Below are 71,877 nucleotides of genomic sequence, written 5' to 3' on the forward strand. Positions count from 1 at the left end.
AATAATTTTCAAAATTTCCTACATGGTTGTAGGTATCTCTGCTCTGATTTTTAAAGAGGGTGTTCAGTTGAATAGTCTTAATTTTCTCTTGCCGTGATAAAGCAACATGATTGGTTTACTACTCTAAAGGTGATGAGGCCTGGGAGAAAGAAGCCTAAGCCTAAAAGTTAGGCAGACTAAAGTCTCATGTAATAGCCAGCCTTCTCTTCTCTTCTCTCCTCTCCTCTCCTCTCCTCTCCTCTCCTCTCCTCTCCTCTCCTCTCCTCTCCTCTCCTCTCCTCTCCTCTCCTCTCCTCTCCTCTCCCCTCCCCTCCCCTCCCCTCCCCTCCCCTCCCCTCCCCTCCCCTTCCCTTCCCTTCCCTTCCCCCTTCCCCCTTCCCCCTTCCCTTCCCTTCCCTTCCCTTCCCTTCCCTTCCCTTCCCTTCCCTTCCCTTCCCTTCCCTTCTCTTCCTTCCTTCCTTCCTTTTTTTTTTTACCGTAAGTAAGTTCTTTTTATCTTAAATTTAAATGCCATAATGTTAAATGTGCTTCAGAGAAATAGCCAACTTAATTCAGAGCATCCAACAATTTATACTCTGAAGGATAAGAAGAGTCAGCTGAGGAAAGTGCATAAAGACAAGGGCAAGCTGCACGTATCAGGCAAGCCACAGATGGCAAATCCATGTTTTCCATAGATGCATGTAAATAGATAAAAATAGCCAGTTATAATGAATAATCTGAAGAAAACACTCCTATTTGCTAGACCTGAGAGGGAGGGACACAAGAGCATAATCCAAGAACAAGTCTGTGTGCTTGAAGAAATAGGTCATAAGACTCTTGACTTATTTTCTTGGAGTTTCTTCACAAGCACTCAGAATTCCCCATGCATGACTCCATGCTTGGACCATGTTCTGACACATGACCAAGGCAACTTATAAAAGAAAACATTTAATTTGAGGGTCACAGTTCCAGAGGGTTAGAGGCCATGATAATCATGGCAAGGAGCATGGCAGCAGGCAAGCATGGTACTGGAGCACCAGCTAAGAGCTCACTTCTTGATATGAAAGTTGAAGGCAGAGAAAGACAGATCTGATTGGGAATGGCATGATCTTTTGAAACATTAATGACATATCTCTTCCAACAAGACCATACCTCTTAATCCTTCTTAAATAGTTCCACCAACTGGAGCCGGGTTCAATATGTGGGGTCCATTCTCATCCAAACCATCACAAATGGTGACAAAGGATCCTTTATTTACCTCTTTTGTCAACAAATGTGAGAATGAGGCAGATGTAGACATCAACTTTTCCCCTCACTTTTCTCTACATCTACCCTCACACCCCAAAGACAGATAACAGACAGATAGCAGACAGACACACAGACACAGATACACACAGGCACGCACACACACACACACACACACACACACAATATACTTTCATACCCAGCTACTATATACATACACACACACTTCCCCCCACTCACTCTTAGCATGTTCTCAAGGCATTTGTTTGCTTAGGTATCTTCATTGAGGGACTGTAAAGAACTGATTTATAATATAAAAGTGTAATCAGTTAAGATTAGATTCCTTCCTTCCTTCTCCTATACCTTCCCTCCTTTCCTTCCTCCTTTCTTAGGAGAAGGGTCACTTGTGAGTTATTAGATGTGTACAGGTTCAGTTTGAGAGGATCCTAAAGATGTTCTATTGGCCTATTTCACCCTCACACAGCCACTTCTCAGCATTATCACACTGAGGAGAGGAGTGAGCCACTGGCAGCCTGACACACTCAGTTGCAGCTCCTTACTTAAGGTTAGGCCTAGACTTGGGAGTATTGCACTCTTCTGTGGAGAATGAAAGGCCAGATGTGTCCAAGCGTTCACTTAACTGTCCGGGCCTGAAGGCCCAGGTGGAGAGGCCTCTAGATTGAGATGCTTCAGGCATCTTGGCCTCTCCTTTGGGAGCACAGAATAGAAACTAGAGTCTCAGAGGCAGGATGGAAGCCTATAGTCACTAGGTTGGCTAGTCCCAGGGGAAGAAGAGGAGCCACCATGGTTGGCTAGTGGTGGTAGTGGTGGTGTGGTGGCAGAGAGCAACCTCCATCTTGAAGTAGGACGACAATAGTATAGGAATCCCTTGGTAGAATTATTAAGCATTAATATAGCATCATACACCATACTGAAGGCAGCCCTCTAGGGCCTCAATGCTAGAGCACTGTCCTGGGAGCTAGGACTCGTGGGCTTGGGTCTGGTTCCTTTCTTAATGTCCAGGTTATTTTAACATCAGACCCCCCCCCCTTCTCTTTGCATCTTGCCCCTGTTTCATCTTTGTGAAGTGCAGAGAAGGGGCTGGGAAGGAAGCTGGGGAATCTCACAATTTCCCTTCGATATTAGGATGCTCCACTCTTTATTGAGCATCTATGAGGAACACCACCTGTCCCAGGCACTGTGGCTTTGGGTCTGAAGAAATGCTCTGCCTCCACAGAGCTGTGATACCTGCTCCTATGGTCAAATGTGACACGCGATCTACAGGAAGGTGCCCAGAGGTCAGCAAGCTTCCTGTGTCACTTGAGAATATCAGCAATAGAGGAGGAGGGGGGGCTTCTTTGAAGTTGGATATAGGGAGGGTTGCAGGAGATTTCCAGAAGATGGGGCCTAATGGGGAGGGTTGTACTTTGATAGCAAGGTAGAAGGAATTTTCACTTCTAGAATAGAAAAAGTATTTTTCTTGGGAACCAAAAGCAATTTGATTCTGCAATGTACAAAGGAAAATGACTGGCAATGGAAGGCCTTAGGGGTAGCACTAAGTCCTGCATCTCCTGGCCTGAGGTGTCATCAGGCAGCCTTTCCTCAGGCTGGAAAGGAGCTGCTTAAGCTGTGGTGGCTTTGAATGTGCCTTGCTCTGAATTTCCTTTGTACACCTTAAAAAGAGGACAGCCACCTAGGTTGCTTGGTACTTGGTGGATATCTGGGATTTGTTGAGTTAATGCACATAAATATTTAGTACAGTGCCTGGCATGTGGCAGTTAGGGCTCAGTAAACATTGGCTCCTATCATGTTGTTAACATTGATGGAGGTATTACAAAGAACGTATGGTCCCCAGGTGCTGAGTATCACATGCTAATAACAGTTCTGCAAGGAAAGACTCACCATAACTTTCTAGAAATCTGAGGCTTGGAGAGGTCAGATAACTTGATCAGGTCTACACAGGTAGTGAGTAGTAGGGGCGCAATTTGACCCCTGGCATTCGGGGTCTGCTCTCTGGAATTAGTACTGAGTTTTAGGAGGAGAGCTGAGGGTCTCAATAGACACTAGAAGGAGAAGGGTGAGTAGAGGAAGCATTGTGGGGTGTTTTCCTCTTCTCAGCTAAGATCAGGCCTCTACAGAAGATGCCAAGCTGGGAAGAAGACCATAGATTTGCTTTGGCAGGAATTTCCTGTCTGGGTGTGAGGTCAGACCAGTCCCAGAGATGGGGTTATAGAGATGGTAAAGAGGGTTCTTGAGATGAGCCAAAAGGACTCATCTGGCCAGCTTTGGGGGATGCTAAGCAAAGTGACCCTTTGGTCATTACAAGTCATAGCTTTAGACATCTAGAATTTTCCAGCTTCTGAGGACCCTCTAATGCCAATGTTTCACAGACACTTGAGTGATACTCAAGTTCTGCAAACTGAAGCTCTGTTTCCATACAGAAGTTGCTGTCAGAGCCATTCATGGTCTTTCAGGCCTGACTGACATAGTTAGCTTCATGGGCTACTGTAGATTAGTTATGCCAGGACCCACTCCAAATGCTGGGAAACAAAGCAGGATGTTTGTTAGCACACCACACAAGCAGTAGTCTTAGCACAGTACCTGCTGGTATGGTGTCTACACATCACAGGTCTCTTCCTCTGAGGTTAGGATACATCTGTAGATGTTGTCTGTGGGATACATCCCAGTATCACCAGTCCCTGAAGTGGGGGATTAAGCTCCAGGTGCCTGCTGAGACAGCAGCTCTCTCTGCCCTGTCTTTCTCCATCACCTCCTAGTGCTGTCCTGGGGACCATCCTTTGGTTCCACCAACCCTTGAATCAGCTTATTTCAGAGAGATCAAGATCTCTGCTCTGGAGGATTCCTGCAATGGCAGCCAAGTTGAAGGCTTTGACAGATCTTGTAGTGGAGGACTTGGTTAGCTTTGTCCCCATTGTTGCCTATTTCTTAAGCCTAAAAGACTTAAACCCCAGCCCTTCATAGTGCATAACTCCCAGAGGTTGGAAGGCTGAACGCAGGATGCCAGCTTGCTGGGTTGGTCCTGGCAAGGTTCCTCTTCTTGGTTTGCAGATGGCCAGCTCCTGGCTATGACCACACAGGAAGAGAATAGAGAGAATGGAAGCAATGACTTCCCCATTTCTCCCTAACAGGGTGCTAATCCCACAGAAAGGGCTCCACATTCATGACCCAGTCATTTCCCATAGGCATCACCTCCAAATGCCATTGCATTGGGATCAAGGCTTTGCCATATATGGTTTTTTAAGGGGGGGGGGAGCAATTCATTCAGTCTGTGGTACAAGGAAAATTATCTATCAATAACATATTTCCCAAACTTGACTGGATCCATTTTGTGGAGGATTGGTGTCTAACTCAACTGGCTGACAGAAGTACTATGGGGAGTGAGTGGCAGCACCCTCTATCGGCAGCGCAGGGTTAGGACTTGCTTCTCCACAAATGGTAAATACCCTGCAACCTTAACTGGCTTCTCACTCCCCTCACCTATGAACCGTAGAAAATAATATCAACTCCCAAAGAGTTAATGCACCGTGAAAATCTCAAATAAGCTAGAGAATATTAGACAAATATGCGAGGTGGCTTGTCTCAACAGTGGGAGTAGCAGGCGTGTCAAATAGAAGGGCCTGAGCTCACTGTTTTGGGTCTGAGTCCTTTCTTCCAGACACCAGGGACAGGATTGTTTTCATCCACCAGTTTTCTCAAAAGAAGATGCTTCCTCCTCTGTGCCCATCATGCCCACTGCAGATCTGAAATAGTTGCCCAGAGGAAGGACAGGAATGGATCTGACGCCAGCGCATCCATCTTGGACCGCCCTTATCTCATTTTCACGGTCACCGGAGACAGTCAGGGAAGATAACCAGATGTTCCAGCATTCCCCCCTCGTTCGCTCTCTCTGGCTCACTCTATCTTTTTTTTTTTGTAAATTGAATTTAGAGGGCCTGTTTCTTAGCAACAAGCAGCAGTACGTGGCTCCAGAGTACTACTCAGCCATTGCTGTGCTCACATGAGCCTTTCTTTACAGGCTGCAAATTGAGACCTACACCGGGGCCGATAGGCAAGCCGGCTTGAGACCAGCAGTTCAGGGCTGAATTTAGGAAGGGGAATATTCCCAAAGAACTCAAGGTGAGGAGCAGGAGGGCTGTTAGGACCATCCCTGTGACATGATGCTGACTGTGTGGCTTGGCTGGAGGCCTGTACCTGCCTGCTCTTGCTGTGTCCTGGGAAAGCCTTCATCCTGGGAGGAGTGGCTTCCTAAAGAGTCCGGGATAAAATCTCAGATCTAGCTGTGATGACACTGTAGAGTTATATGTAAGCCATGGGACTTTTCCATATCCCCTTGTATATTTCAGGGATGTAAGATGGCCTGCCTTGCCAAGCTCAGGGACAAACAAGCCCCAGCCAGCAGTCCAACAGATAGTGGGCATGACGGCCATGTCAGAGGCCCTGCACCTTTCTTTCTCTGGCCTGCTATGCCTCCTTCCCTTCTCCAGAGAAAGAAAAACTAGATGTGGGGAGGGAGGGTAAACGCATCCTTCTCTGCAGTGCGTCTTTGGGATGTCTTCAGTCTTATAGACAAATAAATAAATATCTAAAAAATTCAAGTGGGAAGAGGAAAGGAGGAAGAGGAGGATGAAGGCTGCCTGCCGCATAGACTTGGAGTCATGGCAATGCAGTGTCAGAACCACAGACAGACAGAGTATTGGGTATGAAGGACCATTAAGCCCTTTTACGTGAATATCCATTAGCGTCTGAATCAGTGGCTGCATAGGCTGCAAGCTCCTGGCCCACAGGTCAGACATGACACTCATGGTGTTTTATAGTTTGTGGGATTAGTTGCTAACAGTTAAAAATGAGACAATTTCACATAAAGGTCCTTTGAATAACCACGAAGATCTGTGTGCTCTTCACTCAGCTGAGCAGGAGCCATCCTATTAAAATGGGACAGGTGCCATCTGGCTCACTGCAGTCTTCACACTCCCAGCTCCTGGCTCCCATGGACCCTTTCCCCGTTTCTTATCTGTCTGGTCATCAAAGGCATCTGAGCTTGCAATTCCTTCTGTACCAGTAATCCCTTGCCCATGGGCAAAGTAAGAATGCTAATAAAAAACCTACTGGAAACCTTCATTAAAATGATATAGTGTCATGCCTGTGCAGTGCCCGACATGTGGCAGGGGTTAAAAAGTATCTGTGTGGAGGCTGGAGAGATTGCCCGATCGGTAAAGTGCTTCTCATGCAAGTGTAAGGACTGAGTTTGGAACCCATGCACCCCACAAAAACCAAAGGGGGTGTAAGTGGCTTGAGTCTGTAACTGCAGAGTTGGGAGTGGAGGGAGGAGCCAAGAAGACCCCTGAAGTTCATTGGTTAGCCAGTCTAGCCAAATCAGTAAGCTTCAGGGTCAATGAGAGAGATCTTGTATTTGATGGTATGAATGGGAATGTTCCCCAGAGGTGCAGATATTTGAATGTTTGGTCCTTGGTGGAACTGTTTGGGAAAGATTATGAGAATGGTCTTATTGGAGAAGGTATGTCACTGGGGATGGGCTTTGATGTTTCAAAAGTTCAAGCCATTCTCTCTCTCTCTCTCTCTCTCTCTCTCTCTCTCTCTCTCTCTCTCTCTCTGCTTTGTGGTCACTGTCTCAAGACGAGTGCTCTTAGTGTCTGCCATAGCACCATGCCTATCTGTCTGAGGCTGTACTACTCACTATGATGGTCATGAACTAAACTAACCATCTGAAATAGCAAGTCTCATTTTTAAGTTGCCTTGGTCATGGCGTCTCAGAACAGCAATAGAAAAGTTGACTAAGACAGCATCTTAAAAAATAACATGGAGAGTGATTGTGGAAGATATTCAATACCAGCCTTTGGCCTCTCATGTACCTGCTATCAATGTGCCTATGCATCCACATGTACACATACATACAACTGATCATGTACACACGTGCATCACAAACACACATGACCAGAGGTATTAGGTACCATCTGCCTTTTACAACATTTAGAGTTTGTGTCATTTGTATTATTGGCTGACCCCAGGTGACCAAAACTGCCTACAAGACACACCTCTGTTTAAGCTCCATGTTCATTACCTTTGCGTTGCTGTACCCACGTGCTTATAGGAACAATTGAAAGGAGGAAAGACTTATTTTGCTTATGGTCTGGGGATGTCATTCACTCATGGTAGACCAGAAAGATGGAACAATAAGAGGAAGAAGCCAGGGTAATATACAGCCCCTATATTAGCTGTTTTTCTAGTGCCTTGAGCAAGACAACTAAGGAAGGGTTTAGTTGGGGCTCATAGTTTCAGAAGTGTAGGGTCTATGTTGGTGGAGTGGAGGTAGCAGTTGGCAGGCAGCTGAAGCAATGGCTGAAAGCTCACTTCTTGAATTACTATAAGGAACCAAGAGAACAAACTGGATATCTTAGTTAGGGTTTCCATTGTTGTAATAAAACACCAAAGGTAGCTTAGGAAATGGCTTATTTAAGCTTACATTTACATATCCTAGCTCATCATTGCAGGAGGTCAAGGCAGGAACCTGGAGTCAGTAGAAGTCATGGAAGAACACTGCTCACTGGATTGCTCCTAATGGTTCGATTTCTGATATAACTCAGGATCACCTGCTCAGGGTGACACACTCGATTACTCAGTAGTCACTCAAGAAAATGTACTACAGACCTGCACACAGGACATCTGATGGAGACCTCAGCTAAGTGTCCTCTTCTTAGATAACCTAATTTGTGTCAAGTTAAACAACAACAATGAACAATCCAAGTCCACTAAAATACTCAGAATGGCACATAATGGCTTTTGAACCTCAAGGCCCACACTTAGTAATGTACTTCCTCCAGTAAGGCCAGGCCTCTTTCCTAATCAGCCACCAACTGGGACCAAATATCAAATGCCTAAGGCTTATGGGGGACATCTCATTCAAGCCACCACAACTCCAGAGGACACTCCTCCACTGACCTATTTTCTCCAACCAGGTCCTAGTTCCTACCTTTCTCCATGGCCCCTGTCTTAGGGTTTTTGTTGTGAAGAGACACAATAACCATGGCAACTCTTACAAAAGAAAAAAAAATAATTAGGGCTGGCTTACAGTTCAGAGGGTTAGTCCATTATTGTGTTGGGAAGCATGCTTGCATGTAGGCAGACATGGTGCTGGAGAAGTAACGGAGGGTTCTACATCTGGATTAGCAGAGAGCAGTAAGAGAGTGAGCTACAAGGTCTTGCTTGAGCTTCTGAAACCTCAAAGCCCACCTCCAGTGACATACTTCTTCCAACAAGGCCACACATACTCCAACAAGGCCATACCTCCAATAATATCACCCTCATAGACCTGTGAGTCTATGGGAGGCCATCTTCATTCAAACCTCAGCTCCCAAATGCCATCACCTTATGAATCCATCAATCTATTGGTTAGACCAGAGACCTTGAGACTTAGCTGTCTCTGGAATCGCTATCACAGACATATCTGGGTGTGCTTTTTTTTTATTGGATATTTTCTTTATTTACATTTCAAATGTTTTCCCCTTACTAGGTCTCCACTTCATAACCCCTGAATCCCATCGCCCTCCCCTTCCTCTATGAGGGTGCTCCCCCACCCACCCTCCCACCCACTCCTGTCTTCCTGCCCTGACATTTCCCTACACTGGGGCATCAAACACCTCCTAGTGATGTCCAACAAGGCCATATATGTGGCTGGAGCCATGGGTCCCTCCTTGTGTACTCTTTGGTTGGTGGTCCAGTCCTCGGGAGCTCCAGAGGGTCAGGTCCAGTTGACACTGTTGCTACCCCATGGGGATGCAAGCCCTTTCAGCTCCTTCAATCCCTTCTCCAACTCCTCCATCGGGGGCCCCCCGCATTCAGTCCAATGGTTAGCTGTGAGCATCCGCCTCTGTATTTGTCAGGCTCTGGCATAATCATTCTCTGTGTGGGGTTTGTTTGTTTATTTTTTCAGTCCAATCAAATTGACAATTAAAATTAACCATCACACACAAGAATTCTTTCAGTCATTGCTCCTTCTCTTAGCACTATCATTACACCAAGGCTTGCCCTAGAAAGATGCAAGGTAAAGGCTTAGTTTGCCTGTTTATGAAGTTGGCGACTGTGGCCACAGCGTTGGCTTCTTAGCTGCCCCAGGCCCAGCAAAGTAAAGCATAGTGGAAAAGGATTAAAAAGTCAACCCACATGGAATATTGTTTAGATCTGATCCATGAAGAATGACAAGACCTTAAATGATAGACCACCGTGTGAACCACCCCAGGAGAGAGGAGTCAATGCTTATTCCCATGTCATCTAGGTACTAGTCTGGATTCCATCGTCCAGGAATAACTTCTCCTCCTGGTATAACTTCTGAGCAAAGCAACTCCAGTCAACTAAGAGGTTCTCTGGGGAGAAGGCGGCAGCTGTGAGCCATGGACAGTTAACACAGCAGTAGTATTCATGCTGGTATGATAGCTTTGAGTGTCAACTTGAAACGACCTAGAATCAGGTTGGCCTGTAAACATGCCTGTTGGGGGTCTGTTTTTATTAAGTCGATAGGAAAACTTAGGCTACTGTGAGTGGCACCATTCCCTAGGCAAGGGCTCCTGAACCATGTAAGAGTAAAGAAACTGAGCTGAGCATAAGCAAGCAAACAACTGATCATGTATGCATTCATCTACTTCTGGTCTTGACTGTGGATGGGATGGGACCAACTGAAGTTTTTGCTTTGACTTCCCCACACTGGTGAACTGTAACTTGGAATTTAAACTGAAGCAAACTATGTTCTCCCCGAATTTTCTTTTTATTAGGGTACTTTATTTTATCAATAGAAATGAGACTGAGACAGATGTGCTGGCCTAGCAAGTGGGGATCTCAGTTGGTCACCCGTAGTATCTGCCATGGCTCACAATGTGTACTTTGCCATTAACCTTCATTCTCATCCAGTGAAGATTGCCTAGTGAAGTAGAAACTTAAGGGTTCTTCAGAAAGTTGTCTGGTGGTGTTTTGCTGGGGCAAACATGTGAAGGAACATTTTGTTAAAATAAACAAAGGTGTAAAAGACTAAGACAGACTCATAAAGGTATGCTTGCTTTAGCAGAACATCCTCTTTCCTGTGTCTGCTTCAGGGAAACATTCCTTCATGAGTCTGCCTTAGTCTTCCACCTGTGTCTACTTCAGCTAAATATTTCTTCATGTGTTTGCCCCAGCAAAACACCATCCAACCGGCTTTCCCAAGAACCCTTAAGTTTTCACTTTACCTTAGTCTGAGCATTTGTGTAATTCTGAGATCACAAGTCCCAAGCAAGCTTATTAGGGGCTTAATAGAGCAAGTCATAGTCTCCATTGTAGCAGCTGGTCTCAAGGACAGATTGAGTTCCTTTTCTTCATTACCTTCTGTTGGCTTCAAACTTTTCTTGTCCTTGGTTGGAATGTCCCCGGGCCTGGATAACTTTACTGGTGTGTGACACAGGCACTCACCTATAAGGAGTCTGAGATCCTGATTGGCACAGCCATACCAAGCTGGAGTTGACAATTTTTAGGTAATGCTAGGCACAGGGATATTTAGAATCCCAGGAGAGCAACTAGAGCCAGGTAAATTTCTCGACATGCCCATTAGGTGACATCAAACTACATTTTCCTTCTGATGGTCAAGGATAGTTACTCTTGGCCATGTGATAACCCCTCCTGTGCCAATTGCCTTAATAACATAAAAAGCAATGACAGCTGCTCTCTTGGTGACAGTCCGTACCGTTGTGTGTGTATCACTGATGGTGGTTAATGCTATCATGGTTTCTCTGCTTCCGTGAAAACCAACAGTTGCCTGAGACTGAGGTGACTATACTGCCAGGCTGGGTTTCACAGTGGGTAACCCAGAGGGTGTATTTTAAAGGTCTTTTCTACCACTTCCCAAAGCCTATTCACATGCCTCTGCCCAAGACTTGCTCTTGTCTTTGTGTTCCTTAAAACTCTTAACTTGAAAGCTACATCATTTACTAGATTTCATCAGTCAGTGTCTACCCTATCCCTCATTGAATCTTTACCTCTATTTCAGCAGTTTTTAACCTATGGGTTGTGAACCCTTTAAAGGTCATATGACCCTTTCCAAGGGGTTGCCTAAGACCAGTGGAAAGCACAGATATTTATATTGTGATTCATTGCAGTAGCAAAATTACAGTTATGAAGTAGCAACAAAAATAATTTAATGGTTGGGGGTCATTGCAACATGAGGAATTGTATTAAAGGGTCACAGTGGTTAGTAACTGCCGCTCTATTTGGAAGAACTCGGGGCCCTTTGAGGAGGCATGTAGTGCAGCAATATTCACAGCATCAGCATCTATGGACCAACCTGGAGGTGTTGTCTCTTCATTAGTTGCTGCATGGGCATAGGTGTGAACGGAGGAGATAGATTGGTGAAAACGTTTAGTAACACCAAATGTGTGCAAAGCTATTTGGTTAGTGATGTCTGTCTCTGTACCAGTTAAAATCTGATCTTGGATATTTTACTCCCATCTTCTGGTAGATCACTCACCTGTGCCTCATGATGGTGTAAGGTACTTCTTGTCTCAGGTCAGTTGACATCCTATGCTTAAACACTTCTCTTCCCCCTCTCTACCAGTATGTCTACTGCACTATGCTGGAGGCTGCTTTAGAATGATGCAGCATGCATTTCTTAATTATTTTTATCTTGATGTATGTGCATGCCTGTGTGATTGAATGTGCTGTGTTTGTATGCCCACGAGTCTCCTGAAACTGGAGTTACAGGCGAGCTACCTTACCTGGTTCTCTGAACTCTGGTCTTCTGTAAGAGCAGGAAGTATGAGACCTCATGTGTATGTGTGAGGGGTGGGGGGTGGTCCCAGTCAAAAGGCAGACTGGCTAAAAGTATTATGCAATATTACCTTCTGACCATCTATATAAAGTATATACAAAATATAAATGAACTGCCCATTCAACATGAGTAGGGTCACAAAAAATCCCATATTAAGAATTATGTGGGTATGCCAAAATCTGAAAAACCCCTGAAGTATCAGCTATTACAGCTACCCAGAATTTGGGAAAGGAGAATGCATCCTGTACTTGATTTTCTGATCATATGTGTCACTTCTTCTGTACTAAGGCTTGGCTTACATGCTATTATCAACATTGTGCATCAGTGTGACCCTGTAGAAAGTCCAGGTGACTCAGACCCTTTTGGATATATTGTGACTGAGTAAGACAGACTCACCAGAAACCTATGACAGACCTGAGGAGGAACATGATGCTTATCTCACACAAATGGCTGGGAACTGGGGAGGTTTCTTCGGATGGGCGGGGAATTGAAAGGGATCTTCAGTATAAGAGCTGTCCTGCTTGCTTGCCAGTATGTTAGTGTGTTCCAGGTGACTGTGTTAGCCAGCCTGTCACAGCTGTGATGAAACCTTACATGACCAACTTACAGGAAAAAAAAACCTGATTTTAGCTCATGATTTCAGTTGGTAGTTGTTCACAGTGAAGTAGAACATCATGGCAGCAGGAGTGTGCAGAAGAGGATAGAGGTGCAGACAGATGGGTGGATGGATGGACAGATGAACACACACACACACACACACACACACACACACACACACACACACACACAGATATTAAGGCAAGAGACAACCTCAAGGACACACCTACAATGACCTACTTCCTCCCGCCAACCCATACCTTCCAAAGATTCAAGCACTTCCCCCAAATATTACTAGCACAGCACTAAGCACTTGAAGCTGTAGGGCATACTTCATTCTGAAAGAAGGTACCACATCCAACTCAAAAGCAGGTTACTAATTGGTTTGGAGTAGATCACTGTAGTGTAGGAAATGACAGGGTTCATCTGACCTGCCTTTTTCGTGTGTGTGTGTGTGTGTGTGTGTGTGTGTGTGTGTGTGTGTTTGGATGAATTATTGAGAGCTTTTGGCTTTTATGTTGGGACTCACATTTACTTGATCTCCAACACCTCTCTTATAAGAGGCTATGGTTAGGCTTTGCAACCTAGTGTATCAGCGACAACTGAGCCCCTGCATCTAACAATGCTCTGGACAGCTGAATCTTCTGTTCTGTGTTATAAGACCTCTGTTCTCTCAGGACATGGCCATGGGTCTACATGCATATATTGACTACAGTGTTGCAAGGTTCCCTTTTCTACGGAGGACTCAAATTCAACTTCTTTTTTAATTGATTGATTCTGGGTCTAAGAACTGGTATAGGTCTGGAAACAGGGTTGGTATTGTGTTTTCTCATTAGTGATGCTAAGTCAGTCGTAGGTCCACACATTCTTCATCTCTATTGATTCTCCATATTACAAAGAACCCCCTACTGGTTTACTAGAATCATGGTTTCTATTAGGCATTTCCATAGGTTTGAAGCCAGTGAAGTGATCTAGAAGGGCTGGCTAGATATATAAATATCTTAGGCTTTGCAGATACTGGATCATTTTTACAACCACCTCCATTTAGTTACAGAAGCCCCAAAAGAACTGCAAATAGCATCTAATCAAATGAACACAGTTCTGACTGATAAAACTTTATTTACAAAAACAGGGTGAATGGGATTTGGTATGCAGGTCATAGTTGCTGACACTTGTATGTTGGCCTGATTCCTTCCTGCCACCCCAATTTTGATGCACGTAAGACAATTCGACCCAGTTTGCTTTTGAAAGTCCGAGCCACCTCTTGTTCCTGCTAGACTTTGTTAGTTCAGATGGCCACAGGGACCCCAGTAAAAAGGCCAGTGGTTTCATACGGTGCTCTCTTCACCCCATGGAAAATGGAGTGCCCTGCTCCTTTTTAAGGACCTAGTGTGCCAGAGGTCTCGGCTCAGCCTTCTGCTCACCCAACTTTCATCCTTTCTCCACTTAATGAATTATTGAGGCAAAATTCACATCACATGAAATCAACCATCTTTCAGGCAACAATTCAGTGGCACTTGAGTACAATTTTTTGATGTTATATAACCACCACTCCTGTCTTGTTCCAAGACATTTCCATCACTCCTCCAACGAAGCAATTAAGCACTTTCTCCTGACCCACCACAGGCCTCATAGCCACCAAGCTGCATTCCGCCTATCTGCATTTATCTCTTCTGGACGTTTTCTACAAATGGAATTATGTAATTCCATTTATGGCATGAGTACTAGCGTGATGTTTCTGATGTTTAGCTGTGTTGTCAGCCCTTCAGTCCTTTTTACAGGTGAATGTATTTTATTATGTTCATCTCTATGTGTCTATTTATGAATGCATCTGTCCATTGCAATTTGTTCAGCTATTCATCCACTGGTCAGCATTTGAGTGGTTGTCACCTTCTGGCTTATGTTAGCAGTGCTGCTGTGAACAGTTAGGGATTTCCATTTGTTTAAATATATGTTTTAAATTGTTTTGCATAGTTGGGCATGATGGTAATACCAGCACTTGGGAGGCTGAGGCAGAAGGATCATGAATTGGAGGCTACTATTGGCTACATGGTGATTTTTAGGATATCCTGGGCTACCCAGGGAGACCTTATCTCAAACAGAAGAAATAAAATTAAAAAAATTAGGGATACATTTAGGAGTGGAACTGTGGGGCCATTAGGCAAATCTATATTTAACTTTTTGAGGAACTGCCAAGTTGCTTTTCATTGTTGCCATGGGAAGCACTTTACATCCCTACATCCTTAACAACAATGTACAGACATCTTGGCAACACACAATACTTTGTGGTTTTTAGTTTTTTTAAATTACCATTTTCCTAGTAGGTGTGGAATGCTACCTCACTGTGATCTTGAGTTGCATTCTCCAAATGACCAGTGGCTTTGAGCATCTTCTGTGTGGATGCTGGCTATATTTATACTTTGTAGAAATAGACATTCAAGTTCTCTGTCCATATTTTTTTTTAGATTAGATTGCTTGTGTTTGTTGTTGTTTTACTGTCTACTTGTTTTACACACACACACACACACACACACACACACACATATGTATATAGAGAGAGTACTAGGCTCTTATCATGTGTATTATTTGCATAGTTTTTGTTTTATTCAGTCTTAGGGCTCAATCTTCACTTTCTTGATAATATCATGCATGTGACGTGCAAAGGGTTGTGGTCGTGGTGATGCCTCATTCCTCTCTTCCTCCCTTTGTTGCTCAGGCTTTCGCTGTCATGTATAAGATTCTATTGCTCCATTCAAGGAATTTTTGGTTTTAACTCTTATATTTAAGTTGTTGGTCCAGTTGAATTCATTCTTGCAATCGTATGAAGTAAGGTCCCAGCTTCATCTTTCTGCATGTGAATATCCACTTGCTAAGTGAGTGATGTTTGTTGAGGAAGCCACTCTTTCTCCCCTGGGTGGTCTTGGTCCTCCTTTTGGGGATGAGTGATCTTCCTAGGATACTGAGAGTGTGATAGGTTTGCTTGGATCTTTTCTGAACCTAACTTCTAAGCATTATTCTTTTGACTCCTGGGGCATCAAGTTCTTACTTTCTTGCAACAGATATCAGCAAACATTTTCTGCAAAGGGCCAGTAATTAGATTAGGTTTCAAGAATCATTGAATCTGAGAGATAGCCTCCCCATGATTTGTTGTAGTAACTCCCAACATTAAACCAGCTCCCACTATAGTGTGGTTTCTGCTGTGTGATGAGCCATTGTGGTGTGATTCCCCTTGGCACCAGCTTACATACCTGCCCTCCCAGTGTCTCCTGATTTGTCCTAGCTTGGTCTCACAGCCTCACTGGTGGGTGTCTTAGCAGACTAGACACTTGCCTTGTGAATCCTGGCTGTGATTTGGCCCAGTTACACATCTGTTGGCTGAAGAGGGTCAAGACTATACAGGGGAGAACTTGACTTACTGGCTGTGTAGGCAGACTTCCAACATGGCAAGGAAGACATCTGTCATCCATAGACACTTGTAGTAGGTGTTAGGGCTACAGGCAGGTTGGAAACACTGAGGGTTCAAGTGTATCAATCTGGATACTTCTAGATTATGCTTCAGTCTTTTTCTTCCCATCAGGATCTTAACTTGGCAGATGAGAGTAGCTGGACTAAAGAGGCAGAATTTCTAAAACCCTGCCGTTCTTGCAATCATGCCCTATGTCTGATCTCAGTGCTCTCTGTTGTCCAACCTCAGGAACCGAGGATCTCTTTAAATGCCATTCAAGGAGTTCCCTGCCTCTTCCACTTACTCTTTCATTGCTGATTGATTTGTCTCAGGCTTGTCATTTTCTCTCTTTAAAGTATAGAGTGTTCAACAACGGCAATCCCACTTGAGAGCCCTTGTACTTAGGTCTCCCATCCCTCTCAACCTCTGGGGTTTTTGCACAAGCCTGTGTGTGTCGGTCTCCCACCACCCAGCCCAGCTCCACAGCTAAAAGTCATAGCGACTGGTCTAGAACAGTGTCTCAGTGAGTTAAGTGTCTGCCATGCAGGCATAAGGACCTGAATTAGGATGCCCGGCATCCACCTAAAAGTTGGCTGCAGTGGTGTGTGTGTGTGTGTGTGTGTGTGTGTGTATGTGTGTGTGTGTAACTTTAGTGCTGAAGGAGGGATGGAGACAAGTAGATACCTGGAGCTCATTGGCCAGTCTGTCTAGCTGGATCAGTGAGCTCCAGGTTCTGTGTGAAACCCTGTTTCAAAAAGTGTGTGTGTGTGTTGGGGTGCTGGAGAGTTAGAGGTCAGTGGTTAAGAGCCAATACTGCTCTTCCAGAGAATCTGAACTCGGTTCCCAGGACCCACATCTGATGGCTCATAATCACCTGTAATGCCAGCTTCAGGAGATCTGACATCTCTGGTCTCCATAGATGCCTTGGACATATACACACCTAAATACACAACTGAAATTAAAACGAATCTTTAAAAAAACCAAAGTTATCAATAGGGGAAAGAGAGAACCCTGATATTGACTTCTGACCTCCACATATCTGGTCACACACATACACAGACACATGTACCTGCATACACATGTACATGCACACAAACAGCTATATCTATCTGTATCACATATATATAATCTATCTATACTCATATTTTTCTCTATATATCTATATTTATATCTATCACATATGCATACACACACAAATAAACTGGCATATGTACACTCACACACAAGTAGAAGCAACTGTACTAAATTCCACCAAGTACTCTGAACACACAACCTATCTCCAGGTGAATGACTCTTTCCAGAATCCCCTCCTTAATTTCCCAGGACCACTTGGGTCCCAGTTGTCTTAGGTTCTTCTTTGCATCTAAGAAGTGCAGGTACTTATTGAGAGAGCCCTCCCCAGGAGCAGCTTGTAGGTAGTGAAGCAGGCTATGGTAGAGGAAGGAACTCAGGTCTAGGTTTCCCATAAACCCCACTGCAGAATCATGTCCTGGACCTTTCTATCCTGCAGCAGCTGTGTGTGTGTCTCTTGGGTGACAGACATAGCCTCCCTGGCAGGTAAAAGCCAGTCTCTGGAGAAGGGGCAGATGTGAGTTATTATAGCCAATGAGTGAAGCTCCTGGAGATAGGTGGGCAGGGCAACAGGAAGCAAAGCCTCTATGGCACAGAGAATGGTGTGTTCTGGTAAGAGTGGCATTTCTGCAGGGTTGGGGCCAGGAGGACAAGGCAGTCAGGTGGTAGAGGACCTGGGGCAGGATGGGTAGTAGCAGAAGTGATGAGAAGTGGCTGAGGTTTCACTGCATTTTAGAAGTCAACTTTGCTGATGTCTAATCAACATAAAGAGGCCACACCTAAAGTGCATACTTAATGAGTATAATGTATGCATTTATCTATAATGTCACCCCACACCCAAGGTGATGAGCATTTCCACCATACCTTAGTTCTTGGTACCCTCCCACCTGCTCATGCACACCAATCCTTGCTTCCCATTCCCTCTGTGTCCCAGGCAGTCATTGGTCTTATTTCTGCATATATTATATATATTAATATATATGATATATTATAATATATTATATATTCACATATGTATATAATATATAATTCACACACATATGAATTTCTAGAGTTTTGTATGGATTAAATCACAGATCATGAACTTCCCTGTCTCCTTTATTCAGCATTGTCACTGTGGGACTCATGCATCAGTTGTGTCAATGGTTCATGCCATCGTACTTCATGATATGGACACAGCATAGCTAATGAACATATGGGTTGCTTCCAGATGAGAGAGATCACATCTCAAGCTTCCCTGAACTTTTCTTTATGCAGATATCTGCTCTTTAGTCCCTTGGATGATGGCTAGCTATATTTGGCTGAGTCCTATAATAGGGATGGGTTTAGCACCATGATCAGCTGTCCCATGCTGTTTTTCAGGGCAACTAACTTTTTAGCACTTTTTGAGCAGCACATGAGACTCTTCTTCCCTATCTCTTCCCCAACACCTCGAATGGTCAGTCTTTTTATGTTAGTCATTGCAGTAAGTATTCCGGACATATAGTGAGGGCAGAGCCTGTCGGATTTGTTATGGATTGGAGGTGGGATATAAGACAAAGGGAGGAGTTTGGTAGTCAACAAAAACTGATTAGCTGCCCTGGCATTATTCTAGAAGCTGAGTAGAGAGACAGAGTAGACACCCACCATCTCTTGCCTTGGGGGGCTCTACACCTCTCTTATGGCAGACTATAGAAGACAGGAATGGCATTGGGCTCTGGTGGGAGTGGGAATAGAGTGGTGAAGGCTATGAAAGAGGATAGTGGCAATCTTGTTGTGTAAGAGTGCACTGGCTGCTGTCAAAATGGCTTCTAAGTTTATCCCCAGAGATTGACACTGCTGTTTCCTTTGGTCAGAGGAGCTTCTTTTTATGCACCGGGCAGCACTAACTACAAAGACACACAACTGCGTGAAAAGCTGCAAATAAGGATCTGTGTGACACATCTGTATCAACTCCTCTGAGGCTCAAAGAACAGTGCAGAGGACAGGTGGCGAGGAGGAGGGAGCCTGAGCATGAGGCAGGCTACTTGGAACTGTCACAGCCACAGTGGTCAGTGTGCGTGATGTGGGAGAGATTGGGCCATCGGCATTTTGTCATGGAGACAGGAGGGACCCACATGGTCCCACCCCTTCCTGAAGATCTATAGGTAGGCAGTGGTTGCTAAGGAAATCGAGTCGTTTTCTTCAGAGATATAGCCACAAGTAAGGTACCATGGTCCTGTAAGCAATTGGAGCAAAACTTACTGAGTCCAAGTAGAATAGGGAAGGGGGCAGTTGTGGGAAGAGGAAGGTAATCAGCAGAAGTGGGAGGGGAAAGAGAGCATGCGGTGGTGGCAGTTATGATCAAAGACATCATGTATGTGTGAAAATGTCATGATGAAACCCATAATTACATTTAGGTAACATAAACATTAAAAAAATAATTGAACATGACTGGAAAGACTCAGTGATGTTTAACCTTACTGATTATTCTTCCTCTGACCCTGGCTAAATCGCATCGCTGCACCAAGCAGCCTCCATGCCTTTATCTACAAATCGGTAAGGCTAGTTCCTTCAGGTGAACGGGGATATCTAACAACATGTCACCAAATCCAGATGCTTCCTGGCTCAACTGAAGTCAGGACACTGAATTCACTCATCCACTCTCTTCTGTCGAGAGGACCAGGTATCCTCAGAAAGCAACCTACAGCCCAGCCCTATGTTCCACCCTCTCCTCCTGGCCACCAGGTGCAGATTCAACCTGTGGGCCCTGAGCATGCAAGGAGAATTCGAGGCCGGCTGGTAGCTTTATTTTTGGAGCTTCCCCTGAAAGCCAGCTCAGACTCCCCAACTCCATGGGGAGCTGAAGTCTGGGCTATATTTAGGAGACACAGCTGTGACCCACTGTGACTCCTGCACCCCTAGGGTTCAGTCCTCACAGTGCTTGGGGTACACATCACCTTTGCCTACGCTTTATTTCCCCCCTCTGGGTCCTACCCGGTAGCTGTGGGTTCTCTCGCTTCCGTGTGTCTCATGTGCTCTGTGGTGCAAAGCAAGTGGGGGGCACAACCCACCTGCGTTGCTGAAGCCATAGCTGCTGCCTCATCATGGGGGCTCGCAGCTGGGAATGTGACTCCTGTTGTTGCCCTGTGTGTAGCCATAGCAACCATGATGAGCCAGTGCTTTTCCAATCAGCCCCTAACTCAACCTCCTGATGGGTCTGGAACATGACACCCTCAGCGTGATCTCCATATTCTCAGTGAGGAAGCAGGTGCCAAGAAGAGCAGGAGTTTGTCCAAAGGTACAGTAGGTAAGGACATGGACTCAGGTTGTAGATGCTTGTCTTAGTCAGGGTTTTACTGCTATGAGCAGACACCCTGACCAAGTCAAGTCTTATAAAGGACAACATTTAATTGGGGCTGGCTTACAGGTTCAGAAGTTCAGTCCATTATCATCAAGGTGGGAACATGGTAGCATCCAAGCAGGCATGGTGCAGACAGAGCTGAGAGTTCTACATCTTCATCTGAAGGATGCTAGTGGAAGACTGGCTTCCAGGCAGCTAGGATGAAAGTCTTAAAGCCCATGCCCACAGTGACACACCTACTTATATAAGGCCACACCTAGTAAAAGTGCCACTCCCTGGACTCCCTGAGCATATACTAACATCACAATATTAAAATCAGGGTTCCTTTTGGTAGAGTATGGTTATCATGCCAAATGTGCAGTTGTCTGGCCCCTTATTTAGCTTACCCCCTACCTGCAGGAATCCAGCTTCTTAACACAAGACTCAAGTGCTACCTTTCCTGAAAAGCCCTCTCTGGTTTCTCCAGTCATTGGTATTTTACAATGAAGTACAGAATGTGATCGTGTGGAGAGTGGGAGAGAGCAGTTCCAACAGCCACATGTCACCTCCTGCTGTGACTCAGGCTCCCCCAGGGCAGGGATCAGCAACTATCACCACCAGATACCCCTCTCCCATCCCCATCACTTGCTGGGATCACACTAGCACTTCGAAGATGCTTAGCAAATCTCAACTGAGCTGAGTTCTATCCACCACCTCTAATTGGACGGTCCCCAGAGCCTATGCAGTTTGACACAATGTGTGATTGATAGGCCCTTGATCTCTGGCCTGGTAGCTAAGCAACTCAGGCTGTTCATATAACCGGGGGGAGCCTCAATATATTAATTTTTGGCTGTTGGGATAAACATGATTACCAGAAATGACTTACAGAAGGATGAGTTTTTTTCGGCTTCTGGTTCCAGAGAGATAAGAGTCCACCATGGTAAGGAAGCATGTCAGCAAATGGCAGGCATGGTGGGAGGAGCAAAAAGATGAGAGCTTACATCTCTAACCACAAGCGTGAGGAAGAGAGAAAACTGAAGGTGAGCTGGGCTTCAAATTCTCAAAGCCCCTCCCCTTCCAGTGAAATATGCATCCCAGCAAAGCCACACCTCTTAAACCTTCCCAAACAGCACCACCAACCAGGCACTCAGTGATTCAATACCCAAACCTACGGGGAGTGGTTTTCATTCAAACTACCAGCTTGGCTTGTTCATCTGTAATGTGGGAAGAACTGCCTCCTGCTGAAATGTTAGCTGAGGACATTCACTGTCTCCTTGGCTATCTTGCCACATTTTCTAGGCTGTACACCACATCAGCTTATATGTGACTTTACCCCACAGAGAATGCGCCAATTGACATTCATCTTCTCTTCTCCATTTAGAGGTGGTATGGCTTGACTGAGAACACCTCAAGAGGCTGGGAGCACCCTGTGTCTTCTTTCACTGGATGAAGGGAAGAGACACCTTCACCTTCTTTTTGGCAGTGCTGGGGACAGAACCTGGAGCATTGTGCATCTTAATCTAGTTCTTTGCTGTTGAGCTACACTCCGCCCACCCCCCCCCCCCCCGTACTATTTTGATGGAAAAGCCCTTCATCTTCACCTTGCTGCTGGTGTTCCCCAGGACAGAAATCTAGGAAAGATGGAGGCTTGGTGATTTGGGTAGAGGATCTTTCCAAGACACTGCCATCTGGCTGGGGATGGCCAGAGACTGGGAGGTAGGTCCTACCAGGTGGCAGGGAGAGCAGAGCCTGGGGCAGGGGTCTGGCAAGGTGACCTTTTATATCTGGGTAATTTGTCTAGCTGGGAAGTAGAGAATGGAAGTGGTCGTGCACTCAGGACCTGTCCTGGCTCCAAGGCAGTGGGTGTGGGGCTGACTCTGGGACCTGAGAATGGCTATGTTGGCTTTGATCAAGGCGGTACCAATCAACTGGACACAGTTTGCTATAGGCAAGGATCTCACTAGCCTTGTGGTTAGGCTTTGATCCTCGATTGTGGGCAGTGCCATTTGGCTGGCTGTCTACTTCTGGTCAGTTTTAGGGAGGCAGTCTGGCTTTGGTTTAGGTCTTTGGGGGAGTGGCTTAGTTGACTCTGTGGAAGGTAGACTGGGGGTGGGGCACATCTCTGGATGGTGCAGTGTCCCAGGAGACAGCAGTGACTTCTCCTGAACTGTGGCCATTCTGGGCTGTGCATGGGAGGGAGGTGAGCCCCTTCTGAGCTCAGCAGGCAGCAGCTGGTGTGTGACCCTGAAGCTTCTCCTGTCTACTGCAGTAGTGGGACAGGCCCAGGGCTTTAGGCGCAGGCTTCTCCATCTGCCAGTGTCCCTAGGTGTCAGTGTGGAGCAGAGCTCTCCTCCCCATCAAGGCAGCTGGGCAAGGTATGGGCTTTGTGGCTTAGGCTGGGGATTCGGGGATGATTTCCACAACGAAGCCTTGGAAAGCTGGCGGTGACGCTGTGAGAAGACACCGATGACATTCAACCCTGTCCCTGTCACATTCTAGGAACAGAGCTCCATACTCAACTTCAGATACCCGTGACCTTCACATAAGGTATAGGTGCTCAGTGGGGCTAAGTAACATACTTAAGGTCATTTTGTTTAGGGGCAGTCATACCTGATAACCTTTGTTTTAACAACTTGTGTAAAAACAAATTAGTTTTCTTTCCAAACAGAGGATTCCATTTGTCTACTGGCTTTGCTCCAGTTCTCAGCAATGTGCTAGCTTTTGTTTGTTTGTTTGTTTTGTTTTGTTTTTTGTTTGTTTGTTTGTTTTTTACTTGTTAAGTGAAGTTGAAAGCACTACAATGAATGGATGCTTGGAGTCAAGCATCTATTGTCAATCAACAAACATTTAGAAATTGTGAAAGAGCCTATGCTGAAGTCTGAAGAGGATTAAATCCTCAGGTGAAGTAAATAAAAAAATATTTATTTTATTTTGCGCGTATGAGTGTTTTGCCTACACAGATGTGTTTGCACTCCATGCATTCAGTACCTGAGGAAGCCAGAGGAGGGCATTCCATCCTCTGCAACAGGAGTTGCAGAAGGGCGTGGGCAGCCTGATGTGGGATCTGGGAGCTGAATTGGTTTCCTCCACTAGAGCAGCAATTGCTCTTAGCCACTGCGCCAGCTCTCCAGATCTGCGTCTAGAACTTTGTAATGAGGGACAACTACAGAAGGAGTCCTCCTCTTTGCTCTATTTTGCCAACAAGAAGTTTTGTATGATAGAGATTAAACCAATATTGGTGTTGGCTATTTGTAGGCACGTGTGTTTTTTGGTGTGGATGTATTAGTGGTGTGCCTTTGGGCATGTGTGTTTTGGGCATGTTTGTTTATACATGTTACTTTGACCATCACATAACCAATTAGCCGAGTTTTTAATGACCTTCACCTCTCCTATGGGAATAAATAGAATAAGCGAAAGAGTGAATAGATTTCATAGAACCATGACTGTTTTGCACTAACCTCTGGATTTCTTGAATTCTGCTGAATCCCACTCTCCTGAACCTTTTGTATTAAATCAGATTAATTTTTTAGAGTGCCTGTATTATGTGCCTACTGTGACCCAGCGCCTCAGGGGCAAGATACCACTGACCTCAAGGATCCTGGAGCTTCTTTGGGTAAAAATATTTAAAAACAAACAAACAAACAAACAAAACCCACCCTCATCTCTGGAGGATAGAGACATATGGTGAACATATAAGAGAACTCTCCAGAAGCCCGGGACCATTCAGAAGAGGGTTTTACATCATCTGATGCAGGGAGTTGGGCAGGCCTGGGGAGGTTCAAGTGTCCAGACTCACCAAGGTTGGTAAGGCTCTGCAGATCTAACCGTAGACTTCAGGAGAAGTGGGTCCTAAGGCATAAAATGGGCTGGAAGGAGGGGATGAGAGTAAATTCCATCAGTTCTATCAGGAAGTTGAAACAAACAAGCCAACTACAGGCTCAGCTCAGGCCCGTCCCCTGACAGGTGCCAGTCCCTGGGGCCCTATGGGAGATGCCCCTGTTTGAGCCTGGTGTGTGAGACTAAACAGCCCCAGGAACACCCACACCTTTCTCCAGCTCCACACCCGCCTGGGGACTCCCTTCTGCACATAATGGGCTTGGCTCTCTGCACCCCTTTATAGCAGGGGCGCTGCCTGTCAGCCGGGAAGACGTGTTCTCAGCATGCCATGCTGTGGCCCCACAGAGGCCCCGTTCTAAGAGGATTGAAAATGTAATCACAACAGTTTTTATTAGCAAAAGAACAGCAGGATCTCTTCTGCTGTCCATATGGAGAGATCCCGATGGGTATTCATGAAGCAGTTTGCCACGGGAACAGCCGTGCGTGCTTAAAACTCCTCGTCCAATTACCTTTGAACTTGCCTTTAAAAAAAAAAAAAAAAAGCTGTTGTGGCTGCTGCTGCTGCGTGCACAATGTCACACATTTTGTTTCTACCAGGGAGGGGGGAGGAGCTCGACTTACTCCGAGTGGGGCTGCCCTGAAGGGCAGGCATTGGTGATCTAGACAAGGTCCAGGAGTTTGGAGCCTGAGTCATTCATGATTAGTGCCACAATGTCCTGCTCAATCTCATGTGTCCTATATAGAACCAGCCAGCTGACTGGGTCAAATTACAGCTTTTGGTGAGGCCCCTTGGGGCTGCTGGGACACTGGTAACAGGCTCAAGAGATTATTGACTGGCACATTGCTTCTTGGCCTCGTCTGCCTGCTGTCTTGATGTAGGACAATTATGACCACACAGCTTGGAATCGTAGAGTCCTTATTCAAACTACTCCCTCCCATTCACCATAAATGTACCTAGGAGTACTTGTCAATGACAGACTAGAGTCCAGAAAAAATAGCATGTTTTGCTTCTGGTGGAAAGGAATACACTGGAAACAAGATTAAAACAGAAGTCTGTCCCTTCGGTGTGTAGTCGGGGCCAAGCCTTGGCCTTCCTTGGCTTGAAGAGGACAGAAGAGGAGGGTCAGGCAGTCTGAAGTCAGTGCTCTGAGTCTCTTACAACCCATAGCTGGTGGAGCATCTGGCCAGGACAGTACTGCTTGATCATCAGGGCCTTAAGACTGGACAGATCTGTCCATGCTGCCAGTTCTGGGAAGCTAAGAGGACAGTTGTCATTGTGGCTGCTGCACTGACCACCTTCTGGCTAGAGGTCTGTTTTCCTTGGGGAATCTATGCTCTCCTGCTTTTAGGGACTAGATCATTTGGTCTGGTTTTCTTCCTCTGCTTCAGGGGACGCTGTGGTGAACGTTAGGCCCAACATGGATCTGCTCAGGAATGAATCTCCATGGGCAAATAGAGGCTGGTTTAGGCCTTTGGCTGTGCTCTTATAAATGGCTCATTTTTAAGGAGAGGAGGGAAACTTTGAAGGCCTGGGATAGTCACCTAGTTGTCACCTGGGGAGAGGATGATAAGCACACAATTATTTGGACCCAACAGTGCTCAAGGAACACCATCTCTGACTTTTGGACCCAGAACAGACAGCCTTTTTTATTTTGGTTGGAGAGAGACGCTTCCAGGCTAAAGATTTAGCCAGATGATCCTCTTTCCCAAGAGCTAGTAGTCCTGGTTTTTCTCTTCCTTCCTTCTTTCCTTCCTTCTTTCCTTCCTTCTTTCCTTCCTCCCTTTCTTTCTTTCTTTCTCTTTCTTTCTTTCTTTCTTTCTTTCTTTATTTCTTTCTTTCTCTCTCTCTTTCTCTCTTTCTCTCTCTTTCTCTCTTTCTCTCTGTCTCCCTCTCTCCCTCTCTTTCTCTTTCTTTCTCTTTCTTTCTTTCTTTCTTTCTTTCTTTCTTTCTTTCTTTCTTTCTCTCTCTTTCTCTCTTTCTCTCTCCCTCCCTCCCTCCCTTTCTTTCTTTCTTTCTTTCTTTCTTTCTTTCTTTCTTTCTTTCTTTCTTTCTTTCCTTCCTTCCTTCCTTCCTTCCTTCCTTCCTTCCTTCCTTCCTTCTTTCTTCTGTTTTTAATACATCACTTACAACTTCCCCCTCCTGGCCAGGGCAGGGCTTCCCGCAATGGCTGGAGGATAGTTAGCCTCTTCCCCTGGTGTGTTGGCCCATATGGCCATGTCAGATGGAGCTGTCCACAATCCTGGCTCAAGGGAGCAGCCCATTAAATCATGCTAATGATCCTGCAGCATACATTTCTAGGGTTCCTCTGCTTCCCATCACTGAGGACAGACCCACCTCAGGTGGGCTTTGGAGTCAAACAACCCTGAATGCTTCTGCTGCTGCCAGAGACTTAGACAACTGATTCATTCACCACAGAACTCAATTCATCAGGAAAACAGGGAACGGGAATCTCTTTCCACAATAGGTGAAGAAATGAATGAAAAGAATTCACGTTCACAGGGACGTTTAGCCTGGTCAACCCCACATGGAGCTCTTGTTAGGGGGAAGGTCTGGAGTCAACTATTTTTGCTTTTTTCTAGACACAGGAAGGTCACACCTTTAGCTCAGTTTAGTTCAGTCTTCTTGAGAGTCTTTGATTAGAGGCCGCATGTGCCCCCACGCTCAGTGATTCTCCAATCCAAAGCTTCAGGTTTAAGAGACAGCAGAAGGGACATTGTAGATACTGAGTCTATCATTCGTGTAGAAACTGAACAGATCTGGAATGTTCCAAAGCATTTTTAAAAAGAAAAACCTGGAAGACTCACTCCTGGTTTAAAAGCTTGCTGTAAAGCTACAGTTATCAAAACAGCATAGTAAGGACCTCACAACAGACTAGCAGATAGACAGAAAAGGATGATATTGCAAGTCTGTAGACAGTTCCAAACATAGTCTGGCAGTCAACACCACTGTTGTCTGTTTGTTTGAGGTAAGGTCTTGTTTGTTCCCTTTTTGAGTCAGGATCTCACGTAGCCCAGGTTAGCCTTGAAACTTATCTATAGCTCAGGATGAACTTGAACCTCCGATCCTCCTGTGTGCACCTCCCAAGTTGTCTGCCATGCAGGGAAAATCCTCTAGGGTCTCAAGCATGCCAGGCAACCATCTGCTCGGCGAGCTACAGTCCCCAGCCTGAAAGCTTAATTTTTAGTAAAATTTGAAGCTAGTCAGTGGAGGAAAATAAGTCATGGTGGAGTAATGGAATACCCATATGCAAATAATGAACGCTGACCCCCTAACTTGCATAATTAGGCAATAATTAGGTCAAAGTGGATGCTAAATCTAAATGTAAAAGTTCTTGAAGAAAACCTTAATGACTGTGGTTTAGGCAAAGTTTTTAAATCTAATACCAGGGAACATAATCCACCAAATGAAAAATCCAACAAATTAGACTTTATTCATCTTAAAACCACTTCTTAGTCATTGAGTGATACTGTCAAGAGAATAAAAAGGCAAGCCACAGACTGGAAGGCACTGCCCATAAATCGTGTGTTTTATGAAAGACTTGTTTCCATAAGTTACAAGGCTTTCAACAATAATAAAATAACCCCATTGAAATCAGGTGAAGAGTTGAATAGATATTTCTCCAGAGAAGAAGGTAAATAGATACTAAGAGCATGATAAGATGCTAAATACTGTTAGTCATAAGAGAAATGCCAGTTGAAGCCACAGTGGTGGGCTAAACAGATAGCCCAGTGGTTGAGATCACTTGCTGTTCTTCCAGAGTACCTGGATGTGGTTCCTAGTACCTGGATGTGGTTCCTAGTACCTGTATCAGGTGGCTCACAACCACCTGTAACTCTAGCTCCAGAGGGCCTGACATGCTTTTCTGGACTCTGTAGGCACCATGCATGCATATGGTGCCCATACCCACACCCTACCTCCCAGACACACAGGCAAACACATAATCAAAAATAGAATCAGCCTCAGTGATATACAGCTATCCATCCTAACAGAATGACTGATGTTAGAAAGACTAATCTTCCCAGGTATTGGAGAAGATAATGTAAACTAGTTTATAGGAAAAGAAAGCAGATCAGTGGGATGCTAGAGGTGAGGGCAAGGGGCTGGCAAGTGGGAAGGAGGAAGTTTTAGGGAATGATGGATAAGCTCTCTATCTTGATTGTGATGATGGCTTCCCAGTTGTCTGTATATGTCAAAGCTCATTGGCATATGCACTTTAATTATGTACAGTATGTTGTATGTCAGTTATTGATTGAGAATGCTGATTTAAAAAAAAAATGAGAGGGATCTAGCTCTCCCCCTAGCACCTGGATCAGAAGAAGCCACCCATCACGGCCCATCTGGAAGAATGGGAGCAGACCCTGCACTCCTGTACCCCATGGTGTCCCAGCATCGTGCACAAACTCCCCTCTCTGCCACAGTCTCTGTCGGAGCATACTCTTCCCACCCACCCAGGCAGCCCTTTTGAGATTCTGCTTGTCCTTCTTGATTTAGGAGCATTTTGCCAAACTCCATGAAGCCTTCCAGAACCGCACACCTACCAGCGCTGTCTTGACCTTGTGTGCGGGGACAGCATTTCTTTTGTACTTTTCTCCCAGATCATCCATGATGGCTCTTACCCAATAGAAGTCGGACATAGGAACTGCTGTCATGGCTCTCTGAAGACTTCCACTGATACAGACTTACAATAACTTATTCCATTTGAGTATTCTTTATTTGTATGTGTGGTAAATTCCCACTCGTGTATTCTTGTGGAGGCAGAAGGCCCACATCAGAGGTCTTCCTCATTTATCTTCTGCCTTATTTCTGAGACTGGGCTCACTAAACCAGTCCCCTAATGTTCTATCTCTGCTCCTGCACCCAACACCAGGGTTGTACGTGGGTCCATCCACACCTGGCTTTTACTTGTTTGCTAGAGTTGAAGTCAGGTCCTTGCAAGGCCAGCACTTTACCCACTGAGCCACCTTGAAGTCCCTCGAAGGTGTAGGCTTTCCCTGCTCCCTTCAGAGGGGGACGAAGCATGCACATATTGTCTCTGTAGCAAACGCAACTCCACCTCCCATGAAAGTACACAGGCTTCTCTTTGCCCTTACCCAAACCCTTACAAAGTGCTCTGCATCCTCTCCAAACCACAAATCAATGTACTCTGCGCTGTACCCCAGCTAATGTCACTGCAAAGCCTTGTTTCTAGCTTCCCAGGGTCTGTGGATCCTTGCAGCTTTTTCTCAGCCTAGCACCCAGATGGTCCTACAGTTCCACAGGCAGATGCTACATCCCTGTACAAACCAAATTCTACACTCTCCCAGTGGTGTCGGGATTAAAACTAAATCCTCTGGCCAAGGACAACCCAGTTGGGCAGCGCCAAATTCCGGCTGTGGTGCCTGACCCTGCTCTGGCTACCTTTGCTGACCTAGCCTTATCTGTGTCAAGTAAAGACACCTGATGCTGATGCTGGCTGACCCACCCACTTACACACAAACACACACACACAAAGTAGAAACGCTTACAATGTTTTGCTAGATTTTAAAAACTCTGCTGTATATAGTTGAGTTTATTTAGAAATACTGCTGCTGATTAATGGGAGTTCTGCATGATAGTCATCACAACGCAACTGTGGAACAAGGAACACTGGCGGCTTGAAATGGACTTAGGTGGTGGATAGTATTAACACCAAAAGCAAACAAACAAACAAGCATTTTAAAAACCTGATAAATACTAAATATTAGAGCTTTATAAAAATGAAAGCCCATGTTTATCAGCAGTTAGGAGCACACACCAATGATGCCCCTGTCTCAAGTAGTAACTAATGATAGTCCCTACTCCATGCTAAATACTTCGAGCACTTTTTCATCTCACCAGGCCCTTGCATTTTTAATTCAAGTTAATTGTAAGTTTACAATAGTGTCTTTAACAACCAGCTTGCCAAATTTTCTGAAGTTTAGCAAGTGTTTCTTGAGAGCTATCTCCAGGCCACTGTGGTCAAAGATTATGACACCATCCAAAACTCTAGCCACACCCTTCTCTGTCTTATATTTTTGGACTTGAGACTTCTCTGAGTGTCTTTACTTCTTCCTTATAGCTGGCTTCCCCTCCACCTACTTCCTGCTTGTGGATTTATTATTCCAGGCAGACAGTCTCCCTCCAAGGAGAATGTCTGGTACTCAGGTTCTTGTACCTTTCCATCTGTATACTTTATAACTCCATTGATAAGCTTAGATCCTAGGGTGGATGGAAACTGGTCGAACAGAGAAGACAGTGGGAAAGGAGAACCATGCTCTGGGGTGTGGGAGAGAGAAAGGGTTGTGTCTCTTCTCAGGCCAAGAGAGACACCATTACAAAGGAAGGTTTGCCTCTTTTTGGCAGGTTACTGGCTCCCCTGATTCTTGCTTGGCTGCTGTCCTCAAGAGTTTCAGCTGTTAAAGATGCTTGCCAAATGAATCCCTGCCCCCAAACGTACAGAAATCGCTCCTGCCAAATTTGATCCTCCCATCAGAGATAAACGTTTACTGCTGGCTGGTGCAACCAAAATCAAAGCTTGAACAGTGGCACTGGAGTGGGCAAATCACAGTCCCTTGAATTCCTGCCACTCTATATACCACATAGTCATCAATGACTGAAAGGACCAAAGTGGGCTGGGGAGATACACCAGTAAGCTGTACAAGGGCCTGGGTGTGTTGCCAATACTCATGCAAACAACCTGGGCATGGTGGTGTATTTGTGAGCAATCCCAGTGTTGGGGAGGTGGACAGGAGACTGATGGGCTGACCAGCCAGCTAGTATATCCTAATTGATGGTCTCCAGCCCAATATGAGCTCCTGTGTCAAAACTGGGGGGCTTTGTTCCTGAGGATGACATCTGAGTTGTCCTCAGGCCACTCCATGTGCACACACATACAGCTGCACACACATGCCGAACATGGGGTGCCCTATTCACACTCTTAACAGGAAGGTCTGCTATCAAGCCTTTATTTCAGGGACATCTGATTGGAGAGGCCCATTCAAGGGGCCAAAGGGGACATAATCTGAAGATAAGAATGACCTTATATTTGTGTTCAGAATGAATGAGAAAAAAGGAGACGAGGAAAGCTAGATTTAGAAGATAGTAAATAGTTCAAAGAACAGAGACTTTTGGCTGTGGATATAGTTTAGTTGGCAGAGTATTTGCACAGCAGGGCTGTAATCCCAGCACTTGGAAATAGAGACAGGCGACTCAGAAGTGCGAGGTCATCCTTGGCTATGTAATGAGTTTGAGGATAGCCTGAGCTACAGGAATATCTGTTTCAAACAAAACAATAGCAGCTTTAGAGCAAACTGACATCATTCAAATTTAGAATTTAAATACTTTCTGCTCACATGACCTGTGGACCTTGGTCGTATTTGTCACCATCATGGAGCATCACATCTAGATGAGTCACGATAGATGCTTCTGGAACTTTGTCCCTGTTGGTTAGCTCTCTCCATTCCTCAGTGGTCCTGGGGACTTCTGACAACCCCCTGTTGTTGGGATGCAAGTGACAGGCCTATTGGCATTGGGAGCTGCTGTTCACATAAAGAATAAATCCCCCAGCTCCTTCCATCCAGTGTGATGGCTGAGGCATGCTCATAGATCCCTAGGGAGCCTCCGCAGATGGAGCCTTACACATCCACAGTAAGGAGGGACTCCCTAATACCCTCTTCATAAACTACTTTCCTGCATCCCTTGTCTCTCCTCACCCTGACTGGTACCTTCTGAGTGAGGCCATACTAAAAACAAAACAAAACAAAAAAACAAAAAAACAAACCTTGCCTGCTTAAACTGGATCCCTGGCCTCAGGATCTCCTGGAAGAATGTGATGTAGAGAAGTAATTACACCTTGGGAGGTTGAGACTTAAATAAAAGGAATACATAGAATCCATTTAGGGAAAATTTGAATCTGCAGAGAGTACTCCTAGCAGGGACTTGAGTAGGTATTGAGCTCTGTCCCATCTCTTTTTTTTCTGTGACCTTCTCAAGAAGGGTCAAACACAGCAAAGCCATCTTTTCTCAAGTCCTCTTCCTGATTTCCCAAGAGTGAGTGATGTCCTGTCCACATGTGGAGTGAGCAAGTGGCTATCTGCAGAGTGGTGTCCCTCACTGGTCGGAATCGGAGCCTAAGCAGGGAGTGGAACTCCCCACCCATGGGGGTAGAAGTGGAGCCTCTGGGAGTTCTTTTGGGGGCTAAACAGACTCAAGGATTAATTAGCTAATGCCTGTGGAGTGCCTAGGAATGTCAAGTACTGAGTGTGAAGTGCCATCATTGAGATGGTTTCCCCTCTTTAAGCCCTCCATGAGAGATTTGTCGATTGCCACGTGCGGGGGAGCGGCTGCTGCATCTCCAGTTGGGGCTCTCAACCAGGCAAATATTTATGGTCCGTATCAGACACTGAGGGATGCCCAGCTTCCAGAGGCTGTACTCACAGTTCCCTCCCAGTGGATGTTGGCTTAGAGAGTAGTTTGGCATGATGGTTCTTGCAAGGTGTCCACTTTGGAACTATGTCACCCGGCATTCCCAGCCTCATGCCATCTCGTTCTCCGTCTCGTGTAACCCCTGCTAGAGGTCACCCAGGAATCTTTCCTGCGTCATGTATGAAGGGGTCTGAAGGTGTGTCCCCTCCCAAGGCCGTCTTCCTCTGTTGAGGCTGACACTGCAGCCCTCCCTAACAGTCAGGCATCTTTAACCCATCATCCATCTTAGTTTGGGTTTCTATTGCTATGATAAAGCACCACGACCAAAAGCAACTTGAGGAGAAAAGAGCTGATTTCACCTTATAACTTTCAGGTCGTGTTTCATCAGTAAGGGAGGGCAGGCCAGGAACTCAAGGCAGGTCCCTGGAGGCAGCGGCTGAAGCAGAGGCCATGGAGAATGCTGCTTACTGACTTGCTCCTCATGGCTTGCTTATACTACCCAGACGAACCCCCCACTGCCACTTCCATCCACATCAAGCATTAATTAAAAATAGATCGCACACTTGCCTATTGCCCAACCTTAGGGAGGCATTTCTCAGTTTAGAGTCTGACTCTAAATGACTCTGGATTGTGCCAAGTTGATATAAAACTGACCAGAATGCTACCCTGGTGTCCAGATAACTCCCAAACTGTAGCCATTCTGCTGCCCACGTCCTTCTCTTTCCTAGCCCATTGCCACTACCCTGGCTCAGGCTTCTGACCTCTCCCTGATCTGTTGCTTTTGCCCCCTGGACCACTCCTAGCCTGTAGTGTGTGATTTCACATAGCCTGTGAATGCTCATTCTGAAACTCAGTTCCAGAATCCTTCCTGCAATGAGCATCCCATCAGCTGCCTACAGGACAGAAACCAAAGTCTTTGTCTTCCCCAACCCCACCGTGGTCCTAATTGACCTTCATCTTCTTATTTCCATCACCGCTCTATGGTCCCAGTGTTTCAGCAGCTGGAACTGATATGTTCGAGACAACTGCCCCAGCAGATCATGCCAGTCCACTGGATTAGTCCAGATTCCATTTCTTTCTCACTTCCTAATTCCACATCTATGTTTGAAAAAACAGATAGCTTCTTGTTTTCTTCTCCATAGCAATATGGTCCCTGTTGAGAGAGAGGTTTGGATTTGAGGATGAACAAGGAGCTGGCCTCCTGCCTACTGTATTGATGCCGTCTGAGGAAGAGATACTTCTGACAGCTGCGTGGGCCTATAAGATAGCTTTCCCACATTAGCACCAGAGAGGCTTAAATGCAGCCTTAGGATGACTGCTGTCTGGGTGTTATTGTAAGAATGGGTGGGAAACATTGTCTTCTCTTGCATTCTTCACAGAGTTCCTTGCACCTAATATTTCACCCCAGTGTCAGCAAATATTAGTTGTTCAGTACTTATGATAATCAGCTTATGTCTTCCGAGAGTGCTATGAACATGGACAATGATTTTAAGCTAGGCTCATAGAATGATATAGCCAGTGTGTGAGTCTGTGGAATCTATGCCTGCCTGAAGTTCCCCAGTCTCTTTTCCATCCCTGGCAGGCTTCACTAGGAAGGCCGGACGTGGAGGCTGAGAATCTGTTTGGACAAATAGGAATTCAGACAAGCAGCATTTCATTGGCTCCTTCAGTCTTTGCAAAATGGGGATCTAAAGCTCTGGAATCATGTGTGTGTGTGTGTTTGGGGGGTGGTGACTACAGTGGGCTCTGGAGGAGCCCACCCTTAACCCGTGGGAATCGGGGCAGTGTGGTGCTAGCCAGATGCTAGCTAGCCGGATAGCTGACAGTAGGGGACCCACTGTGGGTTGCTTCTTCTCTCAAAGAAATCACAGTCAGGTGTCCTTATCCTCTGAGGGTTAGGCCCGATGCCAGGGTTGTGTACATCAGAGTGGAATTGAGGTTCTTGCTTGGGCTTGTGTCAGTTCTGAGCTTAAGATAAAGGTGCTGTCAGATGCAGCCTTCTGGTGAGTTTTATTTGGTCTGCCATTTTAAAACAATGTCTTCACAGGCAAGTTCACATGTCTGCTTTCTTTTAAAAAAAAGAAGTAGGAGGGGAGAGGAAAGGAGGACGACGGAGAGGAGGAGGGGGAGGAGAAGGAGGAGGAGCAGCAGGAGGAGGAAGAACTGGGTTTCTTATTCTTCTGAGATAACAAATGCGGAGCTGGGATCAGCAGGGATGAGGGGGTAGCAGCAATGGATCATGGGACTCACCTGTGTTATCTTCTGTCCTGACCTGTGGCCTGGCCTGAGGTCACAGCCAAGGAAAATATTCTGATACAGTGGAGTACCTTTGTGACTAAGACATGAGACCAGAATGCTGCCACGCAAGCTGTGTGTATTCACGTGAGAGAATGTCAGAACTGGCAAAGCTCCTGTTGGACTTTCTTCCTGACTCTCTTGGAAAGGGAACCTGAAGCTGACGAGAGATGAGCCCAAGGTTCCCTCATGAGTGATGGCACCAGAGACCAAACCTCAGATCTCTTCACCCACAATCAGGAGTCTTTCTGGTTATCAGAGGGTCTTTGTCGCCCCCTCCTTCCTTTCCTAGCTCTCATTCATAGCCATCAGCTCCCTTGCAGACTGGGGAGAGATTGTGATGAGGGCGGCTGAGCAATAAATGGGAGGGGAGAGGCCAGGGGCTGCTCAGGATAAAGGATGAATGCAGGAGCGTTCAAAAGCCACTGGGCACTGAGCGAATTAAGCCATGCCTGTCTCCGTTGCCCGGGTACTCTTTATACATCACATAATGCCATTGTTCAGTCAGAACCCGGGGCCAGAATCCTCAGGCTTTGCAGGTAGCAGCCAGAGCCAGCTCGGCAGCAAGAGAGGGAGTGGGAGAGGATGGGATATTTCAGCTTGAGAGCAGCAGCTGTATAATAGAGCCAGGCTGGGTTGTCTCTGGGCCCCACTGTCCCTTCTCCCACCTCAAAGTAGCAGCATGAATCAGTTCACTGCGGCAATGGTCCAGGCGATGTGACTTGCATTCTTATCAGCTACCTGATTGCGGTCCCTGGATGTGTGAGGCACAGGATGTGCCTGGCATATCAACCATCTTCCTGGTGCTGCAGCTCCTGCTAGTGAAGGCAGAGCAGGGCATCCTTCAAGACCAGCACTGGCCTTTATCTTGTCTGAGTCTCTGGGACAGTCCAAAATCCTAGAAATGCTTTAGATAGGGCCCCAGTCTGTCTCAAAGATGCCCCAACAAGCCCCTGTGTTTCCCAGCAGACAAAGGATGGAAGGGGGATGAATTGCACACAGTCTAGAGGCTGCTGTTACTAATATATTATTCTGACACACAATGAACTGCAAAATTTCCCCCAAAATGAAGAGCTTGGGTCTTTGGAGGGTCTGCATAGATCCGGCAGAGTTCAACCCTGTGCAAACCTTGGCTTTCCTGGAGAGCCGGGGATACCAGGCTCCCCACCATGACCCCAAGGGGATGGCACCTATTGAGAAGATGCATCTCCCCAGCCAGGACCTCATTTAGGGATGGTTGGACAACGGCATGCTTGCTTGGTTGTTGGGGGTGGGGCTTCACAAACCTCCCAACAGAGCACTCTGAACAACAATCCTTCAAAAATGGTGGCGCTTATCCTCTTCTGACAAAGGACTGAGTGGAGCTCTCCCCGGAGGTGGGATGAAGCACACATTGCCTTTTATCTCCCCTTCGCTTTGAGAGGGGAGCCGGCTGGTGCAGAGCGTGGTGGGGAGCCATAGAGAAGGCACTCTGGAATGAAAAGCATAATCTCTCGCTCCCAAACCAGGAGGGGAGGTAGCTTTCATCCCCGTGTGTGCGTGCATGTGTGCGAGGCTCTCCATCCTGGAGGCATCTGAATGGGAGTGAGGGCTTGGAAGGATGCTACACAATGCAGTGCTATATTGCCTCTCCCCGGGAGCCCAGAGCAGGCCAGGGGTACACAGCATCTAACTTTGAAACCAAGCCTCCAATCAGCGATTTAAATAAGAAATATAATCTCATTGAACACCAAGAGCTGTCGCTCGGAGACGCTTCCATTTACAAGGCACTTGAAGAAAGTCCCCAAGCCTCCAGTTTATCAGAACAGCCAGCTTTGGACTATTTCCCTGCAAGAGAGATGCTGGGAGGAGGGGAAGCTGGAGTGGCTGCTAGGAATCCAGGCTGCAGGCAGCTCTGTGTGTGTGTGTGTGTGTGTGTGTGTGTGTGTGTGTGTGTGTGTGTGTGTGTGTGACGTGCTTGCCTTCTCTAGGAAGGATGTGGGTGAGATCTCCAGCCACGTGGTGCTCTGAGAGGTCACTGTGGACTTCCTGGCTCTGGATGGGGGTGGGGTGGGGTGGGGTCTCACAGTTTTGTCTGTCACACTTTGGGGACATTATTCTGAGCAACTGCTACATTTCTTAACATAGCCTTTTGATCTCTCTCTCTCTCTTTCCTTTTTCTTTCCCCCCTTTTTGAGGTCAAATGTCTATAAAGGTTGAGGTCCAAGTTTCCCTGATGAGACCAGGGTGTGTGACAGAGTGGACTGAGCCTCTTCTACCTGGGTTCAGGAGTCTGCCTTGCCTTGTCTGTCTTGGGGGAATTTTGACCACAGCTTTGGAGGGGGTGCGCAAGTTCTCGTGACTATGGGTATGACCTTGGGCCTTAATGGAGCAAGCGGGAGCCAATAGCCACAATAGTCCCGAGGAAGATTCTCTTGCTACTTTAATGTAGGTGTGGAAAGTCATTCACAACCCCAGTTTCCCCATCTGCAAAAGGACAGCCCATGCCAGGCAAGCAGGCTTTCCGCCACACGGGATATTGCTACTGTGGAGAAGGCGTGGCCTTCCTCATCACCCACTGCTCTGGTTATGGCTATTGTTTTTGGTCATCAGCTCTGTCTTACCTTGCCTCACCCTGTTCTGCTCAGTCGTATTTGCTTCAAAATTCAATGTGTTAATGTCTATCCTGTGACAGGTGGGGAATAGGATGTCAGTGTGAGATGGAAGGCTTCTTGGAGGAGATGTCTGGGTCTTGAGTGGGCCAGAATCTGTGAAGAGGAGAGGTGAGAAACAAGTTGAAAAGACTCATAGGAAGACAGAGTAGAGATGAGGCTGGGAGACTAGTCTATAGAGATGGGAGGCAAGGTGCTAGGTTGCCAAAGAAGGGTGCTGGGGGGAAAAGGTGCAGATTTCCTTGGTGGCCTTGTGTCACCAGAGTGTCAATGATCTTTGGAAAAAGAGGCAAGACTGAGACAGGTATATCCTGGAACCACAAAATCCCAGAGGCCTGAGGACAGCACAAGGCAGGGTAGCAGGAAGTCTGGGGCCTCATCCTGCTTCTTTCCCAATCTCCTAGGTAACGCTCAGGGATCTCTTACACACCAGTCACTGTTCTCACTCTTGGGTTGTACTTCATACTACCCATGCCTCAAGCATCTCCGTGTATCCCATTCCACAGATGGAGAAGGTGAGATCAGGTGTGCCAGTAAATGTAGCTAGAATCTTCTACTCAGAGCAAAGCAGGATGAGCACATTTGGCAGGTTCTTGTGTTTTCTCTTATTTTCTTGCCTCAGGAGAGTGAGCCCCCTGCCCCACCTTGGGTGCTCTTGTCTCACTTTGGGGTAGAAATGAAGCCTTGGCTTCATTTAGGATTTTCTCCCTCCCAGACAAGAGCCAAAGTACATCTTGTGTGCCCACATCAGGGGGCATCAAGAGGAGGGTCTCAGCTGGCACCCAGTGTACCACAAAGGCGATGTTCATTGCTGACTTCCATCATAGTTCTGAGAGCTATACCTGTCAAGGTCACCCGTCTACAGCCTGGTTATAGAGCAGAACTCTATCTACAGGGTCCTTCAGCTACAGGAACTAGAGGGGGCCACAGAGGACATTACTTAGCTATATCCACAGTGGTGATAACCATACTCAGCTATATTGACATCACACGTGCTAACCAAATGCTTTATGAACTTCATCTCACAGAACCTCCATAACAGCCATAGACAACTGTCTCTGCGATCGGTAGACATGGAACTTGACACCCAAGGAAGTTTGTCTACTCACCATGGCTTACAGACAATTTGAAGGTGCTAAAACTACACTGAATGCAGACCTCTCCCAGCCTGCTTTCTCTGCTTAGGCTGTGGGCAAATGGCGTAGATCCTTGAGTCGTGAGCAGGAACCTGCAGTGTCTATACATCTTTGGCCTTTGCTCGGAGGACAGTCCTGACCGAAGTTATCTGAGGATCTCAACTCAAGGTGAGCAGCTGGACAGCCCTTCCCAGATGGCAGGACTCCAGGCCTCCCACCTCTTGGTACGTGAGACAGCACAGAATGCTGGGGGCCCTGCCCTCTTTCACCTCACCCAGGCTATCAATCGCTACTTCACTAGGTCTCTCTGTGAATGGTTCTTGAACCTGGAATCCAAGCCTCCTTCCCATGTTCCTGTCCTTCTTCTGGGGGGACCTAGCCTCCTGATGGTGTCTTCTCTTAGGAGACCAGAGACCTTACTAGAGAAGTCTGAGTCTGTTGCTGGCCCCTCTGCAGGCATCTTGGACACATCTCCACAGTTCATACTCCTGGCCTGACTACCGTTTTCACATCATAGTCTTGCCTCACGCTGAGCAGAGCACTATCCTGCTTCCTGCTCCTTATGCAGATTCCTTGGCACTGTGGCTGGAATAGCTTAGTCCTGGGAACCTGACTGGAAGGACAAGGAAATGAAGAAAGGACAGACACGTGTACAGAAAAGCTGGGGTCAGGAGTACCATGCTTGCTCTGATGGAACAGCACCAGCTACACAATACCCTGGACCATCGGTGTGTTTATTATGCATAGCAGGAAGAGCGGTTAACTAGTCTCAGTAGGAGGACTTAGTAGGGGAGCTGTCTCAGCTTGTAGTTATCTGAGAGGAGGAAGCTTGATCATAAATACTCATACTGGAAGCAGAGGAAGGTTTTGTCATACCTCACAGGGATGAAGAGGAAGGCTTGGCTATTCCCATTGGTCTGAGGCACTAATGGTTCTTGATAAGGCAGAACCCAAGTCAACAATACACATTCACTCAGTATTTCACCTGCTTCTACAGCTTGGGTCACGTGTGTGTGTGTGTGTGTGTGTGTGTGTGTGTGTGTGTGTGTGTGTGTGTACATGTTCATGTATGAGCATTGTATGTGTGTGTGTGCACACACACTCATAAGTGTTCATGTGGAGGCCTGAACATATGGGCTTAAACTAGATCCAGTGCTTATAAACCATGTATCTTCTCTCCATCACTGGGTCTAGCCTTCTGGCCTCAGCCTGCCCACATCAATGCTGGATGGTCATAATTCCTTTATTGTGACCTTGTGAGAGGTCATATATGCTGGAGGTGATGTTAATACAGCTGATATAGCACCTGGCCCAGGAAAGATACAGCAGGGCCACATGGGGCTTGGATAGAAGCTTTTCTGAGGCCAGGAGGTAGGGCTAGAGCTGGATTCTAAATCATAGGACTGTGATTCGAGGAACCGCAGGGAGAGCAAAAGAAGACAGGACAGTATCCTGTGTTTGTGGCCACAAGCAGAAGCCAGGTATGCGGAGGCTAGCCTCTTGTCTTTGTTCATGTCAAGGTTAGAGCTGACACTGGAATTTTACAGTGAGGGCAGGGTTGGAATGTGGGTGGGGAACCTAAGGTGAGAGGGAGGAAGCCCACCCCTCTCATTGGTGAATGATTCACTGTGGTGGGCCAGATGCACTCATTTTTCTTGAGCCCATGAATACCAGCTTTGCTATGGCAAGCCATCTCTAATTTCTGGTTGTGTGACCATAAAGCAGTATCTTCCTTGGTCTTCCTAGAGATTGTGACAGTACACAAGGAAACCACCCAGTGCTGAATACTAAGCAGAGCCTAGGGCCCCAGTAGAACCGGTTACTTCTTTTCTAGGTGAAGATGTGGGGAAGACCCAAGAGGAGAACCTAGGCCTACCTAGTTACCAGGGACAAGGGACAAATGAGCCACTCCAGCGCTTCGTGGAGAGAGGAAGCTGCCCACTGCCGACCACATACAGCAGGCAGCTTTTCTCTTATAGCTCTCGTGTTGCGTTTCTTAATTTAAAATGGGAAATTCCGTATTTGGAACCTCATCAATCATTTTTGTGAGCTGGGCTCTGCGGAAAGCATGGGGAAACATTTAGATTTGTGGCTTGAACTGTTGAAAATGGGAAACAATTTAAATAATATTAACATTTTAACAGCCTCCACTCAGGGCTCTGTGAAATTAACTATTATCTCTTGGAGTGTTTGTTAAATTCAGCAGTGGGTAAGTGGCAGGTTCTGTGGGTGGTATTTGTGTTTGGGAGGTTGGGTGGGACCCCGTGTGAGGTCTCTTGGGGCTAGTATCATTGAGGCCTGCTGGCAGTACCAACACTCCCATGCCCTCGGCAATGGGGGCATCCTTCTGCAGTCAGGACTGTGGACCCAGCAGAACTGAGTGTTGAGGCTAAATAGTGACCATTCACAGACCCTGCCCTCAAGGATCCCCAGTGGTCAGGGAGGAGACCAGAAAAGTACACAGTGGTACTGGACATGGGCTACACATGAAAAGGGAGTGCTGGGGCCTGGGAAGAGGAAATCATGGGTATTTCCTGGTGGAGGTTGCATCTGAAGGGATCCTCAGCACCAGACAACCAGAGAATAAGGGACAGCTCATCTCCAAGGTCTGGCCTTACTCTAACCTTCAAGAACCAAGGGGAGGGTTCTGCAGATGATGCCAAGTAGGGCCTGAAGAGATGCTCAGGACTATACTGTTTCCACTGAGTCTATCCAAATCCAGCATGTGTATCTATGATAGGTTTGTAATCACAGGTACACAGCTGTAAGAATAGCCAGGACCGACATTTGCTAGGCAGCTTAGTGGCCCCAGGGGTGATGACAAGCTTGGACAAGCTATGATTCAGGAGGAGAATGAGGTGACGGCTGATGCTGGAGTGGCTTTTCTTGGGGCCCCAGTACTGCGCTCTGTGAATGGACATTGCACGAGAATGGAGCTCTCTGCCTGTCCTTTCTTACCCATTCTTTCCTTTGTGTCTCATCAGTCACAGTAGAGTAAGCCAGCCCTGGGATGGTGGCCTTCCTATCAATGGGGTGCTGAGCAGATGTTGGGTGACAGATGTGTCACGACCTAGTGTGAAGGGTCTTCTGCGTGGGACATTAACTTAGCCTTATTGTGGGCTAGACAGCCCCTTTGGAGCTGTGGACTGGATGTGCACATACTAAAACCCCACCCATATTACATCTATCTGTACTTGGTTCCTGAGGTCAATCGAGGTTATAAGGATGGAAATTAGTGGTATCATTACAAGCAGAGGAGAGACCCAGAAATGTCAGGAAAGGTTACCAGAGAACATAGCAAGGAGACAGTTGTCTACAAACTTGGGAGATCTCCTTAGAAATCTACCTCCCCAGTCACGCTAATCTCAGGCAAACAGTCATCAGGGCATAGCCCTTGGAGGATGTGGTTGTTGGGGGCAAGGTGGAGAAGAATGAAGAGGACCTGGTTAGGAAGTGGGGGCAAAGATTGTAGAAGAAACAATACATACAAAGACATGTTAAAGGGATGGTGGTTTGGGGGCAGTGGATAGGATTCTACATGCTGGGAGAGCAGAACAGAAGGGAGTGTGAGGGAGAAAGACTCAGAATACAAGTGGGATCCACTGGTGTGGTTAGACCCTTTTGCATCTTGCAGGGAAGGTTGTTTAAGAGACTCTGTGATTAGTGAATAGTAACTTCTGTGTGACCTTAGGCAAGTCACTAAATCTGTCCATACCACAGTTCTCTCATTTGTAAAACAGAATAAGGGACCTTTGCCATGCCTGTCCCCTCTCCTCAATGCTTCATGGCATCAACAAGGCAACCTCTTGGTTCAAAGAAAGGCACACAATAGGGCTAAGGAGATAGCAAGTGTTGGCTAGAGTCATTCAGACGTCCATCAGAGAGGCACACAGTCAATTGGAGTCTTGAAGGCTTTTGGGGAATTGGCTGATCTCTGAAGCTTGTCACTGTGACCTACACTCATTGTATGCCACTGTGGGCTCCATGAAAGGAGAAGAAGGAGAAGGAGGAGAAGGAGGAAGAGGAGGAGGAGGAGGAGGAAGAGGAAGAGGAGGAGGAAGAAGAAGAAAGAAAGAGACAGAGAGACAGAAAGAGACAGAGATTTTGATGTGTCTAAATATTCCATTCCCACCAAGATGGAGAGATTCTGAGGTAGAGCTGTTATTACAGTCTGAGGCTTTGTGAATTAGATGCTATCCCCCTGCATAAACAGCTCCCTGTATAACTAGCTGGCCAGGCACTGCAGGCTTGGGTAGAGTGCAGATGCTCCAAGTTTGCTTCAACCCAACTAACTGGTCAAGCATCAGTGGTATGGACCTGAGCTAGGAGGACTGGCTTCCTCTCCCTGTACTGTATCCCTTTGCTGGCCCACCAGTGGTTAGTCACTTGCTTTCTCTGGGCCAAGAAAGATGCTACTAATGATAGCTTTTATAAGCAGGAAAGGTAAGGTGCTGTGTTCTAAGACTTGATGCTGACCCCCTGGTGTGATAATGCCAGGGATTTATCTGTCTGGAAGCTGCACTAAGGTTTGAGTAGTTTTGCTCCATAAATATATGGAATTTGAAAATCAGATTACAGCACTACCCAAGACCTAGAGTCAGGTCTTCAGCATTGGTCTGGTCCCTTATTTAGCAAACTTCTAGGAGATATATGTGCATGTGGTTGGCTCACACTGGTCCACACTCCTGCATCTGTGGATCTGTGGAGTGGGATCCCATATGACTTATCAACAGAGTCAGAGCACATATCAGGTGACTACCATTTCTCTGTGGGCTTCTAGGCCAGGAGTCTTGTCTATGACCCGTGAAAGTGGTGGCCAAGCTCTGAATCTGGGGCAGATCTATCTGGGGATCTGTCTTCCAGACCTGGCTTGAGTTGACTAATTGCTATATCATTAGTTCTCAGAGCTCCCAGACTTTGGGTTTTGTACCACTGGCTTCATCAAACTTACTTGTGACCTGTCACCATGCTGTACTTACAGGGAGTCCTCAAAATTCATCTCATTCTAGCTATGGTTTCAGAGGTCAAACATAAAATGGGTAATAACTTTCACCAGATGCTATGTCCTGTCGAGTCGTCATTGGTTATACAGGACCTGGGCAGCTCAGGAAAGCTACAGACAGGTATCCAGAAGAGAGCATGTGTTGTAACATAGGCCACAATCCATCCTTTCCCTGGCTACACTGATGCTGCATCTTCAGACCTGAGATAGAAAGTCACTCCTTATGGATCACAGGGCTCCCAATGGAGGAGCTAGAGAAAGTACCCAAGGAGCTAAAGGGATCTGCAACCCTATAGGTGGAACAACATTATGAACTAACCAGTACCCCGGAGCTCTTGACTCTAGCTGCATATGTATCAAAAGATGGCCTAGTCGGCCATCACTGGAAAGAGAGGCCCATTGGACACACAAACTTTATATGCCCCAGTACAGGGGAACGCCAGGGCCAAAAAAAAAATGGGAATGGGTGGGTAGAGAAGTGGGGGGGAGGGTATGGGGGACTTTTGGGATAGCATTGAAAATGTAATTGAGGAAAATACATAATAAAAAAATATTAAAAATTAAAAAAAAAGAAAGTCACCCCTTGCTAAATGTGGCACATTACAGTCCCAGGCCCCTGCCTCTCTGTACAGAGAAGTCAGGGTACCAATCACCGTGTTCCTCACTCCACGAAGGATGAGTTATGCCCACAGGAGGGATTCTGGAGCCATCGTCTCTACATGCCCGTGGTGAAAGATTGAGATTCTAGCCCTGGATGAAGGGGGTATAGGTGTTAGTGGAGGTGTCTCCATTGGCATCATCTTGTCTTTTCTAAGTGAATCCTGACCCCAGAATTCTGATAGATCACCTTGATGTGAGTTGTTCTGTGCATGGAGGCCACTTAGGTTTGCTACCATGTCCAAAGCAAAGGCAATCTGGAGACACAATAATCTCATGTATTACATAGGATAAAGGCAAATTGCTCCATGGTAACTGTGGTGGTGGTGGGGTGGTGAAGGTTGGAATAGGGATAAGAGTGAGGGTGAAGGTGGGGGTGGATGGGGATGGGTAGCGGTGAGGATGAGGGTAAGGGCAGGCAAGGGTAGGGCATAGCACACAGCAACTTCTAGATAGCATGGATGTGTTTCATCTGTGTGGAGTGAGCATCCACAGTAAAATCTCATTTCCTTCTTCAGAGTTGCCTGTTGGTAGAAGCCCAGAGGTGGGAGAACTGTCCACATTCCAGGGACCCAGGCCCTTTCCAGCTTGTTGCTCTTCTCTGTCCACACACTGATGCTGTGATATGGGGTTGGGTGTCTGAGGCACAGTCAGCCTGGCAAAAGTCATTTCATGTTTTCTTTTCTAATTTTTTCGTAGGTCTTAGACTTTAATAAGTCTACATGGGCTTTGTTAAGGAATTTTCATACATGTACACAATGTATTTTGATTATGTTCATCTCTCAGTGCTCTCCCTCTCCTGTCATTTGTTTCCTTTTCCCAAGTAGTCCTCCTTCTTCCTTCTTCCTTCTTCCTTCTTCCTTCTTCCTTCTTTCTTCTTCCTCCCTCCCTCTCTCCCTCCCTCCCTCCCTCCCTCCCTCCCTCCCTCCCTCCCTCCCTCCCTCCCTCCCTCCCTCCCTTCCTTTCTTCCTTCCTTCCTTTCTTTTCCTGATGACCCCAAGAATTTCATTAGGGTTGTTTATAGAAACTTGGGTACCTTACCAGTGACTAGACTATGCCACTGAAGATGATGTGTGCTTCTCTTATCAACCATTATCAATTTATAAATCCCCAGATAGGGATGGCCTTGTGGGCTCCTCCATCCTCAAAGACAAGATATAAACAGACTAAGCCTTGTATAGATCTAGTGCATGTAATCACACCTGCTGTGAGCTCAAGAATAGCAACAGCTGTGTGTGCCCTGAAGTCAGTGTTCCAGGAGAGCCGAGTTCTTCCTCTGGGCCTGCATTCCTTCCACCTAGTCTCCTACGGTATTCTTGGTGGAGCTGATATAGATGTCCTACTTATGGATGAACACTGAATCTTCCCTTTGCTCTATGACAACCTGTAAGAAATACAATGCAGGTCTTATGTTGGCCCACTTTACAGAGGAGGAAACTGAAGACCAGAGAGGTGGTTTGACTGACAGAGGCTACAGTTGGTCTGATCCAGGAAGGAGTGGGAACCCCAAGATGTGATGCTGAGCTTGGCAATGGAACAACGCGACTCCAAATCCTTAGTTGCAGGGACAAAGTGGGATTCCAATTACAAGAGGAAGAGGATGCTCTAGTCAGCTCTATCCCTTCAAGAGCCCTTTCTCCTGCAAAACAGACTTAAAAAAAAAATCAATGTACATTGGTGTTATGCCTGCATGTATGTCTGTGTGAAGGCATTGGATCCTCTGGAACTGGAGTTACAGGCAGTTGGGAGCTGCCATGTGGGTGCTGGGAATTGAACCTGGCTCCTCTGGAAGAGCAGCCAGTGCTTTTAACTGCTAAGCTATCTCTCCAGTTCCGTCAAAGAAGACATTTGATGCCATGAACAGATCTCTCTCCATCACAATCTTCTCCCTGGTATCACGGGGCATGTCCTTGTCCATCTGGTTGACACCAAGTAAGAAATACCAGCATGTTTTAAATGCTCCAGAATGTCAGATTGGAAGAAGTAGAGTTCCCTCCTCCTATCCATGTTCCAGAACGTGGTCGTGTGCAAGGCAGGCTGAGAAGCAGACACAGCTGGGCAGCTTGCACCCTGCTACCTTCTTACCTGTGCTGTCTTTACCATTCCAGCTGCTGCTTTTCTCTGCTCCATCCAAAGGCCTCACAGATGCTCCATCAGTCTGAAACGCTGTGCTCTCTCTTGTCATCACACTGCTCCTGACTCAAGCAGCTATAAATTGTTAGGGCTCTCCCTGCTAGTTTCTCTCCACCACCAGCTTGTTTCCCTCTCATTGATCCAACCTGCATCTGTATCTTCGATGGATAAGCAGTTCTTCAGACTGTTTATACCTCTGGCTCTAAACTGAAACTACCAACAGCAACAGTAGCATCAGCTTCAGCATCAACCTTAGCATCAGTATCGGCTTCAGCAGCAGCAGCAACAACAACAGCAGCAGCATCTGTGTCAAAGCCAGGACCATCAAGGACCTTGTTAGAAGTAGAAATCATGTGGCTCCATTCCAGATCTACTGAAGCAGAGACTGCAGTGAGGCCCACCAATGGGAAAGCCCTCCAGATGGCCTTCATACCTTGTAGAATCAACAAATAGTTGTTTGAGCTGTAGGCCAGTGTGCCTAGCCAACTAGGAGACTGAGGCAGGAGGGTTACAAGTTCAAGGCATTTATGGGTTAAAGAGTGAAACCCTGTCTTCAAATATAAAGTCAAAAGCAAGGCTGGGAGTGTGGCTTAGATAGAACACTTGCCTCACATGTGCAAAGCTCTAGGCTTCTTTCCCATCATTGCACAAGCGTTCTATCTTGTTGTTCCCAGCCCCGCTGCCCCACTCACCATGGTGTGATGGCTCACCTAAGATCACAGCAGGTGGATCCTGAGCTGGGAAGCAAGGCAGGAATGAGCTTCAAGAGAACAGACTCCCAGAGACAGGATACAGTAAGATGGCTCATTTTAATGGGGGTGGGGGAACAAAGGCTATTTAAACCTTTGAGGGGTGAGTATACATCATTGGGTAGGTCCATTGTGTTGGGGGTGCCTCATTTGCATAAGGAGGAATTCCAGGTGCTGCTGGACATAACCTTATAAGGAGAGAGAAAAATTAACCTGGCTACAGGGCTATGTGACCTCCTCTAGTGGGGCAAAGGTAGGGGCACAGTGCCATGTATTCAGGGACATGAAAGCCTGCGGCAGGGGTAGGGGAGGAGAGGGAGCAATCCTACTCTTGTCATCTCAGGATGAGATTTCTGGGGTTTGGACATGCCTTGACCCTACTTTTGCTCTAGCCTACCCCCCCCCCCCCATGGCTCTAAGGTTCCCCTGGCCCCACACTACCTGAGAGCATAATTTGTGTCTTTTGTCTCTTGGGCTTGTGGATGCCAAAGAGAAGCTTTCTGGAGTACAGTCACACCCCATTGCTATCTGCTCCACAGGGAGCCACACGGAGAGAATGAGTTGAGGGGAGGTGTGAATAAGGAACAGATGTGAGTTAAGGTGAGAGACCCTGGGAAGTACACGGTCAGGATCCATCCCAGAGAACTCACTATGGAATGCCAGTGGAGACTGCAAGATTGCAAATGTGGGGGTATGCAGAACAGAGGGATGCGCCAAAGCCCCAGAGCTGACCTCAACCCATGCATCTCTAAGATGGTGAGAGTGGTGCTGCAGAGCCCCTCTGGACCATGTGGGTTAGTGATTGATCAGTAGGATCACGGACTTCCCATAGGGTCGTTGTTGCGCATGCACTCTGTGCCAGGCCTGGCCGGGAGGGTGCTATGCTCCAAGTGATTCCATCTTCATGGCAGCCCTTTGAAATAGAAACTAGACTATACCTGACAGATGAGAAAGCTGGCACGGGCCTCTTTAGCCATACTTACACAGCGACCTCAAAGCAGTGGGTAATTGGGCACATGGATGGTCTTGCTCTGCCAGACACTGGGCAGTTTCTTATTCTGGCAGAGTCTTCCCTCCCATCACCCATCAGCACAGTCAGTCAAGAAGATCTAGCTCATGGGCTTCGGTTGTACATACTCTTTGACTTGACAGGCCATGTAGGGTGTGGGTTGCCAGTGAGATAGGGCCACAGCTGTCTGTTGAATGGAAAGATCCAGCCTGGTTCCCCTGGCTAACTGCATTAGCATATTGCTGACCGTAGACCACCTGGCTCTGGTATATGTATACTTGCTTTAGTGGAGTTGCTTAGCTTATGCTCTGTTGCTATAACTAAATATACATATGGGATACTTTCTAAAGAGAAGATGTTTATTCACTGTTGCTCTGGAGGCCAGGCAGGCCAAGGTAGAGAGTTGTGTTTGATGATTGCCTTCTTGCTAGTGGGAGCTCTGCAGAATTCCAAGATGTCTCCATAAGCCACACGTGACAAGACAAAATAAGCTTGGTAACGTGGGTGTCTTTCCATATCAAAGTACAATACCCTCATAAACTCATCCAACCCCAACACCAGCACATTTCCAACACATGAACCTTCAGGAGACACACCCAGATCTTAACAGCAATGTAGAAAGGCAGGTAAGACTCTTGCATTCACATGGAATTCATTAATTCATTAATTCATTCATTGTTCATTCATTCATTTATTCATTCATTCTTGTAATCCTCAATGGGCTTACTGACCTGTAGAAAGAAATGTCTGTGTGTTATCATCTTTGTCTCTGTGTCACATTGATATGCATACACATCTATGTGACTCTGGCAGGTAGCACAGGGTAGGGTATGCCCCTACCTAAATGGGAAGTGGGGCTACAAGGAAGCTTCCAGGGCAGGTAGGCATGGCTCAGTATGTTAGACTCTTCTCTACTCTCATGTACTCTTATACTTACTGTACTGGCTAGTTTTGTGTCAACTTGACACAGCTGCAGTTATCACAGAGAAAGGAGCTTCAGTTGAGGAAAGGCCTCCATGAGATCCAACTGTAAGGCATTTTCTCAATTAGTGATCAAGGGGGAGAGGCCCCTTGTGGGTGGTGCCATCTCTGGGCTGGTAGTCTTGGTTCTATAAGAGAGCAGGCTGAGCAAGCCAGGGGAAGCAAGCCAGTAAAGAACATCTCTCCATGGCCTCTGCATCAGCTCCTGCTTCCTGACCTGTTTGAGTTCCAGTCCTGACTTCCTTGGTGATAAACAGCAGTATAGAATTGTAAGCCGAATAAACCCTTTCCTCCCCAACTTGCTTCTTGGTCATGATGTTTGTGCAGGAATAGAAACCCTGACTAAGACACTTACTATACCCCCAATGCTCCTGCACATATTCACACACACACATGCACAGCATCACTGAAGACCCTGGTCCAGGTCTTTGATGTTCTCCTGTGCAATGTGGCTCCTAGGTCTCATTAGAAACTGTCAAGGCAACTTGGGTTGCACTCCACCTCCGGGTGCATAGTGCTTAGGCCATAGATTCTGAAAAGATTTGATACATCTAGAAATACTTTATATGTCAGAAGACTGAACATTAAAAGTCCAGTGGGTTTTTTTCCTTCTTTAGAAAACTTGGAAGTCCTACAAGTAGTGGCAGGAGCTCATGTATTGAGGGTGCTGGGTGGAGACCACACTGTTTGGACAGAACACCTTCCAGTTGCTGTCTCTCTTGCTTCAGGGCCAGTTAGAATCTCCCCAAGCCCAGGAGACTCTTGGCTTTGCAACCTTTGGGTTCTTCTGGCTGGGTCCTGTGGAATTGTGCAGGGATGGCTGAAGAATGCCATCTGTCCATTTGCTCCTGCTGAGGGGAGCACATCAGAACAGAAAGAGGGCAGCAGACACAAGAGGGATTGACCACTTACGAGAGGTTGGGGCTTATTACAGAGTTACTAGTGACACCTTTGGCCATTGGGGAAACATCTGTGCAATATGACAAAAGAATTTTCTACCCAAAACATGGCTTTGTCAGCTTCTCACTGACATCCTTGGGGCATGGGTACCAATCTCAGTCTAGATCCCAATAGTCAACAAGGAATGAGTGTGACCAGCTTCCTATAGAAGATGCCCTGGCAGGATGACATAGGGTGCCATGTAGCCTGAAAACTCTCCTATTATTCATTCATCCATTTGTTCAGTCATTTATTCATTTGGACCAGGGTTCTGTACAGTCAAAATCTGCCTTAAAGTTATATAGTTGAGGGTGACCTTGAGATTCTGATTCTCCTCTGGGGTTTGCATATATGTAGCACTATACCTACTTTATACAAAGGTGGGTATTGTACCCAGGGATTCCTGCACTCTGCCAGCAGATCCACATCCTTGACCTGCCCTGTCATCTCCTGATGCCATTCGGAAGCAGAACCTTCAAGGTGGAGGCTCTGTCATCTTATTATATTCTCTTTCTTTAAGTCAGACTGCAGATCCCAGATGTCCAGCCTCAAGGTAGCTGTGGTTACTGGGAGATTTCTCAGGACATTTCCTTCTCTGAATGTTCATTCAACATGCCCTTGTGACAGTGTTGCTTGTGAGGGAGAAAGGAGGGACATAGGAACACCCATGGGAAGCAGGGATAGAGAGGAGGAGGGTCCTGCGTACCAGATGTGCCAAGTCTGGAGTGGGAGGTAGCATGTACTGTCTATCTTGGGGTCCTGTGTCTCCCATAGCAACCTTGGAGGTATAGCTGGATGATTTCCAGCCTCCCAGTGTGGGACAAAGGTAGGGTATGGAACACCTAAAAGGGACCAAGGCTTTTAGTGGTTTATCTGCAGCCTGGTAGATGCTTTCATCTATTCTGGGCTTTGGGGACAGGCCAGGAGTCTCTAGGTGTAGGAGGCATGGTATAAGGTTTCTGCTTGCAGATTGTCATGTGCAGAGAAAGAGTAACTTGTATTTGTTTTGGATGTCCCTGACTTCAGTTGTGGCACTCATTCAAACAGTCTTCTTCCCTTGAGTCTAAACTGGCAAGGTCTGACTGCCCAATTAGAGGCAAACAACAAATGTGTATTGAGTACCACTTTGTGACAGGCAATATGTTATCCCCTGGGGACCAAGAGATGCATAAAACAGAGTCCCAGCTCCTGGAGCTCACAGCCCAGGTAAGCAGATGGTGGTCCTACATATAAGGAGACTAATGAGAACAAGAGAAGACACATACAGCTTACATCTGTGGTGAGTGCGAGAGAGCTGATGGTGGCTGGGAGCAATCAGGGAAGGCTTCCTGTTAGAGGGGAGGGATTCGACAGAGGGCTTGACTAGTTGGCAAGGGAAACTTGCTGCTGAAAACCAGGCTGGGGTTGGGAAATGGGAAATGGCAGAGCCCTGAGTGATATCCCTGTGGGACTTCAGTCTAGCCAGGGCCAGATGTTACCATGTAGCTTCTCCAGCTACGGTCAGGTGATGTGTGAGACCACACGTGTGGGTATGCAGTAGGCCAGATGTGGGGTTCACAACATGTGAGCAAATGTACCTGAGTTTGTGAGTATGTACATCTGTATCTATATGTATGTTTGTATATGTTTGTGCATGAATGTACAGGCATGTATGCATTTGTGCATGAGAGTATCTGTGTTTGTGCATTTGTGCATGCATGTACAGGAGTGTATGTGTGTAAGTATATGCATGTTTATAAGTGTATGTGAGTGTGTCTTTTGTGTATGTGTATGAATATGTACATGTGTGTGTGCACTTGTGAGTGAGTGTGTATGTGACTGTGCATGTTTGTGATTGTGTGTGTCAAGCAATGCTGACTGTAGATGTAGACCTGTAGACACCCTGAGAAGGACACCTTTTCCCCATAATGAAGTCTTCTTGACCTTCCCAATGGGACCCTTAAATACAGTTCTTCATGTTGTGGTGATCCCCAACGATTACATTATTTTGTTGCAACTTCTTAACTGTAATTTTGCTACTGTTATGAATTGTAATTTAGATATCTGGTGTGCAAGTTATCTGCTATGTGGCTCCCAAAGGAGTGGTGAGCCACAGGTTGAGAACCACAGATATAGTGCATGGAGCCACAGGAGAAATTTTGTTTTAGGCTCTGCGTCCTGGGAACTGGCACCAGGCCCCAGACTCACTAATTCTGTCCCTTCACAGGACTCACAGATCATGTAAATAAAAAAGCTCCTCATTCAGCAGACTGTGGGACACAGCAGTCACTAAGACAGTCATAGCTGTCCTGGAAAGTTTCCTCTCTAGTCAAAGAGGAGAGAAGGAATCCCGAAAACAAAGCACAGACCATGAGTAAAAGCAAAGCAGTCAGCAGTAACCCCATGGGGATAGTTCGCAGAAGACATAGAAGGGGGCAGGTGCCAGTCAAGGAGCGCTGGGCCTAGGAGGTACTATCAGACCGATGACCTGCTTGGTGCAAATAGGGACAGCATAGAAGAGAGACATTGCAAGCAGAACAATCTGGGGTTCAAAGGCACTGAAGTAGGAGTGGATTTTGCATCCTATGGGAAGCAGAAGGAGGTTACTGTGGCCAGAGCCCAGTGTGTGCAGGAGAAAAGGAGGCTGGGCTGGGAGAGGTGTGACCTGTGACATAGGACTGTGCCCGGTGAGGATCAGGTATTTGGGGCTTTTGTAACAGGAGCTTTGGGACAGTCCAGCCACAACATTCTACTTCCAAAGTGTTGACAGATAAGGGCTATGTGTTATAAGCATGTGAAAGCCCCGAAGGACAAAAGTAGAAGGCTGGGCTAGAGTCCAGCGCTAGGGAATTGGCATCAAAGAGGTGAAGGTATCCAGATATGATAAGGTGGGATCCACAGGTTTGGAGGGGATGAGAACTGGAAGGAGTTATTTACTGGGAGGTTGAACAGTGTCTCTATCAGCTGTGTCCTGACCTGAATTGTTACAAAGGCCGTTGCTAATGCAATTACTGTAAGAATCAAAGATGAATGTTAGTCTGTGTCCTAAACCCAGTGACATAGGAAATAGAGAAGACTCACTCGAGACCCAGGGAAGAAGCTATCAAGAAGACAGCGGCAGATGCTAGGTGATATGTCCACAAGTCAAGCTACCCAGGGAGTCATTAGAAGTTGGAAGAGACTAGGGACAGGCTCTGCCCTGTCATCCTTGGAAAGTATGTAGCTCTGTGGACACCTAAACTTCAGATCTCTAGAAGCTTCTGGAATTGTGAGAATATATCCCGGTAGCTTCTGTGGTAATGTTCTATGGCAGGCCTCAGGAATCAGACGAGGTACTCACCTAGGGAGCCCAGCTATCCTCGCCCTGCTGAAGCCCACATCCTGCCTGGGCACCTTTTGCAAAGCTTGACTCCTGTTCCCATCTTGTCGCGTCCACCCCTCCCTCTCCCATGTATATTAGAATAAGATTGAATTTTCTACCTTGGGTTACTAAGCTTTCAGATCCCTGAACTGCGGCCATTCATCAACTGTCAGGGGATGTCGTAAACAAGGGGCTTTAAAAACCATGTTTGCTTTTTAGGGTGATAATACTTGGGAGGTGAAGCTAGGAGGGTTATACATAATGCATGTGTTTTAATGGGCCACGCGCTACGGCCCTCTTTAGTTGGAATGATTCGTTTTAATGTTCAAAATAAATATCAGAGACAATTTGCCAACAAAGCTGATTTTCTTCGCCCGCCATTAACTTAATCTTTATACCTCAGCTTAATGACAGAGGGGCTGTGGGATGGGCTGGGGCTTCACATTCAAAGTCAGTAGGAGGGGCAGGAGGCACACTCATGAGCCACAGGGTGATGGTCCATCTTGGTTTATGTAACAGTCCCAATCATTGCCCAGTTTCCTGGCCTTGTTACTCTGAGATGGGATCAATTGGCACTACCAATATCAAATGCTTCTGATAAGTCAAACCTCAACTTCCTATGGTTTAATAGAAAGGTAAAGATGTTTCCTGGTTTGTATGATACACTGTACAGTTTTACATCAGGGGAGACTGAGCCCTGCGAGCCCAGGAGCATGGCCTGGGAACATTGAGACTCATGAGGTATAAGCCCCAGGCTCTGCCCACTGTGTCTGCTTCTCCCTCTCATCTTCTGCTTTCTTCTCATCTGCTCATCTTTCCACCTACGCTTGTTCTTGGGTCCCCAGCTCCATGGCCTTCTTGCCACACCTGGAAGACAAATCCTGAGGACTTCCCTTGTTTGCCACGGCATCCTGGGGCTGATGGTATATGAGAAGGATTTGCAAACCCAAAAGCTGATTACAGCCTCACCACCCATCCCAAACCAGTCATAACTGCCCCGCCCAGCCCCAGAACACTAATCCCTCCTACTTAGGCTGCTAATTAATTTTAGATATCTATATGGAATTTAAGGAAGGTATGAGGCCTGCTGCCCTGATCCTTACTAAAGATGCACAGGAACACAGAGTGATTGTCCCTTCTCACTCAGAAATGTGCTCTGACCTCACTCGCAGCTGCTGGCAGGTCAAACTCAGTGGATTTGGCTCCAGAGTTCCCTGGTTCAGTGCTGTCAGTCTGCCCTGTGTTGCTATATCCAAGCAGCAACTGAGGGACTGAGAGAAAAATAATGTTCTCAGTTTCATAGGTTTGAGGCAAGATCACTCAAGAATAAGCCTGGGAATGTGGCAAGATCTTCAAGTGGGTATCATTCCATTTCAATAGGTAAAACAGGAGATAAAGAGATGGGACTTAATATGACAGTTATAGCTCTTCTCCCTATCTATCATCTTCTATCTATAGATCACTGGATTTAGAAATGGTATATTCTCAGTTTTTTTCAAAATTTATTTATTTATTTACTTATTTACTTATTTATTTATTTATTTATTTATTTATTTAATGTATATGAGTACACTGTAGCTGTCTTCAGACACACCAGAAGAGGGCATTGGATCCCATTATAGATGGTTGTGAGCCACCATTTGGTTGCTGGAAATTGAACTCAGGATCTCTGGAAGAATGTGAGGGCTCTCAACCTCTGAGCCATCTCTCAAGGCCCTAGTCTCAGTTTTACAGTTACAGAGTGCAATGTGGGCTATCTACAACAAGAAGACAGTAGGAGCTGAGACCCTCTGCACCTTGGAAAACTCTCTTGGCTTCTCTAGGCCTCAGCTTTCTCATCTGGGTGTTGGGAAAGCTACCCATAAATTCTCTGCTGTCTACCACCCATGGATATGCATGGGTTTTGTGGGGATATGGCCAGTGTGGGCTACAGAGCAGGGTCCAAGCCTTCATGTTGGAGGTCTCTCCCTGCAGCACACTGAGCAGTGGTATGACTGCCCTGGAGAAAACTCTGCTCTTTCTGGGCTTTGGCTTCCTCTGGAGGCAAGAGGTGGGTAAGAAGCAGCTTGGTTTGTGTTGAGGACTGACGTCCTCATGCACACATCTGGCACTGGCCAGGCTGCCCTTCATAGGCCCTGTAAGAATGGCTCTGGCTCCTCTAAGCTTCCCATATCATTGTCTACAGTCTGCCTCAGAAGCTTCACAGATGGAGGCTTTATGGGGTGGAATACCCTGTTGAAACTTTTGCTGACCCTTTCTGCACAGCCCCCGCCAATGGTCTTCATGGAAGGACTGCTGCCTACCCCAGGCCTGCTGTGGTCCTCAGAATTCCTCTGTACCCGGTGCTGTAGACTCCAGCTACCCTAGAGCCACTGCACAGAAGGGGACATTCATCCACCTATTCTTTGTGTATGTCCATGTGTGTCCATGTACATGTGTGCCCATGTGCATGTGTGTCCATGTGCATGTGTGTGCATTTATGTGTGTACAGGCCAGAAATTAATGTCTGGTGTTTTCCCCAGCCCCCCCTCCTCTCTCTCAATAGAGTCTCTTACTGGACCTAGGAGTCTCCATTTTGGCTATATTGGTTGACCAGAGCTCCTGTCTCCTCCTTCCCAGTGGTAGGTTTACAGGTAACCACCACTGTGCCTGCATTTTTATATGGGTTCTAGGGATGCAAACTTACATCCTTAAGTTTGTACAACTGCTTTATTGACTGAGTCATCTCCCCAGCCTGTTATCTACTCAGTCTCTCACCACCCCAGGAGCCTTGGGTCCTCCCTACCCCCTGTCCCAGACATAGCTTCCTTCTCCCTGTTCAGTTCCCCTGATGGAGCTGTGAACTCTTACGTACCTACAAGGTTTCAGGCCCATTCCTCGGGGACAAAGACTGAAGCTGCAGGAGGAAAAATATTCTGGGATCTGATTCCTAGCTCTGCCTCTTTCCAGGTCCATGGACTGGGGACAAGTTGGTTTCAGCTCTCTGAGCCCAAGCATCTTGCTCTGTGAGGTGGCACATGGCGAGAACACTTGAGGTGATGATGTGTTTGTACTTGCAGCTCAATCTTCATTCTTTGTTCATCCTTCCATTTTGGCTCTCTTCAGGTAGGCATACTCTGCAGACATCCTTCCCTGGCTCGTGAGGCTCCTTCTTGGTCCTCATGACCCAGGACTCCCCTCTGCCTAAACACCATCTCCTCACCTCAGCACAGAGCCTGAACAGTGGAGCTTCTTCTCTTCTTCATCCTGGATCAAGCAGATGATCACCAGGCCGTTAGGTGAGAGAGATTTCCTGGGAAGTGACAACTGGCCCTCCTTCCTGAAGAGTCTGAATGACAAGCTGGATGGGTCCCCAGAAGCTGCAGGGAGAGTGTATCTAAGTCTCACCCTACCCAAAGGCATCTGGACAAAATGAACCTCACTTTGCCCAGGGTTTGAGAGCAGCTGGCAGACCTCTGACTCTCTAATTCATTGGGTCTCTACCATCTAGTCTTGCCCTTGGTGCTCGGAGGAAGGAAGCCTGGAGCCCTCTGGATCCTGCTGGACTCTAATACTTTCCAAGAGAAGATACCCCAGTGTGTTCTGCTCGCTTTACTTTTGTTATTCTAGTCAGCTTTCAGGTACCTGAAGCTGACCTTGAGCTTGCTAATATAGCTGAGAATGGCATTGAACTTCTGATCCTTCCGCCTCCACCTCTCAAATGATGGGATTGCAGGTGCCTACTACCACTCCCCATTTGTGTGAACACAGGGCTTGAACCTATGACTTTGAGCATGCTGGGTAAGCACTCTACAGAGCCGCCCCCCACCCCTCCCCCGGCTCCTCATACCCATTTTAATGCCAACTTCTGCTCTATGGTTTCAGAATGGGAAATCCAGGATCAAGGCAAGCACTGGGCAAGGTACGGAGAGATTTACAGGGCTCAGTCTGTCCATTGTTCCATTCTGGTCCCAGGGCCACTGTTGCCTGACCAGCTTCCAGAAAGAGTAACTACCAGGTGAGCCTTGTCAGCCAGGCCTTCTATCCTTTCCTTGGCCAGTCTGGCTTCTCGTGACTCCCACACTCCACAGAGTATCCTTGCCCCCAAACGTCTGGCTCAAGTCCTTGCAGAAGGCCTTGTCAGTGTTCTCACCGGATAGGTGGGTGTGGGAAGGTGGCAAGGTTTGGACTTGCTTTAATCATGTCCCCTAAAGGTTTTTGGAAGTTTGCTTGCCAGTGAGAATTGGGAAGTAGCCTTAGGATCTAGAGGAGGTAGGGGTCTAGTGAAAAGTGGTTAGATTACTGTTTGCAGAAGGAATTAAGACAGTTTTCATGGGTCCCTGGTTAGATCTCTCAAGACTGGCCCTCCTCCCCTCCTATCTGCTTCCTGTCTCTCTACTCAAACTTCCTTTGCAGTGTTTCAGATCCTGGTACCATTTGCTATGTGATACAGCCAAAGAGAACCTCACCAGAGCCAAGCATGACATAGAACCATGCACCCAAACTCCTCATAACTATGAGATAAGCAAACCTCTTTACTTTGTAAACCATCTAGCCTCAGGTACTTGATTACAGTGATAGAAACTAAACTAATGCAGAGGGCATCAATCGCTCCACTCGATGGTCCATAAGTCTATGTCTAGAAGTCAGGGTCAGGAAATGCACAAGTTGGGAGCCTAGGAGGTCTGTGAGCATTGCTGTTGGACCGTGGCATCTCACAAGTCCTTCCACTTTGAAAGTGTAAGCATGGATGATGTATCAAACAATAGGTCTACCTCTCATCCACCCATTTATCTACCCATGTATCCATCTATCCATCATCAATTTATCTATTTTATCCATCCATCTATCCATCCATCTATCCTTCTGTCATTAGCCCTATGCTCAGAGGAACTGAAATCAGCATCTATGACTCGTCTATTAAGACATAGGGGGGAAGAGGAAAGGCCTGACCCTCAGATTCCTTTATGGGTTGGGCAGCAGCAGGTTTGCTCAGCCATGCTCAGATAGTTAGACTCCACTTCGCATCACACTTGGATAGGCATGGCCAGGAGAAGCCCCACCCCCAAATCTATGGTGTGTGCTGGCTTAGCTCCCTTTTGCAGCAACAACACAAGCAAACTCCTTTTTGTTTGTCCTTTATCTTCCCCAGACTCAAAGTTGGGGATTTGTCCCCTCCTCACCACCGGCTATCTCATTTCCTTTTATTACAACCCTCAGAAAAATGGCGAGTAATTGCTTGATGGAGTTAGAAAGATTGCATTTTGTTTTGCAACTATCAGCTTAAATATAATGTTTAAGAGATTATGAATGGGTGATTAGCTATTTTTTCCATTACTTCTCTCAGAAGCAAACCCACAAAGATTGTGATAGGCACAGCAAAAAATGGAGGCCTCACTCCAGGAAGCTGGGGAGAGCTTAGGCATTCCTACCTGAGGAGGGTGGTCCTGTGGGGAGGGCCAGAAGAAAGATGGAGGTTGCTAAAGACACCGTCAGTGTCCTGTGTGATGCTCCTGCCTTGCCCCTCCCACCCCACCCTGATGGGGAACAGTAGTTGTGAAAACTGAAGGCACATTCTGTACTTACTGCCTACCCTGAGTCAGTTTGTTTTGGGTGGAAACAGCCTCTGATGGGGCTCTATTGGGCCATTTCAGGGGACGTTTATCATTTAAAAGGAACGATTTTAATACCTACATTTGCTGTGGAGTATGAGCCATAAATGTGATTTAGGCTTCTTTTTATAACAGACTCTACAGGCGATCACACAAGCTCCAGAAGTCTTCCTGCAAGTGGGGGCTAGAAAGTGAGCAACTTCTACAAAAGCCTGCCCGCCTCTTTCCCCTCCTTCTCTTCCTCCCTCCCTCCCTCTGTCCCTTCCTTCCTTCCTCCCTTTCCTCCCTCCCTCCCTCCTTTCCTCTCTTCTTTTGGTGCAATCCCTCGATCCCTCCTCCTCCCTCCCCTCCCTCCATCCCTTCCTCCCTTCTCTTCTTCCCTTCTTTTTTCTTTTTCTTTTTTCCCCCCCAGTACTGGGGATTGAGATAAAATGGTATTCACACAGGTGCTCTACTGCTGAGCTATTCAGGCATAGTCCTTTCTTGAACTTTTTCCTTTGAGACCTTCTATGAATTCCTCAGGCTAGCCTTGAGCTTGTAACCTCCTGCCTCAGTCTCTTGAGGATCTGTTATTCAGGTCTGAGGCAATAAGCCCAGCTGGAAGTTTTTCTTTTTACTCTTTCCAGAAGTTAATTGAGTTAACTGAGGCAATGGACTGAGCTGTGAATCTTCCCCGAAGGGAGTCTGAATTCCCTGCCCTCTGGGAATGTCAAGAAAGGTTGGTCTCCAGGCAGCGAGGCCATTGGACTGCCAGGCTGTCACCCTGTAGAGGTGCAGGGGTGTTCAGGGGTGTCTGTCTCTCCAGGCTCTCTCTGGCTCAGCTGCTCCATCTGCAGTAACAGCTGGGGTGGTGATGGTAACAGGTCTGCATCAGCTCTGCTCAGAGTCAGGAGACCAAACGCTTGCTAGACACTACCCGACCGTGACTCTGTCTGGGCTCTGAAGTTGTAACAGGGAAAGGACAGGCCATGTCATAGGTCATGATACACACATGTTAGAAACAGGTCCAGGACAGACAGAGATGCTCCGAGTTCACAGACCCCCTAATCCTGTTGGCTTCTAGAAGATCTTGAGAGCTAGAGAGCCACCCATCACATGCTTAGGTTTTATGCTAGTCAATGACCAATTAGCAGGCTCAGTCCTGACTACTAGACTTCAATTAAATGTTGAAACACTCATATGTGCATCCTGAGATGGTGAGGGGGAGGGGAAGGGAGCCAGTTGAAGACAAGACTATCCCAGTGGGCATCCACTAGTGTTGGAGGACCCTGTGTCTCTAAAGTGTGTGAGTTGGGTAAAGGCACAGCTTTGTCTAAAAATGATCTCTCTGGAGAGACAGAGACCGAGAAACACTTCCAGACAATAAAGGGCTGACCATAGATACTGGAGCAGGCATCTGCATGTGGGCAGAAACTCTCCACCATGATCCCATTTGCTACAGAGGCTGTTCTTACATTGGCAAGGGGCCCTTGTGGTGTGGTTCCAACCTTCTAGGTCCCTTCTGTTTTTGCCTACAGCTGATCTTCTGGTGGCCTCACAGCTCAGCAAGGCTGGTAAAGTTGGAAAGAAGGCAGAATCCTTCTGTAGGAACCTGCAACTTCCTGCTGAGAGATGACCCCATGGGGTGGGGTGGAGTGGGGGTTGGGATTAATTTTTGGTAAAAGAAGTGTCAGCTGAACACACAGTTTTCAAATTGTTGACTATGGTATTAAGTAACAGGCAGACTCTTGTCCAATGGATGTTATTAAAATTAACTGTTTTAGCACTACATTTAGAATCAAAACCAATCTGTCGCTCCTAAATTGGTTTCTTTCAGCTGCTATTTGCGGGTAAAACGAACAGTTTTAACAATTACCTCTCCAGTGCAAATCATAAACCTGATTTACAGGAAAACACTTAATCTACTGCCCTTGACTGTACCCAGAGCTGCCAATTAGATGGTGGTAAATTTCTCTGAGTGTCAATTTGCTTCCCAGACAGCAGCTCAGACCCAGGGTCTCCATCACCTGTGGGTCCAGAGACCAGGGCTTTGGCTGGGATGTTCCTTTGGAAAAGGTGGGCATTCCATAGCAAACGACTGTCCATCTGGAGTTGGGTTGCTGGGGAGTCCTCTGCTCTAGGCTATTAATTTGAATTGTAAAAACACAAGTGGAATACTAGTATTAACCCACTCAGAGCTAGTTGTTAGAGTGAGAGACTCAGAATGCTTGGATAGGAAGACCCTGAAGATCATGACTTCATGCATCAAACATTGCTTAAGCAGCTATCTCTCCATCCTCTGACAAGATGGGGCCAACCCATGGTTCCTCAGTGAACTCACTAAAAGGAAAGATAGGGGCAAGACAATGTCATTCATGGTTTGATAACTCTGCCTTCATACTCTTTGTGTGTGGTGTGTGTGTGTGTGTGGGGGGGTGAGGGTTGTGTGATACCTTCTTGTGTGCAGTGCACTTGGAGGTTAAAGTCGGGTGTCCTCAATCGTTCTACACCTTAATGTTTCAACTGAGTCCCTTGCTGAACCTAGAGCCTAGCCAGGGTGGCCATGAAGCTCCTGGAATCATGTCTCCTCCCAGTACAGTGATTACAGGTGTGTTCTACTGCACCCAGCATTTTAAGTGGGTTTTGGGGACTTGAACCCAGGTCCTTGTGTTTGCACTTTACCCACTGATATGTCCGAGAGGCGATGATGGTGCTCAGAGCACTGGGGTGGGAAGTTAACAGAGAGAGACTTTACAGGAGTCCTTGTTCTAGTGGGGCCTTGAGGACTACATAGGAGTTTTGCAGGTAGAGAAGGAGAGTAAAGGGTCGCTCGGCAACCAACTTGCAAACTCTAGTCATCAGGGAATTTTAAGCAAGGTGATCCATGACACCAGAAGGTCTCTTTTGAAAAGTTTTGAGTTGGGCTAGCTAATGTACTGCTGAAAACCCTTTCTAAGCTAAGAAAACAAAAGGCCATAGCACTGAGGTGCCTGGTGCCAGTTGGCAGGGACTGTAAATGCCAGGAAGTTCTGAGTTGTAGATTAGAGGACGGTCCCTGGGTATTGTGAGAAGTCAGAAAGCATATGCAAACCATATGCAAATGAGATGCAAGCCAGCACCTGCTGTGGGCTTTGTGTACTCAGGCACTCGGTGCCTCAGGGAGGTAAGCTGGCCGGTCTTTAGAGCTCTGACTAGATGTACCAGACATTAGGTTCTGTGTGAGAAAGAAAAGTGCATCAAGACTTCTCTGGGAGAGAAAAAAGTCCCAGGTTGTAAACTCCAGAAGGGAGGGATGAAGCCCAAGGAGTTGCAGAAGCTTGGAGGCCTCGCTGGCTGAGTGTGTCCCGGTGACAGTCAGGATGCTTATGCCTCTGCCCAGATCTGAGCAGTCTCTGGCTGAAAGGATTCCCCAGAACTAAGGCTGAGTATACAGGGGGTTGTGCTTTCCTTGATCTGCCGTCTTCTGGATCAGCCTCCCTCTGTGAGTCAGAGCTGGTTTGACCCAGTGTTGGTGGTGTATTATCCTGGACCCCTCTCAGGGGACTCAGTGGTTACCTTTGGCCCTGCCTACCTTGAAGATGTACCCAGCAGTTGTGGACTGAGGCTCACTGGACTCCTGCGAGTAGAAAGCAAACACGGGGCACAGGAGAAAGGCAGTTTTACACTCAGATCTCTCTCTACTTAGGACTTGCATCAAGAAGCAAGAGGCCATGGTGGGGAGATAGCTCAGTGACTAAAGTGCTTGCTGCATAAGCATGAGGACCCAAGTTCAAATCCCCAGCACATATGGAACAAGATGGGCGCGTAGCATGTGCCTGTAATCTCAGGACTAGGAGCTGAGACAGAAGGTCCTGGGGACTCTGCTCAGTCAGTTTAGCTGAAGCAGCAAGCTTCTGAATTGTGAAAGGAAGTTATACAAAACTGACTTCTAGTCCCCGGCACACACATGCTCATGAGTGTGTGCAGCATACGACAGCCCCCGTCCAGTGACACAGAAGGATGAGGACCCTCCCCTAGGGGACAAGCATGGCTGCCTTCAGGTAGTTTCCAAAATTACTGCCTAGTTGGCTGTATGGTCTTGGACAGATTTCCTCTTTGGCAATAAATCTGTGCCTGAGAAGTTGACCAGATGTTCAAAGGGGATCTTCTCCCGTTGAGGAGAGCGTCTGATCTAGTTGGTAGGCATTTGCATACCTGCTAAGACCTGCATGGCTTTGGACTTGACCTGACTGCGGCAGGGAATGACCTGACAGGGAATGGAGATATGGCACATATAGGTCACCTAAAGCTGGGATTAGGTGGGCTATGCACTCTGATGGAGACACACCAGCAGCCCTGAAGCTCATCACATTTATGGTATTCAACACAAACAGGCTGGGTAGTAGGGGTGGGGGTGTCTCTGTTCTACTCTGAGGCTGAGGTCATCTTGAATATATTGGCATCTTTGACATGACTGTGCTCATGACAACAGTACACATTCATTCAGGACTTCATCATCTCCGCCCCCCCCCCACCTGCCCCTTCCCTAGACTAGAGAGAAAGAGAGAGAGAGACAGAGACAGAGAGAGACAGAGAGAGAGAGAGAAAGAGAGAGAGAGAGAGAGAGAGAGAGAGAGAGAGAGAGAGAGAGAGAGAGAATCTGAAGGGACAGGAGCTTAAAAACAATCAGTTTGGAGGGCTGAAATAGGAGATTCCAGGCCCAGGCTGGCACGATGGCCCCAGGTCTCTGTACAGAGTAGCTCAAGAAGGGAGGATAGACAGGGCTGGCCAGGCTTGCACCATATATTGGTTTGTGGAACAGTGGGAAGGGGCCTCTGCATGTCTACTACACCCCTGAATTCCACCTTGGTCTCTGCATCTTCTCCAGGCAGCAGACTGCAGGCAGCAAGAGCAGGCAGCAGGCAGTAGTCCTGGCTCTCCTCAGACCCTCTTCCTGCTGGCTTCTATGGTATTTGTCTCTGTGCATGTGGGTGTCTCTCTTAGTCTTTCTCCTCTTTTCAGTCTCTCTTCACACCAGATCTCAACCCCAGCTATTTACTGTCTGGGTCTGGAAACTGATTTCCCCACCTTTTCTTTGCTATCTCCTCACCTTCTTCATTCAGATCCTAGGTTTTGGGTCCTTTGGGGGAAATTAAGGGAGAGTCTCAGTCCACTTAGGATAGAAGGGCAGAAGAGGAGGGGGATCAGGAAAAGCCAGCCTTCAGCAGGTGGCACTGTTGGGTGACTTTTGCTTTTAACACTGAGGGAAAAATAAAAAGACCAAAGCCACACTAGAATCTACTGGCATTTGAGGATTTTGTTTTGTTTTGTTTTAAATAAAAATCATGACTCTTCTTTCCCCCGCATCATTAAACAAGGTGCAATGTTTGTGTGTGTGATGTGTGCGCTAAGGACAAATGAGTTGTGGGTGCCTGATCTGTGTGGGACTCTGTGGGGCTGGAGTGAGTAGGAGTGTGTGCGTGTGTATTGAGAGAGGGCTCTTGCCAAGTTCATGGGTGACTATGTCTATGTTCCAGCGTGATGTAGGTGGGTGCACGGACTTGGAAGGCTTGTGTGAAGCCACGGCACCAGGATTTTGTATAGAGAGAGCACCCCTGAAAGATGCTCATTCCTTGTTACCATTACTGTGTGTGTTGTGTGGGAGTGGGGTGGGGGCTGGCGAATCCTTTTCTTATGCTGTCACTGTTAATGCCACCTCTAGCAGGCCAGGCTTCTTCCTCGGCACAAGAGCAAGCTTCAATATACAGGTCCCCAAACCTTGGTATCATGATGTTCCTTGGCTTTACTTAAATCCTTGGCAACCTCTGCATCTGCTCTTAGGCTTCTCCTGGAGCAAGCTCCCTACAGTGATGCTCTACCGGTGGCAGCAATGGCTCTTGGTCAGGCTTGCCCCCCACCCCCTGCCGATCATTAGAGCTGTGACTGGAAGGTAAGTACGGGGCTCCACACAGTAAAACCCATGGCTCTTCTAGCTCCTTGGTTGCCATGGTCAATTCTAGGATTGCTATAGGGTAAGGGAGGCCCAGAGAAGGTGTTGAGAGGCCATGAGGTCACACAGGAAGAGATTCAGAGAACCTGTGCTCAGGAGGGTTGAGGGGTCAGCTCCTTTGTCCCTGAGGCCTGTCTAAAAAGCCTGGAGAAGAAGTCCAAAGTGTCAGGAGGGACCCTGGCTTCTGACTTGGGCTAGGGCAAGGGTGACATTGACTTAAAAATTCCTTTATGGTTTTCTCCATTGTTTTACAAAACAATGTGCACTCTTTATAGAAAACTTAAAAACAGATAACAGAAGAAAATTAGACACCCAGAATTCTGACTCACAGAGACAGACGTTAGGGATTTGGGTGGGCACGCCACCAGGCTTTATCTTTTCCTTTAAAAACATTTTTTTTTAATTTTTACTTATGCACAGACTACTGGAATACATTCTTGTTAGGAAAATTCTCACAATTCAGATCAAGCTGGAATCTCCCTTCCCCCTCAAAAGTCATGGTTTCTCCTTGCTAAAGGGAATTTTGATGTGTGCCATTACTCATTATTTAAAGTTGATACACACTGATTAGTACTGTAAACCTGGTCAAAAGCCCATGAGCCAAGAAGCTCCTAGGGGAGACCCTAAAAGATGGACACATTGTCCAACTGCCTTCTGTGTGTTTAAGCTTAGATCCCTAGCCGAGTGCTGCCTCATCCTTGGCCAAGGAGGCATTCTCCTGCAGCGGGCAGCTGCTGATGCAGAGGCTGGTCCAAGTGCTGGTTGAGAATATGTGACCACTGAGTGCTTACCCATAAATCGGACATCCATATCAACCAGCCAGAGCTCAGGGAACATCAGAGAGAGGAGTCAGAAAACACGTCAAGTGAGGAAAATGGGGAAGAGGGCTGTAAAGAGCTGTTTCCAGGACATGATATGTCCACTGTGCTCATGAGCTTGCTCAGCTGTGGCTAGGTGCAGGAGATTAAGCCAGCAAGATCAGTCATTCCAACGAGGTTACAGAGAGGAGGGTCGCACGTGTTGGGAGGGGGTGTCTGGGGAGAGCTAGAGAGGGGATATTGGAAGTGAATATGATCTAGATACTTTGTATATATAAATGAAATTCTTATAGGAGAAGTAAAAGGTATAAAAATTACGTTCATACATCTTTGGATATGCTCACATGGGAACAAATCTCATGTAGCCCAGGCTGGCCTTGAACTCCATATATAGCTGAAGATGATGTTGAACTGATCCTCCTGCCTCCACTGCCCAAGTGCTAGGATTACAGGCATGCACCCCATGCTTAATTTATGCAGTGCCAGGGGTCGAACCCAGGACTCTCACATGCTATGCAAGCACCCACTCTACCATCCTCAGCCTGAGATGCTGGCTTTCATTTCACTTCTGTGTGTCTAGATTTTTTTTTTCAACCTGAAATGTATCATGCCACATGCATTGCTTCTTGCTGTGGCCTTTGTCTCTTAACGACTAGTTTCCAGGTTGTCTCGGTGATGGTATTAAGAACACTCACCCATCTGTCAAAGCCACAGGATGGAGCTCCCTGGCATGGGCAGGCCAGAGTTTATTTAGCCATACCTCTTGGATGGGCATTCTGATTGCTTCCACTGTGATCAATTGCTTTTCTGTTGCCACTGTTCTAGGTCAAAGGCCTCCTTGATACCCTGCCTCTCTAGGTCAATGGAAATGAGAAATTGCTACCGGCCATTCTCCTTTCACACATTAGTGAAAATGGGAGCACCTTGGTGTCCATGATAATAAGAAGGCAACCACAGCAGCGTTAACCTGACTGGCCACCGGTGCTGCACTATATGCAGTGAGACCTTGCCTCATGGTGTCCTAGGAAGAAAAAGCATCAAATGAGCATGTAGGGGAATATATTCAGGGGACGTTCTCGGAAAGTCACTGGGGTCCCTTTAGTGTATCAGGGGGCGTCCTGAAGGAAAAGAACAAGTCTGTCTTCATTAGGCCCGGGTTACCCACCATAAGAGAGCTGCAGTGCAGGGGACACAGAGTGTGGAGCAGAGGCAGTGGCCGCCCCTCTCTGCTCCCAGGCACTGCTAGCCCAATTCAACTTGTTGCTTCTTCAGTGTCTTGCCCACGAGCTTCCTATTGTTACAGGGGCTCAGGGAAGGTCAGAAATGTGGAAGCTCTACCTTGTTCCCAGCCCCCAACAGTCTTCAGCTACTACTTAGAGGTGTGGCACGAGGATCCCCAGCCGGTTAAGGTCACTCTCCTTCCTCATCCCATTCACCCACACCTCCACTTACCTCCCTCCACTAAGCCCAGGCTGCATTTGAATTCTGGGTCTGCTGAAGGGACCCAGGGCTCAGAACCAATCAGTGGTCATTTTGTTTGAAAACTATACTAATGTGTGCATGTGTGCACACTTTTGCATGCATGCGGAGGTTAGAGGACAGGAGTTGGTTTTTTTTCTCTATCATATGTGTCCCATGTATCAAATTTCTGTCATCAGTCTTGGTGGTAAGCATCTTTACCCACAGAGCCAACACATTGGCCCACAATGGTCCATTTTAATGATTCAATATGAATATGCTGCACATTCCCATGGAGGACATTCTTGTGTGTGTGTGTATTCACACTCATGTGCATGTACATGAAAGCCAGAAGTCAACTTCAGTGCAGTTCCTTAGGCGCCATCCACCTTATTTATGGAGAAAAGTTTCTCACTGCCCTGTTGCTTGCCAGGCCAGTGCCTGAACTAGCTCAGCTGCTCAGTGAGCCCTAAGAGTCAGCCTGTTTCTGCAGTGCTGAGATTCCAAGTGTGTGCCATGATAGCTGGCATACTGTTTTTACTTGGTACAGGGTATCAAACGCAGGTCATATGCTGTGCAGTGACTACTTTACACACAGCTGTCTCCCTAGCCCCATGTGTAACCTTTGTCATTTCCTTGCATGAGTTCTAGACACAGACCCAGTGCTCCAGAGTGAGTCCCCTTTTCTAAGCTTTTAATGAACATTCCTGGTATCCAGATCTTCCCTTCTTATCTGGGCTCAATGCCACCTTGCAGCCCACAGGGGACACAGAGGGACCAGTTATGAGTATGCTTTGGGGGTCTTGGAAGTTACCCAGAAAAGCAGCCTGGAGGAGGCACTGAGCAGAACCCAGAGTGACAGATGGACACTCTCTGCAGGCTCACAGAGGGGCTTCTGCAGCTTGCTAGGAGGCTGTTTCTTTCCAGGTTCTTATTCTTCAAGGCCTGATGGAAGCCCACCCTGTCCTCAAAGCCTTCCTGGGCTTCTATCCTTGCGGGCTCCATTGCAAAGCTAATTTTGTCTGGTCTGTGCTGCCTCCTATGGACAGTGATTGTAAAAGTCAGTGTCGCCCATAGGACAGGTGGCACACACAGGCCTTAATAAATAAATTAATACATCAATAACTGGCTAGGGGAGCCTGGACTTGAGCCCTATCTCTACAGTGACCCCCATGGGATCCATGGGGCTCTGTGCAAAGCCCTGAGGTAATCATGAGTAGGAATGAGTACCCCAGGAACCACCTGTCTCCCCTCTCAGATCTAGGTTTGCAGGGAGCCACTCTCTCAAGCCTGAGGCCGGGCTGTTTGCGCTCTGCACAGGGATGTGGATATCTCTGTGCCTTTCCCTTCATCCTTCCAGGAGCAGGTTTCCGGAGACAAATATACCCTCCGCACCAGCCCCTCGATCTGTCTAAACACAATTTGACATGCGTTGCTATTAGCTTAGCACCTTATCAAATAATGTGGCTTGATCGAGATAAAAGGTTTTACAACCCTGGCTGCCTTTGTTTCTGCCTGCATTCACCCGCCGAGACAGCTAATAATTACCACCAAAGACAAAGAGAAATCTATACGCACGGCTTCCAGCTCTCGTGTGCATGTTAAGCAGCGGCAGGAGAGAGCTGGGAGGAGCCGGCTGGCGTTTGGTCTTGGCCAATCCTAGGGGCAGGAGGCCAGCCCCAGAACCTGGCCTAGTTGAGGTAGCCAGTGGTGAGCTGAAAGGAAAGACAGACGGATATGCTGGAGATGGTGCAGCCCTCGAATGTTGGAACCCTAAGTCTGTGCTACTAGGAGCTCTTTGATCTTCACTGAATCTCTGCTATGGGTCTGCCACAGGAGTCAAGACACCTTGGCTCTTGGGTGAGCATGCTGTCTAGCTCCACTTTCCCCACCCAGGAAGTTGAAGGGTTGTGGGTGGTGGAAATGGTCATTTCAGGCAGAAAATGGCTTAGATGACATCATCTAGGTCTGTATCATGGCTAAACCTGCATGAGGCCTTGACCACGGGTGCTGAAGGAGGAGACAGAGGCCTTAACTTGAGACTCTTGGGCAGACAGTCTTCCCCTCTGGGGCAGCAAACATGGAAGGTGCAAGGAGAGTTCAAGGAGAGCTCTAGGAATGAAAGCAAGCTGGGAAAGCTTCCTGGAGGAAGAGGGTTTGAGCAGTACCCAGATGGATGAGCAATGATACAGGTTGTGTGAGAAAGGTGTTAGAGCTTTGAGTCTGGATTATAGTGTCTGTAGGCACTGGTGGTCTCTAGGGTTTAACAATTGCCCCAGAACCAAGACTGAAGGGATATCTTGGAGTTCCCATCCACTACAGCCCTTGCCTGCTGTGAGAGGGGTAGAACCAGTGACAAGCTGCTAACTGTTGAAATGTTACTTTAGAAAACACACTTTAGCCAGGGCTACACAGAGAAACCCTGTCTCAAAAAAACAAAACAAAACAAAACAAACCACCACCACCAACAACAAAAGCAACTCCCACGTAAACACTTTCACTATTGCCAACTCCAAGACATCAGTAAGATGTCACTGAATGTAGAAAGGGTAGAGATGAGCGTGGGTGGCTCTTGTGATTGAGTGAAAACCCCAGCACAGCATGGGTTGGAGTTTACTGTGGACTCAAGGAGTCAAGTCAGTAGCCTCCAAGGCATCAGTAATCAAGAAGATAGAGCAGCACACAGGTCTCTTTCACCCCCACTTGCTCCTATGGCAGACATCACTAATCAATTATACTTTTGTCAAGCTGAGGATCCTTCTCATCCAAGAAAGTGCAATGGGTTGGTTAAAGCCAGCATGTAGTTCCATTGCCTGATCTAGACTTAATTTCCTCAAAAGCTCCTGAGTGATGAAACTGAAGAAGAATTCTCCTAAAATGATCAGCCCTGATGGCCTCCCAAACTGGCACTCTTCCCTGCTTCTATGCTGTCGTCGTTTCTTTTGAGAGCTGCAGTGAGGGAGAGCATCTGAAAGACAAAGCCATGGCAAGGCTGGCAGGTCTGGTAAAGACCAGGAAAGTCTTGTGATCAAACACTGTCGTTGTAAAGATCTGACTGCTACACACTGCTATTTCTGCTCTGTATCCTTCCTGGGAGATGTGTGCATACAGAGTGTTTGTGTGTGTGTGTGTGTGTGTGTGTGTGTGTGTGCATATGCTCACAGGGGTGCATGTCTGCACATGTCCAGGCATACAGCCCTACATCTAAACAGATGTGCTTTTACTTCCAATTATCTGGTAACAAAGTTGAGGACCTCCCCAGAGAGCACCAGTCTCTCCAGGGAGCTACCCACCGATCTCTCAGATTTACAGAGCTGGGCACAGCACTGTGATTTACCTAGAGCTGGGCTTCTGGCCAGCCTCTCAGGGCTGCCTTGAAGCATCAGCCTGTTTGCTCTCTCCTGCCCGATTTCTTCTTAATTTTTAGTTGGCAATGCTCAGAACATCCTCACTGGTCTCTGAGCCTGGGCCCTGCCCCTTCTTATCCTTCTAGCTTCAACCTTGGGTTAGCTTTCCTACAGCCAGAACTCAAACCTCCATGGCTTCCCCTTTTAGGAGCAGGTTCCTTCCATTTGTTGCTGTTCTCAAAGAGAAAGATGGCAGGGTTGAAGTGGAGGAGAGTAACTGGAAGTCAAGCCATCAGGGCTAGTCATATTAGGAGAGTTCCCTTCCCTCCCTGGGTAATAAAGCAAATGTCACAATTAGACAAGTTATCCAAATTTTTCTTTCTCTCAGTGACTATAAAAGTTATCTCTGTACTATACTATCTCCTATTAGGTGTATCATTGTGGTGTTGTGTTAAAAGAAAAAATGTATATACCTTAATTAAAAAGTAGTTTATCGCTAAAAAATATGCTAATGATCTCTGAGCTGCTGGAGACAGCACCAAGGTCTGGTTGTGTTAATTGCCACCAGCTTCATTTTGTAAGACAGCAAGGTACCGTGTCTTGAAAGCCTGCATCTGTTTTCATGTCCCTCTTCCCTGGACCTGGAGCTCCTGTGTGCAGGCTCAGGCTTCCTGTGGCGGACTCTTCTTCATTGTGGGGCATTAGCCTGGCCACCCACTCTGCACTCCCAGCATCTCTCTGGAGTCAGCACCTTCTTCCTGTGACAGACATGTCAGACCCCGGTCTTAAGGTACACAGCAATTGAGGTTTGGCGCTTTGCTTCTGAGCCAATGAAGCTGATGCTGGCTGGAGCAGAGAGGAAGTGATGTGGAAAGGGCAGAGAATGGATCCATGTTTAGCAGCAGGAAGCCTGGCAGACTACGTGTAGATAGGGCAGAGGCCCCAGTGGCAGCTAGAACCACAGCTTCAGTAGTGCCACCAAAGTCCTTCAGGATGAGGACCCCGGCAGGCTCCCCACTGGGTGGCTCTGTGGCCTTGTGACACAGTATCTATAGGAGATATGTTTGTGCATTGGGCGCAG

At 47.0% G+C, this 71,877-nt stretch overlaps 2 long non-coding RNA genes across 5 annotated transcripts; both read left to right on the forward strand.

Annotated features, from left to right (window-relative positions):
* Positions 1-35,427: 35,427 nt before the first annotated feature.
* Positions 35,428-49,336, forward strand: 4931403M11Rik. Of its 4 annotated transcripts, XR_874410.2 has the most exons (4): positions 35,546-36,393; positions 37,692-37,779; positions 38,697-38,972; positions 46,572-49,336. It is a non-coding gene; the product is annotated as an RIKEN cDNA 4931403M11 gene (long non-coding RNA). The 4 variants fall into 4 exon arrangements; XR_874411.2 differs by lacking the exon at positions 37,692-37,779 and having other exon boundaries at positions 35,428-35,556; XR_383259.3 differs by lacking the exon at positions 37,692-37,779.
* Positions 38,993-40,832, forward strand: 4930428N03Rik. The gene is made up of 2 exons (XR_383257.4): positions 38,993-40,285; positions 40,639-40,832. It is a non-coding gene; the product is annotated as an RIKEN cDNA 4930428N03 gene (long non-coding RNA).
* Positions 49,337-71,877: the final 22,541 nt, after the last annotated feature.

The sequence above is a fragment of the Mus musculus genome, chromosome 14 (genome assembly GCF_000001635.26).
Source record: "Mus musculus strain C57BL/6J chromosome 14, GRCm38.p6 C57BL/6J".
NCBI lineage: Eukaryota > Metazoa > Chordata > Mammalia > Rodentia > Muridae > Mus > Mus musculus.